This window comes from Panthera onca, chromosome E1 (assembly GCF_046562875.1).
Source record: "Panthera onca isolate mPanOnc1 chromosome E1, mPanOnc1 haplotype 2, whole genome shotgun sequence".
Lineage (NCBI taxonomy): Eukaryota > Metazoa > Chordata > Mammalia > Carnivora > Felidae > Panthera > Panthera onca.
The window spans coordinates 30,873,503-30,924,207 of record NC_138352.1 but is presented as its reverse complement, the minus strand read 5'-3'; the positions used below and the strand labels follow the sequence as shown (position 1 = coordinate 30,924,207).

General features: G+C 41.7%; 3 protein-coding genes across 3 annotated transcripts; all 3 read right to left on the bottom strand.

Moving 5' to 3' along the window:
• Positions 1-5,391: 5,391 nt before the first annotated feature.
• LOC132688645 (olfactory receptor 3A2) lies at positions 5,392-6,351 on the bottom strand. Its single transcript, XM_060647857.2, has one exon. It carries the CDS (start codon positions 6,337-6,339, stop codon positions 5,392-5,394), a length of 948 nt encoding a protein of 315 aa, XP_060503840.2. The 5' UTR covers positions 6,340-6,351.
• Positions 6,352-16,747: 10,396 nt separating this feature from the next.
• LOC132674957 (olfactory receptor 3A1) lies at positions 16,748-17,695 on the bottom strand. The gene has a single exon (XM_060627440.3). The coding sequence runs from the start codon at positions 17,693-17,695 to the stop codon at positions 16,748-16,750; it is 948 nt and encodes a 315-aa protein (XP_060483423.3).
• A 12,168-nt stretch (positions 17,696-29,863) lies between these two features.
• On the bottom strand, positions 29,864-30,811 carry LOC132687095 (olfactory receptor 3A1-like). The gene has a single exon (XM_060644994.3). The coding sequence runs from the start codon at positions 30,809-30,811 to the stop codon at positions 29,864-29,866; it is 948 nt and encodes a 315-aa protein (XP_060500977.2).
• Between the last annotated feature and the right edge of the window lie 19,894 nt (positions 30,812-50,705).

Sequence of the window (50,705 nt, the reverse complement as noted above, 5' to 3'; positions counted from 1 at the left end):
ACTCCTCCTGACCTCAAAAGGTCAATAGTATCCTAATGCTAGGTCACGATGTCTATGTCGTTCACCTCACTTCATTTCCTCGCCTAGGCCTTTTATCATCTTACATCATGGGGGGGGGGGGGGCAGAGTACAGTTCAATAAGATACTTTGAGCGAAAGACCACATTCACATAATTTTTGTCACGGTTTATCATTATAATTGTCCTATTTTATTATTATTTATTATAATTGTCCTATTTATTATTGTTGTTAATCTCTTACTGTACTTAATTTATGAATTACACGTTATCATAGGTATGTATGTGTAGGGAAAAAACAGGGTATACAGAAGGTTTAGTACTGATGAAATTATGAAGTGGGCTTTGTGAGTAAATGCTAAGAAAGAATTCTTGAGACGTTTTTGGTGCAAAAAGGTGATTTAATTATAGCAGGGGACAGGACCAATGGGAAGAAAGAGCTGCACCGAGATTGTGAGGAGGGACTGATAATATATTTTTAATGTTGTGGTGGCAGGGAGATAGAGATAAAGTAAGTTTCTAAGGAATTTTAAAGCAAGGCTTTTAGGGCCTTGAGGGGCTAGCTGCTGTTATGATAAGGTTACTTTTAGCCTTTATTTTATTATTTTTTTAATTTTTATTAATTTTGAGATAGAGAAAAAGAGAAAGAGGGAGGGGCAGAGAGAGAGGGAGACACAGAATCTGAAGCAGGCTCCAGGCTCTGAGCTCCACGGACCATGAGATCATGACCTGAGCCAAAGTTGGGCACTCAGCTGACTGAGCTCCCGAGGCACTCCTACTTTTAGTCTTTAATAAAACAAAAACGTTAAGGAAGTAAGGCAGCCATGAGTTCCCTGGGAAGGTCACACTCTGCATGTTTCTGGTTTCTATCAGTGGGCTGCAAGCTGTAAGGAGACTGAATTTAAGCTACATTTCTCTTGTCTTTGTGTTCCTCATTGGCCTATTTCCTATTATGTATTACTTCCAGAAGGTACCATGTTGGAAGCCCCATTGAAAAGCTGGAGTGTGTACCATCCTTTGCCCTTTGTCGGGTCTTACCCCCACTTTCCTTCCGCCTCTCCGGCTCCAGACGCCCCATGGAAGCTCTGCTTGTGGCCTCTCAGCCCCTGTCTTGGAATCAGCAAATGGTTTGTCGGGAAAGCAGTGCAATTGTCAGCAACGTCTCTCTGGGATTCCTTGCTTTCCTGTGTTTTGGCCCCTCAGGTTACTTGGTAGATCTTTGATGCCTCTCAGACTTCCAAGGGCAAGGATGTTTATTTCTTTGCTTGACTAAGAGTTCTGACACAAAATCAACAAATCTTTTAGAATGTCTTAAAAAAAAAAAAAAAAAAAAAGGAAAAGAGTTTTATTGGAGCCCAAGTGAAGCCTGCTGCTGCCCGGGATACACAATCTTCACAAAGAAGAGTGTGCTTTGGAAAAGGAATGTTTAATCCAGGGTTATATATGTTTTTTGTTACATTGAGAGTTACAGTCATCATGGCCAAAGACGTTTCAGAAAATTAAAACCTTTATCTTATGCTTTTAGTATGTGCAAGTTCACAGGCTTCAGAGGTACAGGAACAGACACAGAACTTAGGGAGATTTTTCCTCTTATCTTTAGTTTGGAATGTTTCTTTTAGGTTATTTGCTAATGAAGCAGATGTACAATGTGTGCTCAGGGCAGAAAGATTGCCCATGCTTTGAAGTTGAATGAAGTCATTGTGATCTTGGTAAAGGTATAGCTTCCCTGGGAGCCCAGGAGCAGGGCCCACAAACATTAAAAGTTACAAATTTTCTTTATCAGGAGCACATGTAGAGCAGTCCTTCTCAACCAGAGTTCCTAAGGAATTGAGTTCTAGTAACCTAAGGTATGCATTCTATGTAGTAGGTTAACTTCTGTCCTGTGCATCTAGAATGTTGCTAGCTATGGAGCCTTGGGAGAATTGAAAAAATTGTCCATTTTGAGAAAATGGACAAAATTGTCAGAATTAAGCACAGGGCTTAATTCTGTCATGGAAACACAGTTGTGAAATGCTAGTATAAAGCATCTTATTAAACTAGCTTAGGCCACATGCCCACGGAGAATCATCACTATGGCCAGGCCAGTGATAAATGCTAGTATCTCCACTCTGGAGCCACAGGGTGGAACCCATTCCCAAGAACCACCCGGATGCCAGAGGGAAACTGGGAGCTGATAGAAAGGCAGAACCAGAAATCAGAAAGACCATGAATGTTCACTACAAGCAATTACCCAATCAAATAAAATGTAGACTTGCGGTTTCCACTCAGACTTGGAAGTCGTTAGTCATCCTCAAGATAAGAAAAAAGATGAGCAATCAAAAAACAACAACTCTTTTTAGATCTATCAAATAACTGAGGTCGCATAAATAAAAAATGAACCTTTGCTGTTGAGAACCCCCGAGATTTTAGGGGCTGTTTGTCAGCACAATGTAAACTAGCCTAGCTTGCCTGCTATAGATGGAAAAAGTCTTTTTTTCGCTCAAAGTGAGACGCAAAATCATAAAGCGTTACAGGGAAAGACTATGAATCTGAAAATAAAGAGCCACAGTGAGAGGCAAATGAGCACTTATTTGGGATTAAAGAATCGCAATTCAGAGAGTACAGATTCTGGTAGAAATCCAAACAGCCCTGCTTGTAGGATGAAAGCAAGGGGCTTTTATGAGGAAAAGGAAGGGGCAATTACATGAGTTGAAGAAAAAAAGTTTTCTATCGGGTGGGAAAAGGATGTCTTTTAAGCATGTAGAGGTGGGGATTTATTGGCACCTGTGCATTTAAAGGTCATGCTTCTTAATGCGTCATATGTGTAATTAGCCTGTTAAATCTCCACCCCTGGGCATGACTTTTAATGTACGATAATGAAGGAGAAAGTGAGTGAAAGGTCAGCTCTAGGGTCTATCTTGGCACAGCCTGGTTTGGTCCTGTCTTTGCCAGTCTTCATAGTTGAGTCATTCCTTTGGTAGGCATCCTGTTTCCACATTCCTGCAAGATATGCTGCTACTCAAGGGGCATAGAGTGTCAGCCATCAAGGAACGCTGGATTTTGCAGTTAGGGCTGAGAAGTCCAGAGTCCTGTCTCTGCTGTCTTACCAAGGTCTGGGGACCTTTGATGGGTAATAGATAAGAGTGGTCGTGTCAAATGCTCACAGGTTAGATGGAGTGGTGGAAATAGTGATAATGTCCTCAAAATATTTTCTGGGTTCAGGCTAGGAAAAAATTCACCCAGCCTATTGTAATCAAGGGTCATTTAATGTGAAAAACTGTGGAGGACATGATCTTGTCCCAGTTCTTTAAGGTATAGGTTGGAACAAGTCCAGCCAGAGAAAGGAAATTTCTAAGGTCTCAGAGCAGTGGTTACAACCCACATTCCTGATTTTTACTCACAAGAATTTTGCTTGTTCTCTTTAACCCTGAAGTGTTGGGAGACCCAAGAGTATCAGAAAACAGACATACTTCAGCTGTACTCCTTAGACTGTACCGGCAGGCACTGTCCCCAAAGGCAGGAAGGCTGATAACTTGAGTGGGCCAGTGGGGTTGTGGGGAATGAACCCTGAGCACACACCTCCACCCTCCTTCTCCCCTGCCAGCCCTGCCAGCCCTACTCTCTGTTCTCCTAGGATTGGCTCCTAGTCAGAGGAAGCAGAAGAGGAGTACCGAGACTATTCTGCATCATTATACCTTCAGCAAAACTTCAACTTCCCCCCTCCCCCCGCCCAGTTAGAACGAGGGGCAGGGGAAACCCAACAATAACATCAAAGGTGCTAGTTATTACATGGCCACATGCTGATGGGAAGTGTTTCCATACTAGGAATGTTACTCTCTTCTCCGGTCCCATTCATTCTTCACTTTTTCCATACTTATCTCTGAGCTCATCAGCATCCCTGAGGCATCTTGCTTGATCATTCCAATCATCCCATCCTTTCTCATCTCCTATTCTCTTGTGTCCTTCCCCTAATTTCTGTCCTTCCTTCTCACCCCTTCTGCTCACCATCTTATCCCATCCCTCCCTGCATCCTCCCATTATATCTTCATTAATCCACTCCCACTCTTGTCCTACCTCCCACACTCTTGTGTTTTCTTCCATCCTCATCTCAGCCCATCCTCAGCTTCATGGCTCCAAGAAGAGATCACAGGGAAGCCAGGCTCCAGGTGTAGCCATGGGGCAGATTTAGGAAGGATACATTGGAGGGATGGTAGAATTGCTAGGACAGGGTAAGTAGCCTTCCAAGGAAGGCTGGAGAAGAGGTGCAAATCGGAAATGGATGAGCTGAAGGCTGGATAAACATCAAGATGAGGAAATTCTCTGGATTGGAGCTGTACTGATGTACTAATAAAGCTAGAGAGAGGAATCACTCCCAGAAGCTTCATTTATGGGCATTTTCTGAGCTAGGGGGTTTGGGAGGGGAAGATAAGATGTTGGAGGAGAGGGTTATATTGTACATTCCTTGCTGAAAACTCAAAGGACCTGGTTGGTGTATAAATGCTTATTCTTACAAAGGCTTTACCATATCTGTGAACAAGGGGATTCATCCAATAAGAAAGACATAGCAGGGGGTGGAGATGGGACATTGCTTTTTTGACCTGGAGATATATCATGTGTGTATTAAAGTGGTTTTAATTTAGTGAGCTATTTCTCTCTCTAGACCCTACCTGTCCACTAAACATTATATTGGGTTCTTGTGTGATAGTCAAGAGAAGGAATGGATTTTTTTGGAGGTGAAAGGTGAAGCGTAGAATAGGATAATCTTGGCACTGGGCCCATGGCTTAAAAGGTCTTTCTGTACTCTGACCTAGATGGAATCTTATGTCCCCACCAGGAAAAAAACCTTCACAGCGACATTACTGGTTACTTGGGTTAATTGGTTACCTATTATCCAGATAGCCCTTCCTTATAGGCCATTGCTCTCCAAAACTACTGGGCTTTCAAGGCCTCAGCCTTACTCAGAAAGTGAGCACAGCCATACACAAGGTGGCAATTGAGCTGGGGCACTTCCTCAGCAGTACCTAGCTTCATATCTGCCTATCTTCTTTATTTTTCTTTAGAGCCCTTATTGCTGTGTGATATTCCATATATGAAGCTTATTTATTTTATGTATTTTGTCTGTCTTCATGAAAACATGAGTTGCATAAGTGCAGAGACTCTTGTTTATTTTGTTCACCAGTTCCCTAGGAAAGCATCTGGATCCTAGAAGCAACTTAATAAATATTTGTTGTATGAATTAATTGATGAATTACATAGCATTTCTTTGCGGGACACATACATCACACAAGTCTTCAGGCAGTTAGAGATATGATTATGGGCCATTTTCTAGGTTAATGCCTTCATGGGAAGTTTTCCTTAACCCAGAAAAGGCAGGAGAGAAGGGACATTGTCAAACCTTAAGTCAGTGACTGCTTCCCCACAAGTACCCGCCACAGGGCACCCTGAACATCAGGATTTCTAAGACTGTAAATGAGAGGGTTCAGCATGGGGTTGATAACAGTATTAAAGACCCCAACCCCTTTATCCTTGTCTGAAGACTCCTCGGAACCAAGACGCATGTAGTTGAAGATACCAGTACCATAGAAGAGGCAAACCACTGTGAGGTGGGAGCCACATGTGGAAAAGGCCTTCTTTCTGCCTTCCACCGAACGGATTTGTAGGACTGCAGCTGCCACATGTGCATAGGACACAGTGATGAGGACCAAGGGGGTTACAGCCATGAAGGCTGCTGCTACGAAGAGCAGCAGCTCATTGAGTTGGGTGCTGGAGCAGGAGAGCTGGAAGAGCTGTGGGAGGTCACAGTAGAAGTGATTGATCACATGGGGACCACAGAAGTTCAGGGTGGTTAGGGTAAGAGTGTGATTTAATGCATTGGTGAAACCCAAAGCCCAAGACACAACCACCAACATCCTCTGGACTGTCTTGCTCATTTGGGTGCTGTAGGTGAGGGGCCGGCAGATGGCCAAGAATCGGTCATAGGCCATCACTGTCAATAGGAAGCAGTCCATACCAGCCAGGAGGTGAAAGAAGAAAAGCTGTGTGAGGCAGACTCTATAGGGAACGGTACGCTTGTGGGACAGGAGACGGGCCAACATTGAGGGAACAGTGACGGTGATGCACCCAACGTCCAGCACCGATAGGTTCCCCAGGAAGAAGTACATGGGGGTGTGGAGTTTGGGCTCCACCAAGATGGCGGCCAGGATGCTGAGGTTGCCCCCAACTGTGAGCAGATAGGCAAAGAGGAAGACTACAAAGACCACAGACTGCAGCTGTTCTGTTTCCACTAGGCCGAGTAGAATGAACTCAGTAACAGATGTCCTGTTAACCCCAACTTCTGGTTCCATGAGTTTCTGTAAGGAAATGTCCCAGGAGGGGCGATATCAGTCCACTCCAATTTGTTTATTCAACATTAATGCTTTAAACTACCCATGTTAAAAACCCCAGGTAAGTTCTCAGCTGTCTGGGTGATGATATTCCCACTCCCCAGGTTAAACCTCATCACTCACCTCCTCCATCAACTCAGTGCCTCTGCTCTTAGCTGAGATGCCCCAAACCATCATCACTTTGTCCCTTCCATCCTTTCCTGGTTGAAAAGGTTGAAATACTTGGGGCATTGGGAAAATGAATTAAGATAAAAACAGTGAGATTAAGATGGATTTCTCCATTTTACTCTGGGGCATCAGTCAAAACCAATAAGCAGATTTTACAATAGAAAAATTAATGCTATTTCCAGAGAAACCAGAAAGCATTTGAAAATCTTGGCTTCAGAGCTTCTAGAAATAAAGCTCAAACAAAGAGAGCAAGACTCAGACCCGTGATTGCAGACATCAGATAGTTGAACCGAGTATATTTATCCAAGGTGAGGAACGTAGTGCTGAAGTATAAATTCAAAATCCCTAGGTCAATAAATTGCTGATGTTCTTGATGCCAACTAAGACTTTATAAGAGCTTAATTTAAAATTATTTATTGTTTTTATAGTATCTGCTACTCACCTCTGAAACCAAAATTGCAAGCATGACCTCTGGGGCAGCTGCAGCTGGGTACCGTTAGTGTTCTACATCACACGGCCACCAACCTTCCACTTATTCTTGACTCAGACACAGTGGTTTGACCACTCGCTCTAAGGAGAGATCCTCAGGAAGTAGGCACATACTTAGAGAAGCAGATTGAGCCACGTTTTTCAGATATTATAAAAGATCCTGGTTAAAAAAAAAAAATCAGTGTTTCTCTATTGCTGATGGGATAAGCAGAGCTCGAACTTCCTAAGAGTAATGTTATTCCCTTGCATAGAATACACCGGAATCAGAGGGAAGCGGTTGGAGTCTAGTGACTCTAACAGAAGGGGAAAGGGTGATGGGTTCACATGAATGAAAACTTAGATGCAGTGATCTCTAAAATACGCTTAAAATTCTAGGATCACCAGATAGGCGAGAAGGAGGACCAGTCACAGGCAACTCATAATTTCTGAAATTGATGATTAATCAGTGCTTTGCAAAGGACAAATCAATGGATGGACCACAGCTCTGTACATATACTACATAAAGAGCAATGAACTACTCTCTATTTTCCTTTTTTCACGTTAGCATTAGATTGTGACTGTGTCACTTTCTACCTCTGTGCTCATGCAGTTTTCTCTGGCTGCAATGGATCCCTTTCCAACTCTACATCCCAAGTATTTCAAGACTGAAGGCTGGCTGCCTGGGAGTTCCCACTGTCAAAAGCACCACTGTCTCTCTTTCTCTCCTAAGCTCTCACTATACATGATCTCATGGAATTTATTACCATGTATCTTCTAGCTAAGTCATTTCTCTATAAAGTGTATCTCCCCTACTTCTCTGTAAATGACATGAGGACCACAAGCAGGTTTCATTCAGTTTTACAATATTAATACTTATCATACTGCTTTATATATAGTAGGTACTCAGTGTTTATTAAATAGATAAATAGATGGCTCAAGCATTCATAGGATTGCAGAGAAAGAGAGCATCGGTGTGACCTAGAGTTGTCATGGAAGATTTTCGGGACATATTGGAACTGAGGCTAGACTTTTGTGAATTAGGATGAATTACGGGAGGTGTAGAGGCATTTAGCATTCTCAAAGCATTGTCCCGAGTCCCAGGTTCTCCCTCCTGAGCTATTACCACTCCCTGCTCTGGAACTCCAAAGAATACCTCCATGTTCCTTTTGATGGAAAGGCTCAGCAGGACCTGGGACTGGAGTGAAGGTTTAAGGCTGCCCGATGCAATGGGTCGTAGGCAGTGAATCAGACTCAGTGAATCCTGCTCTCCTACGCTCTCCTAAGAGTAACAGAGAACAGGCTTCCAAGAAACGGGGGTATGGGCGAAGGGGTCCAGAAAAGAAGCCAGGATCTTTGGGTCATAGCCTCAGATCTTCCCATAAAACAGTTTCTTTTTCAGAGGCAGCAATTGTACCTCATGAAAAGTCAGATTTGAGCTGATGGCAGCAACAGAGGCCCCATCACTGTTTTGGAAGAGCAGGGAAAGAACCCCTGAGTACACTCACCTAGGCATGGGCGTAGACACAAGGGAGGCTCTTCAGGAAAGGAGATGAGGAGTTATGTAGACCCACGTATCCGCCAGAAAGGAGGTAAGGAACTAGATATAATAAATCAAGGAAACAAGCTGATATTGTCTGTATCCTAGCATTATCCTTACAGTATTATCCCTCCAAAGAGGGAGTAGACAGATGGGGAGAAAGACAAGTTGTTTTGTAAACAACACAAGCCCTTCCTAAATATAGCAACCATGCCTCACATCTTCTGGTATTCAACTTTTCTTTTAAAAAGATGAACAAGGGCTTTATCTCTAGCCATAGCTTTATAGCAAGTAGTTAGAGACGGTGATATAAATTCCATTTAATGGTAGGGTCACTGAGGTCCCAGGACTTGTTCACATTCTCAAGCCACCCCGGAAACTAGAGGTGTAAATGGGACTAGATATAGGTTTGCTAAGGGAGGGGTATATTTCTCAGATGTCAACCCCGAGCGGAGCCACTGAGCAGAGATAAACTAATTTCCAGACTTGTCTTGGGCCTGGGATGAGAAAGGAGCCCCAAAAGAGAGGCAGGAAGGAGAAGCTTTCTTCACACCCAGTTTCCTAATGAGTCCTCAGAAATGTGGTGTTTTTCCCCCTCAGGGCCTTGTTAGTGGGAGCCCCTGGGACTGTGTCTTAGGCACCCAGCAGTGTCTCTGGAAGTGGGGATTGAAGAGCTATATTGGGCTAGGAGGCCTTCTGGGGAGCTGTCTGCCAATATGACTATCTAGGCCGGGCTCTGAGAGATTGAGAGCCCTGGTGAAGGCGGCAGACTAGTAAACAGAAGATGCAGGAAGGTTAGGGAGGGTGTTCCTCTGACACCTATAGCCACCACTACTTACGCAACACTCCTTTCCCAAGAGAGGGTCTCTGTCTTCTCCCACCAGAGGAGCCTTCTGCAGTAGGAAATGCACTGTGGACAGACCTGTTTTCTGGCGTTCGGTGGTTGACTTTGGACAAGCTGCTGTACCCTTTTGATCCTCAGTGTCCTTATCTGTGAAATGGGCATATCCTCTACAATAGAGCATTGCTTGCAGATTAAATCACGTAAGATTCGCTAAGCTGATGATAGACGTTTGGCAACACATCAGCATATCAACTGATAACATCTGTGGGTATTTGTTAGGCACATGGTAATATGTTATGTACTTTTTGCGCCTGGGTCCCTGTCATTCCTCACAACACCTCTAGGAAGCACCTTGTGGCAGACACATCAGATGTCTGCCTCACCTCTCCCTCAGCCTTTCTTCTCGTTTCATCTGCAGCTGGGTTGGACAGTTCCCCTCAGGCTTTTGCTTGTGGCAGGCCGACAGAGGGTAGCCTCTTCCTTGGGATCCTTTGATGCCATGAATTTTGGCAGTGGGGCTGGGTACTCGCTAGGTCTGAGCCTGAGTGCCCAGAGTGCAGAGAGCGCCTTGACAATAGGAAAGGGGAGCCAATGGGTAGACACCCCAGCAACCATTCCTCAGACAGTCGTGGGAAGCATTCCATGTTCTCACGCTCAATCAAGTCTCTGCTGGACATCCGTTGCAGAGACTTTGGCCCCTTGGTCAGGGACATCTCTTCTTCATTCATCTCACTCTCCTCTTAACCCCTGTCTTCCTCCCAGGGATTCCTGCTCCCTGGGATGATTTCCCAGTTAAGCCACACGGGCGTCTTGTCTCAGGCTCTGCTCTGGGGGGAGCCTGACTGAGACAGCTGGTACTGGGAGTGGCCCTAGGAAGCAAATCCTCCAGATGGAATTCTGCACCTGGACCATTCGCCACAGCTGGGGGGAAAGTGGGCTTGGTGATAACCGTAGTTTCATCACTGAGACTCAGCTGTGGTATGTTGGGATGAGGTACAGGTGAAAGGCGAAACACTGGGTCACGTTTTAGCACCAGCACATTGATATGATAGCCATGGAAAGTATAAGAATTGCGGAGTTTTAAGAATTAAGGGTGGGTCGCTTCTGTTAACTTTCCCAGAAGCCTGAAAAAACAACGCAAAGCCCAGGGGAGCCAACATTCAATTCAGGGTATGCCACGAAAGCCTGAAAACTTCCTTGGCACATCTTCTGCAGCCACAAGGAGAGAGCTCTGAAAATCAGGCATCGGACCTAATTGTAAGGGTGGCAGATCCACACGGGAGGCTGAATGTGCAGCTTAGGGGAGTCTCCTGTGCTAAATCCAGGGCCCGGCTAAGGAAGGAGTGAGACCCTGAGTCTGGGGATGGGGAAGTTTGAGAGGTTGCTCATGAGAATTGCAAACCCCCAGACTCTCCCGCAGTCACTTGGCCAGAGTATCCCTTCCCCTTTGCTGGCGGAGATCAACTTCCTTGTGTGTGACGGCCACACAAACACCTCATAGGAAGCAGATGTCTACAAGATGATTCTTGTCTTCCTCAAGAACTTTTCCCAGGTCTCCTCCATGCCTCCAGAACAATTGGGATTACGTCTCAGCATATTCTGAGAAAGGCCAATCCCACTCATGATGTCAGAGAAATAATTCACTCACTGAAAAGAATCTGACACTAGGCTGAAACAGGGCCCCCTGGATATTCAGGTCCTAAGCCCTGAAATCAACCCTTTGGAGATATGATGTGATTGTTAAGGGTCTTCATCTGGGAAGATGATCCTGGACCATCCAAGTGGGCCCTAAATGTTATCACTGGAGTATTTAGGAGACAGAGGCAGAGGGATGACTACAGAAGAGAAGGCAATGCGAGGCTGGAAGTGGAGAGGGAATGAGGGAACCACAGGGCAAGGAAGGCCAGCAGCCACTGGCATCTGGGAGAGACTCAGAATGAGTTCTCCCCAGAGCCTGTGGAGCAAACTTTCTCTGCTGCCATTTGAAGTTAGCCCTGTAGGACTCATTTTGTACCTTTGGCCTCTGGAGCCATGAGAGAATAAACTCCTGTTGTTCTGAGTCACCAAGTGTGTGGTATTTTGTGGCAGCAGCCATAAGAAACGAATACACTCGCCAGTGCAACCCAGCAGGAACTGGAAGCTCCTCTTGTTGACAAAGGAGAGATGTGGGAGTGGATCATGAGGACCAAAGGGGTGGGTGGAATGTGAGGCTGAATAGCGAGAGTTCATTGACGAGGGAGCACTTTTCAGGATTCAAGATTTAAAATCCTGGCAGGATGCCTGAAGCTGGCCCTAGTAAAGTGCCAAGATGTCTCTTTGAAGCTAGATGTTGGTTACAGGGACTCTTCAAAGATAGGTTGGCATGCCTGTCTCTGGGAGTGTGTCTTCCTCCAGGTCCTTGTGGGCACAAGTGTTCCCAGGCCACTTTAATCTGCAGTTGGACTGAGGTCTGTGGGGCAACCTCTGGAGGCACAGTAGCATGTGTCTCCTGGTGGGTCGTTGGACGAGCGGGAGTATTCCTGGCCCATGACTGTGAGGTGCAGAAGCCAAGTTCTAGGGCCTTTTCAGCGTCTGCAGTTGGACCGGGGCTTGAGGGTCTGAGAGGCATATATGAGCGTGTCTCCTGCATTGTCCCCGGCTGAGCGGGACTGGCAGCTGAGAGGGCTGGAGCTGCTTCAGCATCCACAGCCAGGGTCAAGGTTGGCGGGGCTGTTAACCAGGGCACAGGTGGGTATGACTTCTGCTGGGTCTCCCGGCAGATGTTGCCAGTGACGGGACCAATGCCAAACGGGGCCAAGCTGAGTTCACAGGGGGACAGAGCTGCTTCTAGGTTGTAGCCAGGACCTACTGTCAGCATGACAGCCACCTGGGCACATGTTCTTCTCCAAATATACCTTCTTAGTCTTGGGTTCCACCAGGGTCTCACAGTCTCCTACCTAAAGCCCAGAGCCCCCACAACTTTTCTGTCCAAAATATTGTTGCTGAGGGGGGAATCGAGTGGGGATCTCCTCTTCTGTCATTTCGCTGGCTGCTGTTATATATTTGTGTTTATATTTGTATTACATTACACATATTATACATAAACCATATACATTATCACGTACACCATATACAAGCAAGCTTACATTTTATGGGATCTGGACAACTTTGATCCACTAGGGGAAAAGTTAGAACATACACAAAAATAAATTGTGTGTACTTTAAATATTTGACTTACAAATAATTGTAAATAGGCAATCATTTGAACTTTGGCTCAGGTCACGACCCTGTAGTGTGTCGGTTCGAGCCCCATGTCGGGCTCTGTGCTAACAGCTTGGAGCCTGGAGGCCTTTAGATTCCGTGTCTCTCTTTCTGTGTCTCTCTCCCACTCACACACTCTCTCTCTCTCTCAAAAAGAAATGATAGATAAACGTTTAAGAAAAATAAAGCAAATGTAAATGTACTAGAAAAACATCACTGATAAGTATTTAACCAACATTTAGATGGAAAAGTCATTATTTTCTAAGCATGACAAAAAAAGCATGATAAACTTCACAAAAATATCAGACTTCATTTGAGCAAAAGAAGCCTAAACAAAGTAAAAGACAAGTGGGAAATTAGGGAATATCTTTGCAACACAGACGGTAAAGAGATACTACCCTAAAATGTGAAATGTTGCCACCAATGATTAAAATAAAGATAAACTACCCTATGGGGCAAAAAATATGAACTGGCAATTTTGAAAGCATAAATATAAATAAATTAGAAATAAATATATAAAAATCAATTGAGTCACACTCATAAAGAAATTCTAATTTAAAAATAATGCAATATTTAATCTAATTATCAAAGATAAAAAAAAATTCTATTTATAACACTCAGTAAAAGCAAGTGAGGTAAGAAACATTCTCATAAACTGCCAATCAACCAACTAAAGCTGGTTGCCCTACAACCTTGGTCCAACACACACACACACACACACACACACACACACACACACACCTTTTATGCATATAACCAGTGAAATAATTTCAGTTATATGAACACATATACAAATGAGAATGTTAACTCCAGTATTATTAACAACTGCCCAAAATAGGAAATAAATGAAATCAATAGGGATTTGTTAAATAGATTGTAGTTTATACATAAAATGGAATATCATGAAGCCTTCAAAATGGATAACGTTGATTTGTAGGTTGATATGTAAAAAAAAATTGTAATAATACAGAGAGGAGGGAAAGCATATTACAAAGCAGTACGGTGTTGTGCTTGCACATGTTGACGTGCATGCAAGTGGGAGCGTGTGTTCATTTGTGTGGAAAGCCAAATACCAGCTACCGCCACTTAGTTCTTTTTTAAAAATTGGATTACTGAAGGAATGGTATAAAAGAGCGACAATGATATTCTGTATTGTTTGAACCTTTATGATATGATGTATTACATGTATGATAAACATACATTGGAATAATAACCTGGAATTAAAAAAAAACCAGGCAAATTCCAAAGAAAAGGGAATCTCCCAAATCAGTAATAAAACCCTATGATTCTGGAGAGTAGACAGCATGCCCGGAATCAGTGCCTGAGTCATCACTTATGATGCTGAACAAGTTGATCCATTTTACTCCAGTGATTACACATGAAATCATCCCGTGAGCCTTGAGATGAGTGTTCATATATAAGAAAGGCTAGAGGCACAAGGAGTTTTGGAAGTAAATAAGCTCCATCGTGCAGCAGGGTTACATGCTGGTGGGTAGGAAAAATGGTAGTAGGAAGATGTGGTAACTCTTCAGGGTAAACAGAGTGACACAGTCTTTTTGTTCATTAAAACTAGTAGAATCAGGGGCGCCTGGGTGGCGCAGTCGGTTAAGCGTCCGACTTCAGCCAGGTCACGATCTCGTGGTCCGTGAGTTCGAGCCCCGCGTCAGGCTCTGGGCTGATGGCTCGGAGCCTGGAGCCTGTTTCCGATTCTGTGTCTCCCTCTCTCTCTGCCCCTCCCCCGTTCATGCTCTGTCTCTCTCTGTCCCAAAAATAAATAAAAAACGTTGAAAAAAAAAATTTTTTTTAAAAACTAGTAGAATCAGAAGGGATTACAAGTGGAAGAACCTTGATGGTTACCTTGTGCCTGTCAAGTACAGGCCCAGACAAGGTTGAGAACTTATTCAAGGTCGAGAACATTGCGGATGAGAGGAAGTGATGAAGTGAAGACCATGTTGTAGGTCTTCCTGGACAGTTTCCTCGACCCTTGGAGGAAGCTCCATTTGCATTCTTGAAGTTTATCTGATGGCTAAGAAAGGATCAGGAAAGAGCTATCTTCCTCCCCTCCCCGCCCCCCACCCCCCCCCCTCCCCCCCCGTGTCTTTTGACGGTCTTGGCTAGCGTGACCCAAAAGGCAGAGAGTAAGTTGATAAGGTGGTTGGTTAGTCATAGACTCTGGTGACATTTGAGGTGGACAAAATACCCAGAACTTCTTCTCATCTCTTTTGTCATCTGATAAACCTCCCTAACATTCTCAGAACACTTTCTTGTAAGAGAAACTGAAAATGTGTCCCTTGGACACTTTTTAGCACTTTCAGTGAAATCTGAAAATTGCTTTATTCACGGTAGACAAGATACACCACAATGATGGTGTGAGGGTAGCATAAACTGGTTATTGCTGGACAGTATAGAACAGAAGCAGCCCTGTACAGAAGCCCACCTCTTTCGTCTCTGACCCACTAATTTTGTTTCCCCCCTTCTTTTCTCTGACCTTTTAGCCATCTCAAGGTATCTTATCCTATTTCTCTATCTTTCTTGTCTCCACTCTTTGTGTACCCCATTCAGTCTACTCCAGTGCCCCGAGCCTTCACTCTCAGCCCATTTGTTTGCAGTTCTGTCCTATTTCTCCCCGTGTCCCTCTTTCTTCTTCATTTTCCCGCAAACGCTTCACCTCCAGTCTTGTTTTGCTTCCCTCCCTCATGTCCTTTCTCTTCATCTCTGTCTTACCCAGTCCTTTCAATCCTTTCACTTCCCTGAAAACTCACAGAGAAGCTAGGACACAGTTCAGGTCAAAGGGATGTTTTGGGGCAAGGAATCAGGAAACATCAGTGACAGAGTAGAGATGCCCACAATAGGCAATTCATCTCAAAGGGAGGCTAGAAGGAAAATAAAGCCAAATACTGATTGGATGAAAGCTTAGGATGTAGCATGCAAGATGAGAGAACATTCTAGGTTAGAGACTGTTCTCCTACCGAGAAGGGACGTTTAGGGGAGCATCACTATATGGCTTTATTTACAGATATGGATGATCTCAGCTGGAAGATTTTGGGACTGAGAGGATTTAGAGAGGAAGTTCATATGGAGTATTTTGGGGTTTTTCATGCGTAAATAATATTTTCATTACAAAAGATTATCTTTTCAAATGATTTGAAATATATCAGGAAAAACAGATGAGGAACATTAAATTTGTATTATAAGGTTTACCATATTTATTAGTGGAGTTTTAAAAATTTGCACACATGAATCATGCTCTCCAGAGGTACTAGAGAACATATACCCATACAGCTTCCTCTCTGTCCCCTCTATACCCCATGATATCTTCATGTGATAGGAAAAGAAAGTTCCTGTTTTGGTTTGTAGAAATCTGATAGGTGAAATAAAATGAATCTAATCTCTAGGTCCATGTTTTAAAACCAGACCATCCATAGCTGAACTTGAGGGAATCACATGACCTACTAATGGATGCAAGGCGTGGTGGGAAGGCTTCTTTTTTTAAAAAAAAATTTTTTACATGTATTTATTTTTGAGAGACAGAGCCCAAGTGGGGGAGGGGCAGAGAGAGAATGAGACACAGAATCCGAAGCAGGCTCCAGGCTCTGAGTTGTCAGCACAGAGCCCGATGTGGGGCTTGAACCCACAAACTGAGAGATCATGACCTGAGCCAAGTTGGACACCCAACCAACTGAGCCACTCAGGTGCCCCAGTGGGGAAGGCTTTGGATATTTTGGGGAAGCCAGGCTATAACCAACCAAAGAGTCATTCCCTGTGAGACATGAACCTGTACTAGTCGAGGTTCTGAGATTTTGCTTCTACTCAGAGAAAGGAGCACACAGTGTCTGAAGTTGTAATTTGTCAAAAGGGTTGGCCTTGACAGGGCCCACACACCTACTGACTATAAATTGCACATGGTTTCTTTGGGAAACAATAACTCATCCCTAATTAAAATAAACAAACAAAAAAACCAACCAACCAAACAAACAAACAAAAAAAAACCTCCTGTGCAGGGAGACAGAAGCAACTCTGGACCGTTAGTCTTAGTTAGTGGCTCTAGAGGATTTCTTCTTTAATCCAGAAAGGGAAAAGGAGGGAGTGACACTCCAGACCTCAGGACCTTGTCAAGCCAGTGGTCGCCTCCCCATGAGCACTCTCCAGAGGGCACCCTGCACATCAGGGTTCCTGAGGCTGTAGATGATTGGATTCAGCATGGGGTTGATGACGGTGTTAAAAATTCCAAAAGCTTTATCCTTGTCTGAAAGCTTGGCTGAACCCAGTCGCATGTAATTAAATATACCTGAACCATAGAATATGGCAACCACAGTGAGATGAGAGCCACATGTGGAGAAGGCTTTCTTCCTGCCCTCAGCAGAGCAGATTCGTAGGACTGCAGCTGTCACATGGGCATAGGAGGTGACGATGAGAGCCAGGGGAGTACCTGCCATTATGAAACCCACAGCAAAGAGCAGCAGCTCATTGAGTTGGGTGCTGGAGCAAGAGAGCTGGAAGAGCTGTGGGAGGTCACAGTAGAAGTGATTGATCACATTGGGACCACAGAAGTTCAGGGTGGATATGGCTACTGTGTGGGTCAGTGCATTAGTGAAGGCTAAAGCCCAGGACACAGCCACCAATATCCTCTGGACTGTCTGGCTCATTCGGGTGCTGTAGGTGAGGGGCTGGCAGATGGCCAGGAATCGGTCATAGGCCATGGCTGTCAAAAGGAAGCAGTCCACCCCAACGAGAAGGTGAAAGAAGAAAAGCTGTGTGAGGCAGGCTCCATAGGGAACAGTATGCTTGTGGGACAGGAGACGAGCCAACATTGAGGGAATAGTGACTGTGATGCACCCAACATCCAGCACCGATAGGTTCCCCAGGAAGAAGTACATGGGGGTGTGGAGTTTGGTCTCCACCAAGATGGCGGCCAGGATGCTGAGGTTGCCGCCAACTGTGAGCAGGTAGGAAAAGAGGAAGACTGCAAAGACAACTGGCCGCAGGTCTGGTGTCTCCACCAAGCCCAGCAGGATGAACTCAGTAATGGCTGTTCTATTGTACTCACATTTTGACTTCATTTTTCCTGCAAGGAAACATCCAAGGATGTAATCTTTCTTCTCAATACATTTATTCTAAAAGAACAAATAGACTGTAGGGCGGTAAAATTTGCCACCCCAAAATGTGTGTCTTTGGCACGTGGACTATTTTAGGCTGATTACTTTCAAAAAGCAGAACTCTCAGGAGAAACCTTTGCTCTCCCCTCATATGCCTAAAAGAGTTTAGATAGAAGACTTGCTCCAGGAAGGCAGCTATCACCATGGATACCAACAGTATAACATGAGATAAGTGTGGTAGCCAGGGAGCATTTTAGTGACTTTCATTCTGTAATAGAATTAATTTGACAGAAGAAAGCAAGGCTGTAAAAGCTCTCAATATAATTATGGAAGAGAACTAATTGGTATGTATGCCTTTCCCAAATGTCCCTGAAACTTTCACACCCCCCCACCAAAGAACATGTATAAATGTGTAAACTTTTAATAGAATTAAATGTATAACATTAATAGAATTAAATGTACAAACCTGAAATTCAGAAAATTCCAAAAGAATAAAGAATACAGGCAATAATATTTCATCACAAATCAACTTAAGGAAAAATGAATTTTAAAAACAACCCCCCGTGTTTTGAATAATCTGTAAGAAACTGTTGGACCAGAGGGAATCAAAACTTAAACTGAAGAACATCACGGAGACTGAAAAAGGGGAGAGTGAAACCAACACACATGAGAACATGTAGATTATCACCAAACCAGTGTTCATAAACAAATCCATAGCCCTAAATGAATAGATGAAAAACAGAATGTAAAGAGGGTGGTGAAGCAATCGGATCAAGAAATTAGGAAAAGAACTTTAAGAAATGGGGAGAAGCTCGTTGGTAAAGGGGTTCAGACCTTGAAATTTTCTAAGAGAGTAGGACTTGCATAATCTCAGACACAAAGGAAAAGGTAAATATGTGAGGTGATGGGTGTGTTAGTTAACTTGATTGTGAGAATCCTTTCACAACGGAAATGTATCAAACCATCGTGTTGAACACTTTAAATATTTTATAATTTTATTTGTCAGTTACCCCTCAATAAAGCTGGAAAATATAAAGTAAAGCAACACTTTACAAGCTTTAGAAAAAGTGAAATGAAATGTCCATTACTGACGTAATACAGGAATTTCATACATGATGTAAGTGGCATCTTGAGTGAGTGGGAAAATGTACTATTCGATAAATGCTGGAGAGGCAATAGCACAGCTAGCTGGGAAAAACTGAAGTTGTATGCGTACCTCATATATTTTACAGAAATAAATTCTAAATAGATCAAAGATTTAAGTATAAAAATTAAAGCAGGAAGTTTTGGGGAAAAATCAAAGAATTTTCATCATGTAAAGATGACTCAAAATATAGAAAAAAATTTTTTACGTAATGCAAATGGATGATTCTATTAAAAGTTGAAAATTCTAGCCATTTAGCTAAGCTGGAGCCACATTTCCCTAAATCTCATTCTCTGTATGGTTGCAGGCTAAGGTTGGCTGCAAGGGGAATTTGTAGAATAGTTGTGAGACAAAATTACATATGTGTTTTCTTTTTACCTGGAAATTCCACTTCTGGGAATTTATCCAACAGATATATGATCACATGTAAGAAATGGCATTTGTGTGATACTGTTTGTTGCAGCATGGTTTGTAAGAGCAAATAATTGAAAACAACCTGTGTTCATCGCAAGAGGGCTTAGTAAATTAATATGGTATATATCCTTACAAAAGAGTACTGTGCAGCTGTAAGAAACAGTTCTGTCTGTGCTGATCTGAAAGCTATCAAAGCCATATTACTAAATATAAAGCACAACTGGTAGAATAAATACAGCATTTTTTGGTTCGCTTTAAAAAGAAGGGAACACTCCCACTCACACGCACATGTATGTGATATAAATCTTCTAGTTATGGGATGAATAAGTCATGGGAATAAAAGACACAGTATAAGGAATACAGTCAATGATATTGCAGTAACGATGTAAGGGGACATATGGTAAATGTAGCATAATGTATAAACTTATCAAATCGCTAAGTTGTACCTGAAACTAATGTAACATTGTGTATCAACTATACTCAAGTTAATAATAACTTTAAAAAACCATACATCTAGTTAAAGAATCAGATGGACTGCCATCTGGGACATTCCATCTGGAATAAATAAGAAAAAAATGGTGGAATATAAACAATTAGGAATTAGAAAGGGCTACAGCCAGAAATACAAAGGAAAAATTAAATTTTAAGAGAATACCCTATAACTATATTATTTAAGTGGAAAATTTCAATAAAATAGGCACAATTCTAGGAAAATATAAACTAAAATATATTCAAGGACAGGCTCAATACCCAAGTAAACCAGAAACGGGGAAGAAAGTTAAAAAAAATTGTCAAAGAAATAATTGCCCCAGTAGTGATCTCTAGCCTCATAAAACTGTTGAGAGAAGTTTGGTTTAATTTTGATGAATAGAATATTCTCATTCTATATAAACTTTCCTGCAACTCCAGAAAAAGAATTAACTTTCCTAATATCTTTAAAAAAAATGCAGTTGACACACAATGTTACATTAGTTTCAGATTTACAACATAGTGATTGGACAAGTCTATATGTTATGCTGTGCCCACAAGTGTCGCATACAACGCTTGCCATCTGTCACATACAACGCTGTTACAACACCATTGACTCTATTCCCTGTGCCATGCCGTTCATCTCCATATTTGTTCTTCAACTGAAAGCCCATACCTCCCACTCCCCTTCACCTATTTTGCCCATCCCCTACCTTCCTTTCCCTCTGGCAGCCACCAGTTTGTTCCCTGTATTCATGGGCCTGTTTCTTCTTTGTTTTATTTTGATTTTTAGATTCTACATATAAGTGAAATCATATGGTATTTGCTCTTTGTCGGACTTATTTCACTTATGTCATCATGCCCTCTACGTCCAGCATCCCAATGCTTTTTATGAAGTTAGCATGCACCTGACACTACAAATATAAAATTTTAGGAAGAAATAGATGAAATATCACTAGAGAGCAACTTTAGTTATGACTATAGAAACAAAATGCTAAATATAACTATAGAGAGTTTTAAATATCAGAATATTAAAAGAAGTAGTCTATTATGATTAAGAGAGCTCTTATAAAAAATTGAGGCTGATCTAATATATGTAAATGTATGTATATATTAGATCAGTTGCCTAAAAAGTACTTTTTACAGGTTACAATCCATTGTTGATTTAAAAGGAAAACACCCAGCTGTAGTCATCTAAGAATAGAGGGATACTGCAGGATTATTGCTAATGGAAAGTAACAAATTATCCCATGAAAGTAGGAGCAAGAGAGGGATCCCCACCATTACATCTATTTTTATTATTGTCCTAGAATCATTATAAAATTAATGTCAAGAAATAGAAAAATCAAGTTTATATATTGGAAAGGAAGAGAAAGCAAGTGTGTTGATTGTCCATAAAAGGTAATCAAGAATTATTAGAAAAAAGTATCGAGATAAAAATCAAATATACAGAAATCCATACATTCCTTATATACCATCAATGTACACTGGTGGAAAACATACTGCAAAAAAAAAAAAAAACAAATTAAAAAATGAAATGCTTATGAGATAATGTTAAGACTAAAGCAGGATGCAAACCTGTACAACACGGTGTTATTTCAATATTAACAAAGACAAAAAACACACACTTTCACACTCACACACAGAAACAAGACTGGGAAGAAATACCAAACTTTGTCAGTGGTTGAGTAATAATATGAATGGGTTTTATTATCTTTCTTCTCCTCTTCTCTACTTTATGATTTGTCTACAATGAATGCAGATTATTTGTTTTAAGTTCATTTATTTATTTTGAGAGTGCACGCACAAGCTGGGGAGGGACAGAGAGAGGGAGAGAGAGAATCCCAAGCAGGCTCCACATTGTCAGTGCAGAGCCTGACACGGGACTCCATCCCAGAGGAGATCATGACCTGAACCGAAATCAAGAGTCGGATGTTTAACTGACTGAGCCACCCAGGTGCCCTGCAGATTATTTTTATAGTATTTGATAAAGTACCACCTCATGGGCATGATCATGGAATACCTACTAAACCCCATATCACAATAAAGTAAGTGCACAAAAGAGAAACCAGCCATCCCTTCCCCTATGATATGTAGGTGGTCCCAACATATTTGATACGGACAGAATTTCCTTCGGGGATTCCCTGAAAACAATTGCAGCTAAAAGCTGTTAGGAGAATTACCCCGAGCGAGGCACTGTGCACCGTTCTAAGTGCTTTAAATGTATTAACTCCTTTATTCCTCACATCCCCTACTATGAGATGGATCCCACTTGTAATCCCGATTTTACAGAAAGAACATGAGTCACGTAAAGCAAATAACAGAGGCAGGATTTTAACTCTGGTAATCTGACTCCAGAGCCCCTGCTCTTTACACATACCTTTACACATACCACCGCTCAAGCAAGGTAACCCAAGGCATCTGAAGGATCATGAAGGCATGTCTTTCTCCTGAAATTCTCTCTGAATCTATATCTGATCCATTCTCATGACTCAAAAACCCACTCTCATGTTTGCTGTGGTTTGTGCCCTTGCAGATCCCAAAGTCTTGACTTGCAGGCTGAAGTAGCTCAGGTTCAAACAAGTGTCTTGGTTGGATCATGGCCACAGTCAGAAGTTGCCCCCAATTTCCCTTTTTATTTCAATCCATGTCACCAGATTGCAAATTCTGTGACTTCCTATATCCCCACCTTTGCTGTTGCTACTTTCTCTCTATAGACTATCCTTCTTCCATTGTCACGTGCTCAAAGTCTTCAAGACTCAGCTCAAATACTACCTCTGCCAGAAATACCTTCCTGATCTGTGCCCATTTTAAAGTGATATTTACATCTTCAACATTCCCACCACACTTTAATTATATTCCACATGGCACTTACCACTGTGCCTTCTAGCATAATCATTTAGTGATTTAGTGCAGCTCCCTCAGTCCAATTTAAGCATGAGATTCATATCTGAATTTAGGAACTATATGCATAAACTTATTTTAGGTATGCACCATTTTATAAATGAATGAATAACTGCATCCATTGACAAATAGGCTTTCTGACAAAGAGGGCATCTTTGTGGGCTATAGTAGTGATGAAAGTGTTTCTGGAAAAGTGGGAATTTTCCTAGACTTTGAAGGATTGATATGATTTGGTTGAGGTAGAGTCAAGTGAAAGGCATAAGGGACTGTTGTAGGGATGACTCCTCCACTCATCGAGATGGGGCATGCAGTGCACGTAGCAATCTACATACTGGCATACAGCTTTTTATATAAACTTCCCACAAAGTTTCCACAATCGGAAGAAATATTCCTCAAAAACAAGTAAGTCATGAGCCAGAATAATATGTTCCCCTAGTAGCTTCTGTCTAGCCCTCAATCGATGAGGGATGAAACTTACACAAGATTTCCTAAATTCTGGGTTGTTCACCAGATTATTGATCTGGGGTGTCTGTGGCTAATGAAATCACAAGAGTGACAACCGATGAGGAAGCCCTTCTGGATCGCCATTCTTGGGGGTTCATATGAGTCCTAGACTTCCGTCATGCTGTGAGAACTCCCTGCTCTGAGGTCCCAGTAGGGCCTCCATGTACTAGTGGTGGTCTCAGTAATCTAGGTGAGGCTGTCCAGCAAGGATTGGTTCCGGGCAGGGAAGTTGAACACTGAATCTCATCCCACTCATCCTTAACAGTCAGGAAAAAACAAAAAGCTTCATCTAGGAAAGAGGGAATTGGTAAAGATGCCTAGAAGAGGAACCTCAATCTCTGGTTCATAGTCCCGGCTCTTTCACTCACCTGATTGTCATCCTGAGCATGTCTCTCTTAGTTGTGCTTTTGAGACTTTGGTTGCTGTGCCTGTAAAACCAGGAGGTTTGACTTACTGAGTAACAAATAAATTTCCTTCCATTTTACACAAGAGTGGAGGGAGGATCATGGGAAAACTCACCTGTTACCGCACAGAGACCAGTGAGGTTGCAAGGGAAGGGATGTAAAGGGAGTGAGAATCTGCACAAACTCAGTCAGCAACTCTGGGGGAATATATATGGAAATGAGATTAAAAGAGGTAGAGGCCATCTCTGTCATGGGACTTCTCCACCACAGGGTAATCCTCTTGTGTCCTTAAAATTGCCCAAGAGTGGGGAGGAGCAGGTGGGGCGAACTAAGTAAATACAAGTCTTAATAAATAGGACAGCGGTAAAACAGTGGTGCCTCATGCATCTGTGGTGATTTAGAATCTCTCCAGACATCTCCATCCCCCATATTGATCTATGGGGGTAGATGGGATGGTTATCCTAAGAACTCCATTTAACCGAAGGGGACATAGGGGAAGTCTTTGCTTTCTCAAGGTCATCCAGGGAACTAGACACGGAGCCAGCACCGAATCTGGGTCCCCAGCCCAAGGGTTTCCCTCTTCCACTTGTCTGGTCCAAACAGAACTTGGGGGCAGATACAAGCTGACTCCTAACCTGAGATGAGGAGGAAGCCCAAGAGAGAAGGCAAAAACTGGAGGTGCCCTTTCCCACTTCAAATTCTTAATGAGTCCTCAGGAACAAAGTACATCCCCCCCTCGCCCCTGCAAAGGCCCTTGGGGCCTTGTTAGCGAGGGCCACAGACACTGTGTCTTGGGAGTTCCAAAATGATCCTGAGAGAGGTAGTTGAAGCAGTGTGCTGTGCTGTGCTGGAAGGGACCAGGGGACCCCTGGGAAGGGTGCTCCCACCATCATTACCTGGGTTAGGCCTTTAGAAGATGAGAATTTAGTGATAGAGATGATGAGAGAGGAAATTGGAGAGGTTGTATAGTGTAACCCTTGGACTCTTGTGTCTTCCTCCTCAATAACTCACCCAAGTCCATGGGATAGCATACTCTCTCTGGGAATCCTGCCGCACTTTGTAGACAGATAGACCTGCTCTTCCAGCTATTAGCAACTACTGAGACCCTATGGACTCCAGTTTCCTTTTTTGAAGAATGAGAGTAATATCCTCTCAAAAGGTTGTTGGGAAGACTAAATGAAATAACACGTATAGAGTTCCTAGTAGGAGACTAGCAGTGTTGCTATTAACATAATAATAATTGATAATATGTACATGACCCCACACCATAACATTTATACGCACTAAATCGCAATCAACCCTTACAACGATTTCATGAGGTAGAAATCGTTACTCTTCCCATTTTAGAGACAAATAATTGAGGTTCAGGGTGACTCAGTAATTTGCCGAAGGCCACACACTCAGGGCTTTGAGGGGTTGGGGCTCAAACTTGAATTTGTCTAATTCCAAAGCACATGATCTCAACAATTATGCTATGTGATTGACTCCTCCACCCCTGTCCAATTAACCCCTTTCCTCCAAACGATATACTTGTTTATCCTGTTGTTTGTGACCAATATAGCTTCTAATTCACCATGAATTATGCCCCAGGATGAGCCTAAGGCATCCTACTCTCAGTGATAGTGGCCTCTGCACCACCCAATAGCCTGGTGCACAGAACTGGGATCGACTTCAGCTGCTGCCTCCAGTACAGCCCTCTTGCTCTCCAATTATATCTGCTACTTATTCTCACTGCAAAGAATTATGACCTTAACTCAGTAGTCTTATGAGGAGCTGACCTTCCAGAGTTAGGCTTGCGTTGTTGTCTTAATGATTGAACATACGAATGTTAAGGCTTTTCATCATTCAGTAACATTTTTCTAAAGATAAATGAAAACTATATTGAACTGGAGCTCTAGAAGTTGTTCAGAGATCATGGGAAAGGAGTAATACTTAAAGGATATTGCCTATGAGTTTATTTATAAAAAATATATTTGAAAACACAAAACTATTGAACTTCCAATTGTTGGAAGACATCAGAAACAAAAATGAAAGAAAAATGGTAAATTGGAATACTGTGTAGAATTATCCGTAAAATATATGGCCAAAGATACGCAAATACGTAAAGAGTTCCCGCAGATCAATTAAAAAATTGACAATTCAGTAGAAAAAGAAGCAAAGAACATAAAGAAACAATTTTCAGGAAGCTGTGAGATTAGCCAGGTGGCAGGCAGGATAGGAGGTCGCATGCTCATCTCCAGGAGCTCCATCACTGTTGTGTCCAGTCCTCTGAAGACCACAGTGCCTTGCCATTTACAAAATAGGAGCTGCCACTGCTCAGTACCCCACACACGAGGTCCCAAGTCACAGCTTTGACCAACGATCACCAAGCCAAGCTGCACTGCTGTGTGACCACATTCTGGCTCCTAAGCAGAAAGTTTGACCTGCCATCACCAGGGGGTCCTGCCATTGCCCTGTGCTCTGCAACCTAAGCCCTAAGCCAGGGCTCTGACATTCCATCACAGGGGCTCTGGTTTGTCTCCCAACCCCTAGGTCCTAGTCTCAGCAGAGACTTACCGTCACCAGGTTGCCTTGCTGCAGCTCTCTGCCCTACTTCCGGTGTCTTGACTCAGGGCTTTGATCCACCATCACCAGGGCTGTGCTGTTGCTGCTCTACACTCTGGGGTCTGGAGTTGGAGCTTTCGCCCCAACTGCTGCTGCACCCTGCCACCTAGGCCCAAGCCACCATTACCTCGTGTCATCCCTGGGCCAGCCACTGCAACATTTCCCCTCCCACTTAGAGCCTGAGTCACTATGGTAAGCCCCAGAAACCCAGACCCCAGTTCCATGGGATACCTGCACATGTTCACATGTCAGACACCGGCACCACCACCATAGCAAGTGCACCTGAACCCCAGGACCCTGACTCTGTGGCCACTGTGGGTGCCAGCCCACTAGACCTGGGGCCGAGAGGGGTCCCCTCAGGTAGTGCTTACCCCTATGGGCAAAATAGGAGAACAGGAGAATGCCAGCAGCTTTCACCACCAAGGATCCCAATAGCCCTAGCCATCACTGTTTGGGCCACCAAAGACCCCTGTGGTCTTTGCCAAGGTTGACCTCAGCTGAGGGAGCTACAATCAAATTAAAAAGCATCTACCAAACAAAGGAAGCCATCAATAAACTGAAAAAGCAACCTATGACATGGGAGAAAATATTTACAAGCCATGCATCTGATAGAGGGTCTTTATGTATCCAAAATACATAAAGAACTCATTCAGCACAATAAAAATATCCATTTTAAAAATGCGCAAAGGACCTGAATAGACATTTTTCCAAAGAGACATCCAAGTGACCAACAGGTACTTGAAAAGGTGTTCAACATCACTAATAATCAGCACATCAAAACTATCATGAGATATCACTTCACACCTGTCAGTATGGCAATTATTAAAGACCAAAGACAGTAAGTGTTGGTGAGGATATGGAGGAAAAACAAACAAACAAACCTTGTGCACTGTTTGTGGGAATGCAACCTGGTGCAGCCACTATGGAAAACAGTATGGAAGTTCCTCAAAAAATTAAATATAGAACTACCCTACGATCTTGCAATCCCACTTCTGGTTATAGATCCGAAGTAAATGAAATCAACTATCTCAAAGAGATATCTGTACTTCCATGTTAATTGCAGTGTTATTCACAATAGTCAAGATATAGAAATAGCCTAAAGTCCTTTGATAGATGTTTAGATAAAGAAAATGTGATATATAGATAGATACTGATACACACACACACACACACACACACACACACACAATAGAACTCCTGTAGTGACAGTGAGGATGGGGTTTGATGGCATTATGCTAAGTGAAATAAGCCAGGCAGAGAAAGGCAAATTTGGTGTGGTATCATGTGTATGTGGAATCTTAAAAAAAAAAAAAAAAAAAGCCAACTTCATAGAAACAGACACTAGAATGGTGGTTGTGGTTGCCAGGGACTGGGGGAGAGGACAAAATGGGGAGATGTAGGGCAAAGGGTACAAATCTTCAGTTATAGGATGAATAAGTTCTGAGAATCTAATATGCAGCATGGTGAATATAGTTGATAATATGCAACTGTATACTTGAAACTGGCTGAATAGACATTAAACATTCTCACCACACACACACACACACACACACACACACACACGGGAGAATTAGCTATGTGAAATAAAGGATGTGTTAATTATCTTGTTCTTGGTAATCATTTCATAACGTGTGCATATATCTATCTATATACCTATATCTATATGTATCTATATCTATATATCTCTATATATCATCATGTTGTACACTTTAATATATACAATTATATTTGTCAATTATTTCTCAATAAACTTTGGAAAAAATTAATTCCCAGGGAAGAAATACTAATAATTATATTAGTTAGCCCAGGCCTCCATAACAAAATACCATAGATTGGGGGGTTTAAAAAACAAAATTTATTTTCTGACAGTTCTGGAGGCTAGAAGTCCAAGATCAGGTGCCAGCACGGCCAGGTTCTGGTGGAGCTCTCTCTGGCTAGCAGATGGCTGTCTTCTCACTTTGTCTTCACATGGAATGGCACTTCCTCTCTTCTAGACCACAGGCCAGCAGGTTAGGGCTCTAACCTAATGTAACCTTAACTACTTCCTGAAATACCTCATTAATACTTCCTAATTAATCTCATTTAGCCTTAATTATTTCATAAAGACCCTATCCCATATACAGTCACATTGGGGGTTAAGGGCTTTAGCACATGAATTTTGGTGGGATACAATTCAGTCCATATCATGGATAATAAACATTTGAAAATGTATTCAACCTTACGTGATGTCAAAGAAACGCATATTAAAATAATAATTAATATTTTACAACCGTTATAATGTCAAAAATTAGAAGAATTTGTTTCTATTGGGGCGCCTGAGTGGTTCAGTTTGTAAAGCATCCAACTCTTCATTTCAGCTTAGGTCATGATCTCATGGTTCGTGAGATGGAGCCCCGTGTTGGGCTCTGTGCTGACAGCATGGAGCCTGCTTGGGATTCTCTCTCTTCCTCTCTCTCTGCCCCTCCCCCCTCTCTTTCTCTCTTACTGTCACTCAAAATAAATAAATATTAAAAAAGAAGAATTTATTTATAATAGTTACTGTTAAAGCTGTAGGAGGCAAGCAGTTTCACCCATTATTGTAACAGTAAAAGAGTGAAATTTTTGTGGGATAAGAGGGAAATATGTATTTAAAAATCTAAGTTTTTATATTTTTCAACGCAGAAATCTTATTAATTAGAACTTATGAAAATGCTTGCAAGATAATAAAAACACATCTTTGAAGAATATTATTGATCATATTGGAGTAAATCTAGAAATAGTTAAACTCCATCAAAAGGAATATTGTTAAGCAAATTATGGTTAATTAATAAATTAGCACTAGGCGATTATTAAAATAGAGGAGGTAAGTTTCTAGATGTTTTGCCAGATAATAAAGTCTACCAAGTAACGTTTAACAAAAAGACATGGTACAACATGCCCCTATAGATATGACATATATATAAACATGTTTTTATATGTATAAAAAATTAGAAGGGAAGCACCAAATTCTTAACAGTGGTTTCTTCTTGAAAATTGAATTATGAAGGGTCTGGACAGAGAGGGTGAAGATTTGATTTTCACTTTTCATTGGTAAAATTGTGTTTTGTTTTCATTTTTATAAACATAATTTCTAATGGGAAATTTAAAATCAATGAGTGATATTTCCATTTCAGAAAAAAAAAAAAAAGAAGTCCCAAAGGAAGTATAACTCCTCCACTGCTAAATACCTCAGAATCTTGCAATGCAGACAGGGCACTCAGTGTCTCAAGTTATACTGTACTGGGTCCAGAACCTTGTGTGGGATCCTTGTGTCAAAGCACATTGGGGGAGCTATTTCAGGGGAATCCAGACAAGAGGGTGTACTAATATTTGGTACCAAGCTGTGACTTTCCATATTCTAGTTTGGAAAGAATCTTTGCTGGTCTATTTTTGGGGAACTCAGCAAAAAATAAACAAAAGGTCCTGCCTGTAGGACCATGAGTCTCTCAGGATACAGAGCTTCCTGGGTTCCACCTCCATCTGGAGTGGGAAGAGTAGCTAGGCCCAAAAGGCAACTAGTCAAGGATTCTGGTTTACAGAACCCCCACACACATTATCAGGGAGAGCCTCCTTGGGGAACAAGGCGTCTCACTTCATAACAAGAGTCATCTTGCTCAAGGATCTAGGAGAGACAGGAAACACTTCCTGTGGTTCTACCCTCCTGATACACTTTTATGCAAGGGGTCGCTTCCCCGTGAGCACCTGCCACAGAGCCCCTTGTACATCAGGGTTCCGAAGGCTGTAGATGAGTGGGTTCAGCATGGGGCTGATGACAGTGTTGAGGATGCCAATCCCTTTGTCTTTGTCTGAAGCTTCCACTGAGCCCAGCCTCATGTAGCTGAAGACACCTGTCCCATAGAATATGCCAACCACAGTGAGGTGAGAACCACATGTGGAGAAGGCTTTCTTCCTGCCCTCAGCAGAACGGATTCGTAGGACTGCAGCTGCCACATGGATGTAGGAGGTGACAATGAGAATCACAGGTGCACCCGCCATGAGGATACCCAGACCAAAGAGCAGCAGCTCATTGAGTTGGGTGCTGGAGCAAGAGAGCTGGAAGAGCTGTGGGAGGTCACAGTAGAAGTGATTGATCACATTGGGACCACAGAAGTTCAGGGTGGATATGGCTACTGTGTGGGTCAGTGCATTAGTGAAGGCTAAAGCCCAGGACACAGCCACCAATATCCTCTGGACTGTCTGGCTCATTCGGGTGCTATAGGTGAGGGGCTGGCAGATGGCCAGGAATCGGTCATAGGCCATGGCTGTCAACAGGAAGCAGTCCACACCAGCCAACTGATGAAAGAAGAAAAGCTGTGTGAGGCAGGCTCCATAGGGAATGGTATGCTTGTGGGACAGGAGACGAGCCAACATTGAAGGAACAGTGACGGTGATACACCCAACGTCCAGCACCGATAGGTTCCCCAGGAAGAAGTACATGGGGGTGTGGAGTTTGTTCTCTACCAAGATGGCGGCCAGGATGCTGAGGTTGCCCCCAACAGTGAGCAGATAGGCTAAGAGGAAGACTACAAAGACAACTGGCCGTAGCCCTGGTGTCTCCACTAAGCCCAGCAGGATGAACTCAGTAACAGCTGTTCCATTGGTCCTGGATTCTGGGTCCATGTGTCCCTGAAAGGGATCAATCTTCCTAATTTAGTTATTCAAGAAAAATACACGGACTCACTCTCAAATGCCAAGCCCCAGGGTAAATTCCCACGGGTCTCTAGTGGGTATTTTCCCACTCCTCAGGCCACACATCTCTCATTAACGCTCAGTCTTCACCTCAATGTCCTCACCCAAGTTCCAGGTGAGTTACACAACTACCTTGGTATCCCCCCTCCTTATAAGAGATCTATAAATCCTTTCTTCCAGTGTTCCCTAGAATCAGGGAATGAGGTCCTTCTACCAACAACCTGTATAAGGAGATTTGGAGAAATATCATGCTAAAAGTGAAAGTGAATAGCTAGTAAAAATAGAAACAGCAGAAGAATTGATCATAAGTCCTTATAAAGTGATCAAAAGTCCTTACAAAGGAATAAATATATATCAAATCAGCAAGAAAATTGTCAAGATACACAAAATTAGGAATTGTAAAGGCAGCATAACCAGAGGCCAAAAATAAATAAAATAACCTTGGTATACTATCTGCTCCTAAATTTCAACAATCAATTCAAGAACAGTCCCCAAACCAAATAAACCAGCTACAATTGAAAAAAAAAAAAAAAAAAAAGGAAAAAAAATAGGCAGTAATGTGCTTCCATGTGTAGGCGCTAGGCTCCTATACCTTACATACAAATTATTTTAAACTATCAACGTAAATATAATTTTCATGTAATATAAATTTTCTTAGCTTATAAAAGATGAAAGCCTTCCAATTCATTTTTTAAAGTTAGCAAAGTCTGATACTCAAATGTAACGATAATAGCAAGAAAATGGAATTATCCTACACTATTCCCATTTGATAACATGTGTGCAGAAATCCTAAGTACAAGAAATGAAAGCCACCATTACCTAATATATTTTATAGGAGAGGATGATTTCATATTAGTAAATCTATTAATATACTTAGCAAACTTGTGGGCTTAAAAGGAGGAAAATTTTCCAAAGGACAATTCATAAATGTCTACATACATACTTAAAGAAAAAAGAAAAAAACTGCTTGTAGTTACTTTAAGTGGAAGAACACCACTTTATGAGATAGGCCATATCCACTACAAATGGTTCATAATGGTGAAGTAGTAGTGACATTTCTATTAAAATCAGACACAGTGGGGGGTGGGGTAGGGAAGGGAGTGTGGAGACTGAGTGGCTCAGTTGGTTGAGTGTCTGACTTTGGCTCAGTCATGATCTCATATCCATGGGTTCAAGTCCCACATCAGGCTGTGTGCTGACAGCTCAGAACCTGGAGCCTGCTTTGGATTCTGTATGTCTCTCTCTCTCTCTGCCCCTCCCCTGTTCACACTCTGTCTCTCGAAAAATAAAATAAAACATTAAAAAAAATTTGTTACTTCAGGTATTTCTCATTACTCTAAACATTTTTAGGCAAAGAGAAACAAAATGCTTAAATAATGGAAACAAGAAAGAAAAGAATAATTTGAAAATAATAAAATTGTCTAAATAGAAAACTCAAGAGAGGATAAAAAACTGGTAAACTCTTAGAATTATTAAGATATTAGCAAATTAGATAAAAAATAATTAAGCACAAGTCACTGTATTCCTTATATGCCTACAATAATTAGCTATAAAACCCAAAGTCCCAATCATAAGGTGAAATCTTATAATATAAATTATAATATAATATAATATAATATAATATATTATAATATAATACAAGACAATATAATATATTGTTATATATATTATAATAATATAATATAATATAATATATTGTTATATATACCAATATATTAATATAATAATATTATATATATATAATATAATTATATTATATATATATAATATTATTATATTATATATATTATATATATAATAATATAATATATATAATATAATATGTATTGTAAATATATAAATATATAAATTTACACCTGAGTCATATATGTAGGCACCTAAAAAATGGCCCAAAATAAGCATTGCTCAGTTCCACTGACTGTTAGGAATATGGGAGAATTTTAATTACTCTTTCCACTTTTCTTTTGCTTTCAAATGATCTACAACAAATCCGATAACTTTTATAACAATAAATATATTTTTTAATGACCTGCTTTCTCCAGATTGCAGATATAGTAGCTCAAAGGCAATAGTAGCTCAAAGACTCCTTCTCTCTGTCATGTTTCCAGAAGGTTCAGGGAGCTGCAACCTGGCAGATTAAATAAAGGTTTAGAATGGTACACCCATCTTGATTTGCCTCACTGCTCCATGAAGTAATAAAATAACAATTACACCATTGTATCTCTTTTGCAAGTTCAACCTACTTGTAATGGAATAGAAGACTTGCTTACCCGTTAATTAATTAATTAATTAATTTAACCCATTAAATTAATTTTGGCAAGCAAGTCTTCTATTCCATTACAAGTAGGTTGTACTCATAAAGGAAGTACAATGGTGTAATTGTTATTTTGTTACTTCATGGATCAGTGAGTCAAATCAAGATCAATAAATCGTTCGAAACCTTTAATCTGCCAAGTAGCAACTCCCTGAACCTTCTGGAAATGACCTAAATTAATTTATGTGGTATCCATCAATGGAAGCTTATGGCCTATTTTATTCTTTGTGTGCGTGCTTTAGCAGAAGATGAATGTTTTAAGACTATCTTTATTTTCTAATTCTTAAACTAATACCTTTGACTTTTTTCTTTTTGATGGATCTTTTAAAATATAGTAACTTGCTAACCTTGGTCCCTGGAAACATTTAGGGATTTTAAAAAGGGTAATAAAAAGCATCGTAGATAATAATAATTGAAAACTGTGATTTCTACAACTGTATTTATCATGACATAGGAATTATGAAGGTAGGTTCCTAAATATTGAGAAATGCTTTACAATCCAAGATACAAGATCAGTTTTCCATCAAAATAATGTAGATCCTGAGTCATGGTGGGAGACCCTCATCCAGGGTAATATTTAGCTGGAATCCATTGGTAGAGATTACCAGCCTGGTACTTGTTAAATATTTTGATTATAACCCTTATCCACACCGTGGCCTCATCAGTGCACATAGCTGTATTCAGTATACCCTGTATATAGTGTCATTGAATCAAAGAAGGACTAAGTTGATTAGCACCTTGGAGAATATCTACTCCCTCATTTTACTAAAGAGGAAACTATGGTTGGAGCATTGTGGGGCTGCAGTTGTTGGGATTAGAGTGAATACTGACTATACTTCAAAATGTCTGGTTTTCTATTTTTTAAAAATGTACCTATTGCTCATGCACCTGGGTGGCAAAAGTTGAGCATCCGACTTCGGATCAGGTCATAATCTCATAGTTCATGAGTTCAAGCCCCATATCAGGCTCACTGCTGTCAACTCAGAGTCTGCTTCAGATCCTCTGTCCCCCTCACTCTCTGCCTTTCCCTCACTTGTGCTCTCTCAAAAATACATAAAACATTAAAAAAAATTGGTTTAATGTACCTATTGCTGGGCCAGCCCATTGTATACTTGCTACCCCAAATTACTCTGAGGCTATCAGAGAAAGAATTTGTATGAGGACACCAGAAGTTTGTCCACTGATTTGACCAGCCCAAATTGGCTGCTTCCAACCAAGCCCCGAGGGGCATTTCCTGACACTTACTGAGGGTTGAAAGATTCTATGTCCTCTGCAATTCTCTTTAGGACTGCTCTGGGCATACTCTTCTGAGAAACTTATTCTCTAGACCAGGTGGCTGTGCCTTTCAGACCTCATGCTTTTAAGCTCACACACCTGTGGTAGGGAGCTTGGCAACAAGCAGACTCTGTGGTCATGGTGACAGTCGGCACCTGCCTCACTTCGTTCTGCTTTCTACCAACCACAGAGTTCATTCTGGATCTTTCCTCCCTCACCTATCCTGTGAGAGCCTTTTCTCTGATATGTCTGCCTGGTTCAGGTTTTCTAAATTTGTCACCAAATGTAGCAGAACCTCAGGTCTCTCCTGAGTGCGGGTGCGTGAGGACACTTCTCAGACACCAACAGTCTGCCTCCCAGCCCTCTGCTTTCCATTTACCCAAAGATATCCCATGTTGCTCAAAGGAAACCAGCCTGCTTTCCATGCCTCTTCAGTGCTGTATCTCATGGTCTTCCTCTGGCTGATGGCAGGCTACAGTGCCCCCCAATCACAACCTCCCCTCCACCATCATAATCATCACCCTTTATTCCTGTTCTGTCAAAAATAAGAACTTGGTCCCTTCTCATGTTAAGAGTTTTTCTGATAATTATGGATAGTGCATAAAAACAATGACAAATTTAGGAAAATTACAGGAGTTTAGAATATCTTGCAACATCCTTGTCTCTGAACAGTCCATGGAAACCACCCCAATGGCGTCTTGCTCTCTTTTTCCATTTCATGCTCCCTTGGCCAGAAACTGACTCCCTGCAGACATCTTCTTTTCTATACACGTGTTTGTTTCATATGTGCAGTTAAGGCAGACCAGCAGCTACAGACATGCAAGGACGGTTGATGAAAACCTCAATGCCAGAATCCAAATTAGGTCCTTATATGTTGGTGGCGGTCAGTTTTAGGGGATGCTGCTTAGAAGATTCCATGTGGGTGAGAAATTTGATGCAGTGTCTCCTAAGGTCTTTTGTTAGCTCAGAAATCCACGGCTCCTCTTGAGTCACCCTGCAGATCTAATTATAGACCTAGGCTCATTCAGTAGACACTGTGTGATTTGATGTCAATAAGAGCAAAACAGCTGTCCACACATATTACATCATCGGAGAATAATTAAACTGCCTCTCAAATGCCCTCTTGAATCTACTTGAACTTGCGTTATAAGATCTCATATTCTTCCGTCTCATACTTCCCTATCTTTGCTCAAACTGTTCATTTTATCTGCAATGTCATCTCGCTAACTCCAACTGCTGAAATCCTTGAAGACTCAACTAAAATGTTTCTCTTCTGTAAAAGTTTTCCTGATCCTTCCCCATCTCAAGCTTCTCTCCAGGAAACTCATGTAACATTCTAACTGCGTACTTCAAGGCAATTCTTTCCGTTACTCTCTTGCATGGCATTTTCTCTCTAGTGACTCCTCTCTACTCCTCTGCCTACTTTAAGTGGCTTCCGGGCATATTATGCTTCACTCAGCTTTGCAGTTTCTATGCGTATCCTCACATTTTGCATACAGGAGGTGCTCAATATTTCTGAAATAAATAAATGAATGAAGTTGGCAGCCCTGACCATAAGATCAAAAAAATTGTAATGAAAGGAGGCATCAGATTGGGTTGTATTAGTTGGGAAAGGCTTTTTGAATGAGATGGAATTTATGCGAGACTGGGGACAATTAATAGAATTTGAAGGAAGTGTAAGTTTGAGTAAAAGGCCCAGAACTGCTGTTGTAAGAACATCCACTCCCTCTATCTAGATGGGGCATTGGGAACCGCAATAATCCCTTCACTGACATAGTGTCTTTTCTTGAAAACAGCTGCAAAGAATTTGGCAATTAGGAGGGGATAGACCGTATGAATAAATAAGTGTAGGCCAGAAGACTACACCCCACAGGGATGCCAGGTAACCCTCACTCTGTAGAGGTGAGACTTACCACCACTGAGATTTTACGATCGTAACAGTACTCTAGCTGGTTGTAAATGTTAACTTGCTCCCAGATAATGTATTCCTTACTCGCTGACCTAAGGCCCTTTATCTGTAGTAAACTAATTTATTTTCTGAGAGATTTGCCCACTGGCCTTGAGGAGTGAAGGACCAGAACTTTCCCAGGCCACAGAAGCCAGCAGGTCTGTTTGAAGCCTCCTTAGCTTTCTGATAGCCTAACACTTTTATTAGCAAAATAGTTTTCTTTTTCAGGTCACGTAAATGATTTTACTAACCTCCTTTTGTGTATCTATAGACCTGGGCTCTCCTTGGCAGAAAGAACACAGTACTCCTGCACATCACAAAACAGGAACCGGATTCCCTGGCACAACCCCCAAGCACTGAGATCATATTTGTAGCTGGTATCATAGAGTCTACACATGATGGAGAAACTTCGTAGGCCACTGCACTCCTTTTGCTAACTAACTACCCTAAACCCCTATATAAACCTCTGGGCCAGGCAGAAACCTGGGAGTTGGTCTTTGGACGAGAGTCTGTCTTCTCCTCAGGTGGCCAGGCTCCTGAGTAAAGCTCAAATTTCTTTCCAGTCAAAACTTGTCTCTTTACCTTTCAGGTGACAGGGAGCCCCACTTGCGCTCAGTAACACGATGGCTACTGGTCTATGCATCTAAGAAGTCCATCCTTTTTATTTTATGTTTTTATTTATTTTTGAGAGAGAGAGACAGAGTGTGAGTGGGGGAGGGGCAGAGAGAGAGAGGGAGACAGAATCTGAAGCAGGCTCCAGGCTTCGGGCTATCAGCACGGAGTCTGACGCGGGGCTTGAACCCGTGAACTGTGAGATCATGACCTGAGCCGAAGTCAGACGCTTAGCCAACCGAGACATCCAGGCACCCCAGAAGTCCACCTTAAACAGGATCATCATGGTCACCTCGACTGAAGAGGTCCTTCTAGATTACCATTCTTGGGTGAGCCCCAAGCTATCCTGCTGGGTGTTTACTGCTCCCCACTCCGATATTCCAACTAAAAGCTTTATGCACCTGATGATGAAGACACTCAGCCCACCTGAGATAGGGGTCTGGCCCAAGGTTACTTCCTAAGGAACGGGTCCAGCTGGGGGATTAGATTATATGAATGCCCTCATACTCACTCCAATTAAAAACAGAAGGCAAGCTTTGTCCAAGAATGACAGGTGTTGGCAAAATGCTTTGGCACAGGAGGGTGGCAACCCTTTCCCTCACTTGACTTGTTACCCCGGGCAAGACTCTCTTTACTATAACCTCTTTGAAATAGGAGGTTTGACTTGCGTGGTAACAACTCAAGTGTCTTACCTATTATTAGGGAACAGAAGGAGGACCCTGGAGAACACTCACCTTGTTACAGGTACAGAGCCAGACAGGTTTCTGATGGAGGGAATGAAGAGGGTGCCGTATCATGTGGGCCCTGGCCCCAGAGAGCCCGGAAGGGGTCATATATAAGAAAGTGAATGAGAAAGATGTGAGATCATCTCTTTTTGTGGGACTCTATCCACTGCGGTGCCACATCCCCTGCAGACCTCAAAAATTAGTCACCCTGGGAAGGAGTGGGGCTTTGGGGAACCACATGCTGGTAAACAACCCAAGGCCTTAATGAACCCAATAATGATGCTTCGCAACTCTGTGATGCTTTTGATTTTCTCAGAAAGGCCTCACACAGAGCTCCTTACTCCATCTCTCATATTGTTCTGTGGGAATGTTGGTAATCCCATTATCACCCAAGGACAGTGAAGTCCAGAAAGTTTCTTTCTTTTCAAAAAAGTTTTAATTTAAATTCCAATTAGTTAACACACAGTGTAATATTAGCTTCAGGCGTACACACAATATAGTGATTCAACACTTCCTTACAATACCTGGTGCTCATAACCACAAGTCCACTCCTTAATCCCCATCACCTATTTCACCCAACCCCCCACCAACCTCCTTTCTGGTAACCCTCCGTTTGTTCTCTATAGTTAAGAGTTTGTTTCTTGGTTTACCTCTCTCTTTTTTCCCTTTTGCTTGTTTGCTTTGTTTCTTAAATTCCACATACAAGTGAAATCATATGGTATTTGTCTTTTTCTGACTTATTTCACTTCGCATAACATACTCTAGCTCCACCCACTTTGTTGCAAATGGCAAGATCTCTTTCTTTTTGATGGCTGAGTAACATTCCGATATATTTATCAATCATTTTGATCCATGCATCAGTTGGAGTCTTGGGCTGTCTCCATAATTTGACTGTTATTGATAATGCTGCAATAAACTTCAGGGCTCGTGTGCCCCTTTGAATGAGTGTTTTGTATCCTTTGGGCAAATACCTAGTAGTGTGATTTCTGCATTATAAGTAGTTCTATTTTTAACTTTTTGAGGAATCTCCATATTATTTTCCAGAGTGGCTGCAGCAGTTTGCATTCCCACCAACAGTGTAAGAACATTCCCCTTTCTCCACATCCTCACTAACATCTGTTGCTTCTTGTATTGTTGATTTTTGTCATTCTGACAGGTGTGAGGTGATATCTCATTATAGTGTTAATTTGTGTTTCTCTCATGATCGCTGATGTTGCGCATCTTTTCATGTATCTATTGGCCACCTGTATGTCTTCTTTGGAAAAGTGTCTGTTCATGTCTTCTGCTCATTTTTTAATTGGATCATTCATGTTTTGAGTGCTGAGTTCCCATAAGTTCTTTATATATTTTGGAGATCAGATATATTTTATCAGATACGTCATTTGCAAATATCTTCTCCCATGCCATAGATTGTCTTTGAGTTTTGTTGATTGTTTCCTTTGCTTATTCCTGAGTTTCAAGGGTGGTTCGATATTCCCAAATCAAGCAATGTGATACATCACATTAATAAAAGAGAGGATAAGTACTATATGATCCTTTATAGGTGCACAAAAAGCATTTGAGAAGTACAACAGTCCTTTATGAACACTCTCCAACAAAGTAGGTTTACAGGGAACATACCTCAACATAATAAAGATCATATGTGAAAAAACAAACACTAATGTCATCCTAAGTGGGGAACAATGTATAGCTTTTCCTCTGTGGTCAGGAACAAGAAAAAGATGTCCACTCACACCACTGTTATTTAGCATAGTTCTGGAAGTCCTAGCCACGTCAATAAGACAGCAAAAAGAAATAAAAAGCATCCAAATAAGCATAGAAAAAGTAAAACTTTCACTCTTTGCTGATGTCATGATACTCTATGTAGAAAACCCAAAAGACTCTACCAAAAAATTGCTAGAACTGATACATGAATTTAGTAAAGTTTCAGGATACAAAGTCAACATACAGAAATCTGTTACATTTCTATACACCAATAATAAAGCAGCAGAAAGAGAAATTAAGTAATAAATCCCATTTACAATTGCACCCAAACCCATAAGATACCTAGGAATAAACCTAACCAAAGAGGTGAAAGGCCAGTCTTCTCAAAACTATAAAACACTGAAGAAAGAAATTGAAGAAGAAAGACATTGAAATAGAAAGGCATTCTATGCTCATGGAGCAGAAGAAATAATATTAAAATGTCCTTACTACCCAAAGCAGTCTACACATTTAATGCAATCCTTATCAAAATACCACCCACGTTTTTCACAGAGCTAGAGCAAACAATCCCAAAATTTGTGTGGAAGCACAAAAGACCCTGAATAGTCAAAGTAACCTTGAAAAAGAAAACAAAACAAAACTGGTGGCATCACACTTCCAGACTTCAAGTTATATTACAAATATATACAGGCACAAAAATAGACACAGAGATCTACAGGACAAAATAGAAAGCCCAGAAATGAACCCACAACTATATAGTCAATTAATCTTCAAGAAAGCAGAAAAGAATATCCAATGGGAAAAAGACAGTGTCTTCAACAAATGGTGTTGGGAAAACTGGAAAGCAACATGCAGAAGAATGAAACTGGACCATTGTCTTACACCGTATACCGTATGTCTTTTGATTGGAGTATTTAATCTATTTACACTCAAAGTAATTATGGATAGATATGTATTTAGCGCCATTTTATTACTTGTTTTGTCATTGTTTCTGGAGATTTTCTCTGATTCTTTCTTGTCTTTGTCATTTTTGGTGTCTCCTTTCCACTCAGAGTCCCCTTTAGCATTTCTTGCAAGACTGGTTTAGTGGTCATCAACTCCTTTAGTTTTTGTTTGTCTGGGAAATTCTTTATCTCTCCTATGCTGAATGATAGCCTTGCTGGATAGAGTATTCTTGGCTGCAGATTTTTCCCATTCAGCACTTTGAATATATCATGCCACTCCCTTCTGGCTTGCCAACTTCTGTTGAGAAATCTCCTGCTAGCCTATGGGTTTTCCCTTGTAAGTTAAGGACTTTGTTTGTCTTGCTGATTTTAAGATTTTTTTTCTTTATCATTCTATTATGTGAATTTAATTATAATATGTCTTGGCGTTGGCCTGCTTTTGTTGATTTTGACTCTTGGATCTGGACGTCTGTTTCCTTCCCCAGATTAGGGAAATTTTCAGCTATTATTTCCTCAAATAAGTTTTCTGCCTCCTTCCTCCCTCTTCTTCTTCTGGGACTCCTATAATACAAATGTCATTATGATTGATGGAGTCATTGGGCTCCCTAAGTCCATTCTCATGTTGCACAATTCTTTCTCTCTTTTATCAACATCATTATTTTCCATTATTTCCATTATTTCCATAATTCTAGGTCACTATTTCATTCCTCTGCTTCTTCAAGCCTGCTATTTGTTCATTATATCAAGCCCGTTCCTAATCTTGTTTATGGCATTCTTCATCTCTGATTGATTCTTTTAAACTCTTTTATCTGTGGTCAGGCTCTCACTGACGTCGTCTATTCTTTTCTCAAGCCCAATGAGTATCCTTATGACTGTTGCCTTAAATTCTCCATCAAGGATTTACTTATATCTATTTTGCTTAGGTGTTTTGTTCTTTTATCTGGGATAAATTCCTCCAACTTGGCATTTTGTCTAGGTCTCTGCCTTCTTCTCTGTATTAGAAAGGCCACAGAAATGTCTCCTGCTCCTGAAGGTAATGGCCTTATGAATACGAGTTCACATGGTGCCAGGTCCTGGCACTTCAAGGAGTTTCTCCTGGGTTCTGTGTGCACTCTGCTGTTGTGTTTTGGCTGCTCTATTCTTCAGGCCAGTCGTCTGCAGAGGTTCTCTTTGCTTGCTGTGAGCAGTGTTTGGTCCCTGGCCTGAATGTGAAGAGTTTTAAGTAGGTGTGCTCTGGTCTGTTGAAATGAGACCTAACAGCACCTCCACCAGAGCTGAGGCCCTGCAGAACTCTCTGGTTGGGAGATGTGATGGGGCAGGGTTTCTGCTGGTCTTCTGGTGGCGGGAGGCTATGCTGTGACTGAGGTGAGCATGACCTAGAAGTGCGATCGCACCAGAGTGCAGGGGGTTGGTGCTTGTGTGTGCCCAGGTTCTCTTCAGATCATGGTTTCCCAGCTATCTGCCCTTAGGTTGTTTCCCTGCCTTTCTCCAGGAGCAGTGCACTGCCCTCAGGGCTCCATCCCAGCCAAGCCCACTGACCTTTGAAACTGGGTGTTAAGCCCAGCTGGTTGCAAGAACTTATTTTACCCACTCCCATTTTCCAAGCCAATACCTTTGGGGAAACATTCTCCTTGTGCATTTCCTTGTGTGCTCCTCTCTCTCTGGCCTCTCCTCCTGACCACAGATCCTTCTCCGCAGCACCCACAATGTGTTTCTCCCCCCTGTCATACCTCTTACCTTTTTTTTTAAATTTTTTAATGTTTATTTATTTTGGAGAAAGAGACAAAGTGTGAGTGGGTGAAGGGCACAGAGAGAGGGAGACACAGAATCGGAAGCAGGCTCCAGGCTCTGAATTGTCAGCACAGAGCCCAACATGGGGCTCGGACCCACAAATTGTGAGATCATGACCTGAGCCGAAGTCCGATGCTAAACCAACTGAGCCACCCAGGCGCCCCAACCTCTTACCTTCTTTAATGTGGCCTTTTCTTTGCCTTTAGTTGTGGAGTTTGCTCTTTCAGACTTCCGGTCAATTTCTGGGGTATTTTGGATGATTTGATAGTTATCTAGTTGTGTTCATGGGATGAGGTGAGCCTAGCGTCCTCCTACTCTGCCACCATCTTCCTCTCCAAACCCTAGAATGTCTGTCTTTTCAATGCAACCCATGAAACTAATGGTGGAGCTAGGACTTAACCAGAGTCCATCCCTGAGTGCCTTGCTCTTCCAGATTCTTGACCCAAAGAAGAGCTCTGATCAGAGAGTAGCCAGCTCCCAGGCTTGCATTGGCCTGGGGATAAGAGGAGGCACAAGGGAAGGGGCAAAAGGGAGAAGACTTCGCAAACTCAGTTTCCTAATGAGTCCTCAGGAATGCAATGCCTTCCCCCTCAGGGACACTGGGATTACATTATTGGGTCCCATAATGATTCTAGAAGTTGTAATAGAACTGAGTAGTGTTAGGAGGGACCATGGGGATCCCCAGGGTCTCCTACACTGGCTTTTAAGCCAGGTTCTTAGAAGCCAAGGGTCCAGATGATGAGATTAACAAACAAAATGTAGAGAGGTTGTCTAGTCCTCCCTCAGTGTCCTACCACCTGTTCAAGCAGTGACTGCCCACCATAATGAAAACTTTGCATTTCTTTAGAGATAGAGCCCCCAGCTCCTACTACTTTGCCAGGGCAGCCTGGCGTTATATGAAAAGCATGGGCATGCTACAGTCAGACTAACTTTCCAATTATTCACGGCGTGACTTAGGGCCAGCTGCTGAGCTCCTCTGGGTTTCAGTTTCCTCATCTGTGAAATGAGAACAACCTCTCTGACCACATAGGGTTGGTCTAAGAATTAAATAAAATTACATGCTTAAAGCACTTGGTAGGGGACCAACAAGTATTAACAATAATATGGTAACAAGCACCAATATCTGTTGCATTTTAGTGCATTATCTTACTTAATCCTCCCGATAATTCATGGATGCAGTTTCATTATTTGCCCCACTACATGCAGGAGGAAACAGGCCCAGAGAAGTTCAGTAACTCACCTGATGTTGTGCATCTACAATTTAGAAGAGCTGAAACTCTATGAAACTTTCCATCCCTCTTCTTCCAAATCACTTCAAAAAGCAACTGCTGCCACATACACTCCTGTGACTCTCTGCCACCAAGATGTACTTTGATGTGAGTGCCAACCTTTTTCAGCTCTTTCCTGGTCTGTTGTAGATGACTCTGCCTATAGTATATTAGCCAGTTGGGAAAGAGTGAGCACAATTTCCACCCTCAGATGCTTGCCGTCCATCTTACAATATGGCTGGTATCTGTTGTGCAGTGGACAAGCCTGGGGCTCCACATCTGAGTCATGATCATTCTGGTAAACCTTGTTCTCAACCCTGGACTCTATTCTAGCTAAAAGCTGCTACTTCCACAATATGGCTCTCTTACTGAGTTTCTTGCACGAAACTGCACCTGACTGCCCTACAAGGCATCATATCATACTTTAAAGGTATAGAAATTAAGACCATGTCATATTTGAGCAAAATTAGAGAAATGAACCAAAAAGACGCATTAGAGAGCCTGGAAATAATATGTAGAAATGTGATATGTGACATGGGCAGCCTTACAGGGAAGTAAGAAAAAGACCTTTCAGTAAAGTGTGTCCATAGAGGAAAAAAAATATGAAACAATATCTTTTTCACTCCGTACACAAAAATCAGCTTCAGGTACATGAGGTACTTACACTGAAGAGTAAAAATGTAAAAAACCTTGGGGCACCTGGGTGGCTCGGTTGGTTAAGTGTCCGATTTCTGCTCAGGTCATGATTTTGTGGTTCATGAGTTCGAGCCCCATTTCAGGCTCTGTGCTGAGAGCTCAGAGCCTGGAACCTGCCTTGGGTTCTCTGCCTCCCTCTCTATCTACCCCTATGTCACTCACACTCTGCCTTTCTCTCTCTCTCAAAAATAAATTTAAAAAATAAATTTAAAAAATTTTAATGTAAAACCTTAAAAATAGTCTATGGGATATCTTCATGATCCTCTAGGAGGATCTTAAAGAAGTCCAAAAGGCATTAATCATTTTAAAAAGACTGAGAGATTTGCCTACGTTAAAATTTAAAACCTCTACTCATCACAGGACAACAATTTTTAAGTAAAAAGACATCTACAAATTAGAAGAGATATGCAGCACATAGAGCTACTTTGGAGACTCCAAGACATATCGAAAACTTCTGCAACAAATACAAAAAATAAAAGGGATAAAATAGATCATGGGCAAAAAAGTGGGATTTCACAGGAGACACAAATGGCCAGTGAAATCAGGAGAAGAAGCTCAGCTTTATTTGTAATCTAGCAAATGCAAATGAGAATCATGCTGGAAACACCTTTTTCTTTTTCTTTTTCTTTTTCTTTTTCTTTTTCTTTTTGTTTTTCTTTTTCTTTTTCTCTTTTCCAGAGAAACAGAGAAAGAGAGAGAGAGAGAGAGAGAGAGAGAGAGAGTGTGTGTGTGTGTGCATGTGCATGTGCATGTACGAGCAGGGGAGGGGCGGAGGGAGAGAGAGAATCCTAAGCAGGATCCATGCTCAGCATATAGCCCAATGTGGGGCTTGATCCCACCACCGTGAGATCATGACCCAAGCGGAAATTAAGAGTCAGTCGCCTAACCAACTGAATCACCTAGGCATCTCTGGAGACACCATTTCATCCTCACTACATTGTTCTAAGTGAAGAAATGAGAAAGCAGCCAGTTTTGATGAGAATATAGTGCAACAAAAATTCTTATGCACCGCTGGTAAGACCTTAACGTGGTACAAGCATTTTGGAAAACAAAACCTTTTAAATCCTTTAAATCTGAAGATGCACAAATTCCATTCTCAATTAGCCACCAAAGAGAAATTCTTGCATGTGTGCACCAGAAGACGTGTACAAGAGTGTTCACAGAAACAAAACACCTGCACACAGAAAACAAATGAATTGTGGTATAGTCATGCCACACAATGCTATACCACCATAAAAAACAAATAAGAAACACTTACTCTATTGGAGAACCACACAAACATTAAATTGAGTAAAATGAACAACTCAAAAGAATAACTACTGAATGATCTCATTTATACAAAGACCAAATACATGCAAAACTTAATATTTTGCTTGGAGAATCATATATATGTAATAAAAAAAGATTTTAAAGGGATTTTTTTTGGAATAGTATTACCTGAGTGAGGAGATAGAACGTTAGGATTAAGGAGAGATACACGGGAGTTTTCAAAGGCAATGGAATGTTTTCTTTCACAAATTGCATAGTAGGTAAGATATTTGCTTTACTGCGTTATTATTCTTTTTTTAAAGTCATGTTTGTTGAGGTATAATTTACAAACAGTAAAGTTCACCCTTTATAGATGTCTATGAGTTTTGACCAATGTATACAGTTGTATATACCACCACCAAGATGTAGAATATTTCTATCACTCCAAAAATCCCCTCATGTCCCTTTGTAGTCAGTCCTATTTGCCCTTTCCATCCCCCTAGAAACCACTGATGTGTCTTCATTGCCATAGTTATCTGTGTTAGAATGTCATATAAAGGTTGTAATCGTACAACCTTTTGTGTCTTTTTTGCATAAAAAAGAACTAAAAACAAATATTGAGCTCACGTTAATGATATGCATGCTGAATTACTGAGGGAGAGGTGTACTGATGCCTACAATCTTATTTGAAATGCATCAAAGAGCAAGATGGAGTGATAGATGGGTAGAAAGAAGGACAGATGGATAAATATGTGATAAAACAACTACAATAAATTATACTGGTAAAATTGAGATAATGGGTACATGGGTGCTCACTGTATAACTATCTGAACTTTATGTTTGAAAACTGTTAGGGGAAAACAGTCTATCATTGAAGAGAGGACTTGGAAAAATGCCTTATTATCAAATATACCAGTCTTCCTAACCTTTGAACCACTTCTGGGAATCTGTTCTAAATGTAGGAGAGCCATGTGCACAATGGGGACTTGTAAATACTGTAATTTAAGTACCTACCAATAAAGGAATAATCAGGAAAACTTTATTTTTATTACCTCTATTGGAACTCTCTCTTCCTTGGATCCAGTGTGAGTCTGGAGGTGGGACAAGGCAGGAATGGCATCAGAAGATGAGCTTACTTGTAATATCCAACCCCTTGGCCTTGGCCTTGGGCATAGCAACTCTCTGTGCCCTCTTCCAGGAGGCTCTACTATCCCCTATGCAAGCTGAACTCAGCAGGCCTCTCAGCACCTTAATTCTTTATTTTTTTAAATTAAAAACATTTTTTAAATGTTTATTTATTTTTGAGAGAGAGAGAGAGCAGAGTGTGAGCGGGGAAGGGGCACAGAGAGGGAGACACAGAATCTGAAGCAGGGTCCAGGCTCTGAGCAGTCAGCACAGAGTCCAACACGGGGCTTGAACTCATGAACCATGAGATCATGACCTGAGCCGAAGTCGGATGCTAAACCGGACTGAGCTACCCAGACGACCCATCGTCACCTTAATTCTGAGGTGAAATAACTTTCATTCTCAAGCTGAGAGCACCATTGCATATGCAATATAGTTATGTTGTTGTTTTATTTATGAAACACATTAAAAAGAAAACTAATGGGCAGAGTATTATTAATCAAATTTAAAAAATTGGAGAGAGATTTTGTAGACTTTTTCAGCCCCATGGCAAATGAAGTCTGGATAGTGTAGCAAGGTTATCCTGTTGAGTAAAATTCTGCTTCCCTATCATCTTTAGTAAAAATGGCGGCAGCCATCATCACCAGCAGCTGCAGCATCCTCGTAAGTCCCAATATTAATTAAATGGTCTAAAAACTCAAGCAAATTTCCTTCCTTCCCACTAGGTGATCATTATTACATGAAGGCTTTGAATTGCCACATATTTACATAATTAATCTTTTTTCCTCTTCCTTCGTAGTTAACGGAATTGAAAAACCTATGCTAACAAATAAGTCAACAAGCCCTGAAGCCAGTGAAAACTCTCAAAACAAAGATACGAGCAATAAATATGAACAATATAGGTGGGGGGTGTGAAGAATGCATGTTTCCCTGTCTCTTATAGAAAAGAAAGTCGTGAAGTAATTTATGCTTTTGTCATAAGGTAAGGAGGAATCTAGTCTTGAGAATGTAGAATATCAATGGAAAAGACAAGTTCTTTGCCCAAATTAGGGGTAGAAACTATTCAGAACAGAGGACAAATATCAGAGATGAAGAGACTTGGTTCCATTATTATTTATAATAGTGAAAAATTGGAACGAAATATCCAGTGATAAGGTAAATTTTGGCAAATGCAAATAATAGAATATTAGAAAGTCATTGAAAAAAATTTGAAGAGGGGAGCACCTAGGTGGCTCAGTGGATTGAGCCTCCGACTTTTGATTTAGACTCAGGTTATGATCTCATGGTTCATGAGTTTGAGCCCCACCTCGGGCTCTGTGCTGGTAGCACGGAGCCTGCTTGGGATTCTCTCTCTCTCCCTCTCTCTCTGCCCCTCCCTGGCTCTTGTATTTTCTCTCTCTCTTTCTCAAAATAAATAAATAAACTTTTAAAAAATTTGAAGAGTAATACAATAAATGAAGCTCAACATATAAAGATAATTTTTTAAAAGCTGAAAAAATTCATTCAGTGTCATGCCTCTTTTGGTAAAACAAAAAATGATAACGTGGGCATGTGGCAGAGCATGTGGGTGTGTGAATGTATATGCGTAGTGAATAAGAGATAACTATTGGTGAAGGCTTGCCTTTTTCACGTGAGCAGGGACCATATATCTTGGTCACCTCTTGTCTATCATATTGTCTGGCAATATCTCCCCCCTTTCAGTAGCTTAGCAAGAAGTCAGCTCAGCGGTTCGGTGGAAAAACAGGGTGATAACCAAGGCTCAGCTCCACTGGAGGCATCCCCATTTAACAAACTTACTTCCCCATCCAGGAGGCACCGGCTGTTGGGCAGCTGCCTGGATGCTTCCCTCTTTCTTCCAATTCCCATAAATATATCGAGTGTCTGTAGGGGGTGGAGTCCCTCTCTACCGAAAAGCTTGCCCTAGTCCGTCCAGTCTCGTGATGTTCACCCTTTACCACCCTCCATGGGCAATAGGGAGAGTTCAGGAGATCATTGTGCCCTGCTATTTCTTTGCCTGTGACCTTTCCACAAAAAGCCATGTGTTTTTAGGGTTCTAGGTGTGTGTGAGTGTGTGTGTGTGTGTGTGTGTCTTTTCATGTGTTCCTTTTGTATAATAGGGGCAAACATGGTGCATTTGGTTTTGTATGTGTGGAGTTGGAGGTTCCTGTGGAATGTTCATGTAGACATATCCAGTGCACAGCTAGGTATTAGGATCAACAGCATTGCATCTGGGATGGATGTAAGAATTGACGATCATCAGCTTGTCGTACCTTTAGATTGCCATGGGGGTATAGAGGAAGGGCACCCAACCCTAAGGGCTGGTGGATGGTTTCCTGGAGAGAGAAGACCTGTGCCAAGTCTTCGAGGATGGAATGTCTTGGGTTAATAAGGTGAGAGAAAAGACTTTCCAGGGAGAGAAAATAACCTTTGTCATGTCAGGAGCAGAATGTGCAATAGTGGTTTCTGTAACCTGTGGTTCCCTTCTATGGACAGCTGTTGACAGAAATCCCTACTTATCCTAATTCCCTTCCAGCTCCTCCAGAGCCACCATGAAGCTCCTCAATTGATCCTGCAAAGAGTTTCTCCCAAACATGCTAATGAAAGCCAATGGGAAAGCTTTCTGACTTAACAAAGAATTGTTACAAGTTGAGTCTGATGCCTGAAGCCACTTTCAGGAGTTAGCAAAAGTAGGGCAGTCTTGGTCTAAAACATACTCCAAACCTTTCTCTTCCTTTATGATGTTGGGGGCCTTGAAGGTTGGAAAATATTTAGGATCAGGATGCTACAGGGTCTTGATTGTAAGTGGAAGCAGAAAAAATGGCAAGGCATTCGTTTGAGGCTAGAAGAGATGCCAAGTTTGAGGATGGTTAATGTGAGCTGTGTTGGGAGATGTGACATGACCTTGTGAGATGAGGGAAGTCCAGGGATGCTGCTCCAGGACTGAGATAGGAGCAGATCCTGCCCAGGCTCCACCCTCCTCTCAGCCCCAGGCTGCAGGCAAAGCTGTGTAGTTACAAGACACTGCTCTTCCCCACCGAAGACAATGGGCTGAACTAAACCAGAAACCCAAAGTCCCAAGGTCACCTCTGAAACTGTGTGACCTTTACTGTACTTTAAGACTTTCTGAAATTCATTTTAACTCCATGCAATGCTGATAGCAGTGCAGGTACACAGTATGAAAATTAATAAAGGGAAACATCATTAAAATGGAGTGTGGAAGCCAGAAGGGGGGAGCTCTCACTCTATGCCACTCCACCTCAGTTCTAGGAAGAACTGTCAATGCAGACCCCAATGGAAGAATGCTCAGGGGAAAAGAATCCTCAATTTCGGGCCCCAAGACAAAAAGATGTACATTTCACCTCTGACAAGTAATAGACTACCCCAGCAACTCAGCCAATGAGAAACCATCATCACTCTCAACTCTTGCTTTTCTCGAAGGGACAAGAACTCCTCTCAACTTCCTATTTCTTCATAAAATAACATTCCTTTCTTTTGTTTGTGGGACTCACCTATGGTTTTTGCCATAGCTTGCTTGTTCCAAACTGCAGTCCTCTGATATTCCTGAACAAACCCATATTTTCTGGTAAAATAACTGATTTTTATTTGTAAGATCAATAATAGTAGGTGGTGAAAAACATTTTTGTTAAAAAAATGAATGAATTTTTCCATATCCATGAAGGTCATACTTGGAAACATGTTGAGGAAGTCCAAAACATTTGAAAGGTTCTAGAGATCATTATGTCTATGGCAAACACAAGTGTTTACCTGGTTCTGTCTCCCCCTGGAAGGTGCTAATTTCTGAAGCCTCAAGGGGTAACAGTGGAGTGGAGAAAAATCCCAATGTGAAATGATGTCATATTAGCTGTCTGTCTCTATCTCTCTGTTCTTTATAAGCTATTGCCTCCGTGAGGGTCTCTGGGCAAGCGTGACTGTCCCTCCTCTTTGCTTAAGAAGTGCCCATCTTCTTGTCTGGGTGAATGCCATCCCAAGACCCCTCACTGGACTCTCAACTTGGTTTGCATACCAAGGAAATGGGCTCTGGAATGGCTCCTCTCTTCCCCCAAAATATCAAGTGGGACTTGGGTGCTTGAATATGAGGGGTTAGAGAGAAGGCAGTGATGACTAAGTTTGCCAGGCCTGCTACTGGGAGGATGGCAAGGCTGTTACCAAAATAT

Bases quoted from the DNA above. Each gene is read 5' to 3' on its own strand.
- LOC132687095 (XM_060644994.3), bottom strand. From the start codon at position 30,811: ATGGACCCAGAATCCAGGACCAATGGAACAGCTGTTACTGAGTTCATC.
- LOC132688645 (XM_060647857.2), bottom strand. From the start codon at position 6,339: ATGGAACCAGAAGTTGGGGTTAACAGGACATCTGTTACTGAGTTCATT.
- LOC132674957 (XM_060627440.3), bottom strand. From the start codon at position 17,695: ATGAAGTCAAAATGTGAGTACAATAGAACAGCCATTACTGAGTTCATC.